This window comes from Neofelis nebulosa, chromosome 8 (assembly GCF_028018385.1).
Source record: "Neofelis nebulosa isolate mNeoNeb1 chromosome 8, mNeoNeb1.pri, whole genome shotgun sequence".
NCBI lineage: Eukaryota > Metazoa > Chordata > Mammalia > Carnivora > Felidae > Neofelis > Neofelis nebulosa.
The window spans coordinates 10,458,745-10,527,002 of NC_080789.1; the positions used below are offsets into that span (position 1 = coordinate 10,458,745).

The 68,258-nt window shown below is 56.6% G+C and overlaps 4 protein-coding genes across 8 annotated transcripts in view; 2 read left to right on the forward strand and 2 right to left on the reverse strand.

Moving 5' to 3' along the window:
- SOX10 (SRY-box transcription factor 10) overlaps window positions 1-8,151 on the forward strand; it is a 9,878-nt gene extending 1,727 nt beyond the window's left edge. Inside the window, exons 3-4 of the mRNA XM_058741326.1 lie at window positions 4,162-4,430; window positions 6,726-8,151. Of these exons, the coding sequence (XP_058597309.1) occupies window positions 4,162-4,430; window positions 6,726-7,429 (973 nt within the window). The 3' untranslated portion in view covers window positions 7,430-8,151. The remainder of the gene's footprint in view (window positions 1-4,161; window positions 4,431-6,725) is intronic.
- A 4,007-nt stretch (window positions 8,152-12,158) lies between these two features.
- POLR2F (RNA polymerase II, I and III subunit F) lies at window positions 12,159-22,214 on the reverse strand. Its single transcript, XM_058741329.1, has 5 exons — window positions 22,069-22,214; window positions 19,945-20,014; window positions 16,887-17,017; window positions 12,829-12,900; window positions 12,159-12,337 (listed from the first exon to the last, which is right to left on the reverse strand). Exons 1-5 carry the CDS (start codon window positions 22,086-22,088, stop codon window positions 12,247-12,249), a joined length of 384 nt encoding a protein of 127 aa, XP_058597312.1. The 5' UTR covers window positions 22,089-22,214; the 3' UTR covers window positions 12,159-12,246.
- A 46-nt stretch (window positions 22,215-22,260) lies between these two features.
- On the forward strand, window positions 22,261-30,448 carry C8H22orf23 (chromosome 8 C22orf23 homolog). 2 transcript variants are annotated; one of them, XM_058741328.1, is made up of 7 exons: window positions 22,261-22,412; window positions 22,763-22,874; window positions 24,183-24,245; window positions 28,211-28,393; window positions 29,036-29,167; window positions 29,384-29,484; window positions 29,626-30,448. In XM_058741328.1, the coding sequence occupies exons 2-7, from the start codon at window positions 22,772-22,774 to the stop codon at window positions 29,695-29,697; spliced, it is 654 nt and encodes a 217-aa protein (XP_058597311.1). In that variant the 5' UTR covers window positions 22,261-22,412; window positions 22,763-22,771; the 3' UTR covers window positions 29,698-30,448. The 2 variants fall into 2 exon arrangements, with proteins under 2 accessions (XP_058597311.1, XP_058597310.1); XM_058741327.1 differs by having other exon boundaries at window positions 22,262-22,436.
- Window positions 30,449-31,783: 1,335 nt separating this feature from the next.
- Window positions 31,784-57,471, reverse strand: MICALL1 (MICAL like 1). Of its 4 annotated transcripts, XM_058741324.1 has the most exons (17): window positions 57,211-57,471; window positions 52,818-52,866; window positions 52,195-52,336; window positions 47,833-47,921; window positions 46,394-46,536; window positions 44,422-44,867; window positions 43,740-43,797; window positions 42,444-42,838; window positions 40,597-41,015; window positions 38,408-38,542; window positions 37,659-37,785; window positions 37,429-37,519; window positions 37,186-37,259; window positions 34,408-34,522; window positions 34,161-34,207; window positions 33,152-33,210; window positions 31,784-32,012 (listed from the first exon to the last, which is right to left on the reverse strand). In XM_058741324.1, the coding sequence occupies exons 1-17, from the start codon at window positions 57,354-57,356 to the stop codon at window positions 32,007-32,009; spliced, it is 2,541 nt and encodes an 846-aa protein (XP_058597307.1). In that variant the 5' UTR covers window positions 57,357-57,471; the 3' UTR covers window positions 31,784-32,006. The 4 variants fall into 4 exon arrangements, with proteins under 4 accessions (XP_058597307.1, XP_058597306.1, XP_058597305.1 ...); XM_058741323.1 differs by having other exon boundaries at window positions 31,784-33,210; window positions 40,603-41,015; XM_058741322.1 differs by having other exon boundaries at window positions 31,784-33,210.
- Between the last annotated feature and the right edge of the window lie 10,787 nt (window positions 57,472-68,258).

The following is a 68,258-nucleotide window of genomic DNA, read 5'->3' on the forward strand; positions in this document are numbered from 1 at the left end:
TGGAGAGGCAGGGAAACTGAGGCAGCCAGCTGGAGCATGAGGGGGCAGCTCAAGAAAACAAGGAATTCGGACAGGAGTCTTTGAAAGAGTGAGGGACGAAGAACCACCAAGGATCTGTCACTGCAGGATCCCGTCCTGTCCCAGCTACCTTCACGGTGCCTTCCTAATCCTCTCCTCCTTCAGGCTGGGGAGGGGAGGCGGGGGGGGGGGGGGGGGGGCTCTTCATTCCCTAGGAAAGGGGACACACAGAAAGAAGTCTCCCCTCCCACCTTGTCCCAGAGCTGCCAGGCCTGCCTCTCCCTCCCTCCCTCCCCCCTCCCTCTCCCAGTCCGGCCGCCATCTTCTTCTCCAGGGCCCCACCCAGCATTGAGTAACCTCCTACCCCTTCAGCCCCAGAGCTGGCGCTGAGAGCCCTACCCAGGAGGAAACCCTGGCCCCTTCCTACCCAGGGTCCCTCAGAGTCCCAGGTTCCCTGGGGCCGAACCTCTGGGGAAGAACATGCCCCCCAAGGAGGAAGTCGGGGGCCCCCCTCAGCTCAGGTCTGGGGCTCAGCCCGGCCCCTTGGGATATGTTGAGCAGGGCAGCAACCCCTGACCTCAGGCATCCCGGGCAGCTCAGAAAAAGAACAGGGGCTCCGGGAGGTACGAGCCCGCAGAGGCCACCTGATTCCCCACGACGCTGCCCGAGAGACAGGCCCACAAAGGCAAAGGGATCGCAAAGGCCGCGTCAGGGCCAAACCCAGGTCCCCTGATTCTTCATCTGGAGGTCTTCCCCCACACTGTCCTTGGTGACAGTGGCGGGTTACCCCTTCACTCTAAGGTGTGGTCAGGAGTGAGGCGGACAGGCAGAGATGGGGAGGGCAGGAGCGAGGCGCACCTGAGTTTCAGAAAGTCTGGGCTTCTCAGGGGAGCCTGCCTCCCTCCTGCTGCTGCCGTCCCCATGCTGGCCCCAGCATCATGGAAGGGCCTAGAAGGCCAAAGGTTGAAGAGGGCCCCCAAGAGACCGAGAGGGATTCACATCCAGTCCCATGGCCCTGTCCTTGGCCACGTGTTTGCTGACGGCCTGGTAGTCCTTCACCTCCCCGTCTCTGCCCTCGGCGCTCTGTTCATCCTGGGCAGGCAGGCCCTGGGCTTAGTGGCCAGCCTGCTGTGTGGACCCAGAGGCTCCAGCTCTGCCCAAGGTCCATCCGCACCCAGGTAGGGCTCAGCCCGGGGCCAGTTTGGTACAGAGAAGAGCAAATGAGAGCCAGAGAGCCAGGAGGGAGACAGGCAGGCCGACGGAGCAGGCCCTGGGGATTGTGAACAGACCACAGCACCAGCCCAGTGATAACATCAAAGCAAGGATGGACCCCCACGTCTCCCTCACCCCTTCCGAAGGATTTAAGACTGGACCTTCCATCGTCCCTGTCCCCGTTCCCCCAGACCAGAACCCTGGGCTCAGGCTCCCTCAGGAAGACTGGTTTCTGGCCATCATCGATTGGCCTCCAGGGCCACGCTAGGGTCGGGCAATCAGGAAAGCAGACACTGTTTGCCCAGGACCCAGCCCCAGGGGGCAGGAGGGTGGCTGGACTCTGACAAGGATCCAAGGCCATGCCCACGCCCACCGGGCTACCAGGATCCTGGCTGGGGGGTCCTGAGAGGCATCTAAAGATGGGCTGGGCTGGGCTGGCCAGTCCCTCCAGGGGCTCCTCCTGAAAGCCCTCCCAGGATCATGACTCCCAGGCCATCAGGAAGGGGGGTGGTTAGACAGAACTGGGAAACGGGGGCCCTACACCCGAAAACAGCAAGACATGCAGACAGACCGTGTGGGGTGCTGGAAGTAGGTTGGGGTCAGACACACCAGCGTCCAGGTCCTGGCTCCTAAGTGGCGACGTGAGCTCCGACAGTCGAGCTAACCTTCCGTGCGCGCCTGGGAAAGTCTTGTTAGATACCCATCGCGTGGTGACGGTTGTATATGGGTTGATTTGTCTGGAGAGAATAGAGTCAGGAGACTAGAAAGGGGGTCACAGGCTGGAGCCTCTCCTGACCCCCAAGCCCACAGGCCCCTTCCCTAACAGGAGAGCAGCAGTGAGTGCCCCACTTTGGGAGCCCCCCACCCATTGGCCGGGGTTTCCAGTTTTCCCGGGGTGGGGGAGAACCAGTCTACCCTCCATATCCTCTATTCCAAACTTTGAACATGTAGAAGACAGAGGCCGGGTGCCAAATGAGGATGGGGTTTGCAGTTAGAGCTGTGGGCACCGCTAGGGCCTGGGAGGGGGGGCAATGCCCAGTGGGGCTGGTGTTGGGGTCAAGATTAGATTTGAGAGGGTTTACAAGGTGGGGCCGGATGATGGGCCTGGGGTTAGGAGGGAGTGAACAGAATTGAGGTCAGTGTGAGGTTGGGGTTGGAGCCATCCGACAACCGCGTGGGGGTGGGGAGGACTGAAAGTGCGGATTCTGTCAAGGTGAGGGTACTGCTGGGACCCAGTGTGGCAGGCGACCGTGAGCGCGGTACTGGAAGCTTCCCTCTCTTCTGGCCTGTGCCCCCTGCCATTTTCTTGCTGAGTCACGCCCAGTTGCCAGCTACACAGAGGGCACAAGGAAGAGTTGGGTGGGACAGGAAGCTCAGGGTCCCCAGCCTTTCCGGAGCCTCCGCACTGGGGTCTTGGGCCTGCTCTGCGCCCTCTAGTACCGCTGTCTCCCCGCCCCCAACACGCACACCCCCTTCGGGCCCGCCCCACCCACTCCGCCGGTCCAGCCTCCCAGGGGCCCCGGCCTGGGGCTGCAGCCCACTCTCTGACCCCTGGGGCGCTGGCCTGGGGTCTCCATCCCATCACTCAGTCGGAGGGACCCTTGGCGAAAGCTGGGCTACGCTAGGCCGGTGCCGGCAGCCTGGGGGGAGGGGGGCAGCCAGGGAAGCTAAGCCGCACAGGAATGCCGCCACCGGCTAGGAGGTGCCTGGTATGACCACCCCCTCCCATCCTGGGCAGGAGGGCTCGGCTTCTGCTGACTGGGGGAAGAGAGCACCCACTGGGGAGGGGGTGGGCAGCTGGAGAGGCCCTCTGGGCAGAGGGACAGAGCCGCACCCACTAAGTCCCTCCCGTGTAGGACTCAGGAGTCCGTCCTTTCCCCTCCACTCCCTCTGCAAGGTACCCTGTCCTGCCCTCCTCACCCTGGGGCATCGGAGCCTTAAACATCACCCCCTCCACCGTCCTCCAGCCCGGGGCCCCGAGGCTGGAGCTGGGAGGGCAGGGGCACTGCCTTCAAGGCTTTCCTCCAAGCTTGGTCTCAGACTGGGGAGAGGGTCTGTTTGCCTCTGTCCCAGGGTCTGGGGAGAGAGTCTAGCTTCCTCTACCCTCTGTCACCCCCTGGACAAGGAGATAGGATCTCCCCCAGGATGCAGTGACCCCACAGAGGGAAGGGGGCTCACGTCCTGCCCCTCCAGCCGCACCACGCTGGAATTCACAAAATGAGCACTCCAGAGTTGAGAGGGCCTACCCCCAGCATTGGCACGGCACCTGTTCCTCAAGGTGCCCACCCTCCCCGCCCCCAGGCCCAGTGCAGAGTGCTTCACGCATGCTACCTTGGCCAATCCCACACCCAGGGAGGTAGGCTTTATCACCCTCATTTGATAGGAAGAAACTGAGCCTCAGAGAAGTGACAGGAAGCAACGAAGGCTCAGAGAAGTGATTTGTCCACGGTCACACGCTAGCAGGTAGCAGAGACTGGGCTTCCCCCCCCCCCCCCCCCCCCCCCCCCGCACTCTGCTGCTTCTCGGCTCGGCTCGCATACCTCCAGCTCCAGGGAGCCCACCCCCTAAGGAGGCAGCCAGTGTTCTACCCGCAGACAGCTTTGATGACGAGAAACTTTTTCCTTTCCTTGACCTGAGCGAAGCTCTGTGTCCCTCAGATGCTCTATGCCTACTGCTAACTCCATCATCGGGGGGCTGCCAGAAGCAGCAGCCTGATCCGGCTCTCACACCTCTCTCGCACCAAAGCTCCCGAGTTTAGGGACAGAGATCACAGCCTTCTGAGCCTGTGGTTCCTTGGGCCTCACATCTTCCAGACTGTAAATCAAAGAACCGGGCCCTGCCCGCCGGGCTCCCCATCCAGGGACCTCATTTCTTCCAGGGTAGATACTCACTCTGGCCCCTCTGCTGTCTCCCCCAACTGTACTGCCCCAGGCTGCTGAACGAGAGTGACAAGCGCCCCTTCATTGAAGAAGCCGAGCGGCTCCGGATGCAGCACAAAAAGGACCACCCGGACTACAAGTACCAGCCCCGGAGGCGGAAGAATGGGAAGGCGGCCCAGGGGGAGTCAGAGTGTCCCGGCGGGGAGGCCGAGCAGGGTGGGGCCGCCGCCATCCAGGCCCATTACAAGAGCGCCCACCTGGACCACCGGCACCCGGGAGAGGGCTCCCCCATGTCAGACGGGAACCCTGAACACCCCTCAGGTGAGCGCTGGGCTGCTGATGAGCTTTGGGTGGGGACAGCCTGGGCGCTGGGGAGGGGCGAAGGCTGGCCGTCGTGAGACTCTGATGACCCACAACCGCCCTGGGCGCTGGGGAGGCTCGCGGCGCTGTGCCGTTCGTTGCCCCAGCTGGGGTGCAGGGGCCCAGAGGGACCTCAGTGGGAGCTGGGGCACCAGAGGAAGTGGCTGGGCAAGATGGCTCTGGCTGATGGAAGAGGGCACTGCTGCTGCTGAGCCAAGGGGCCAGTTAAGGAGGCCGGGGAGGCGCGGGGGTGAGTTACAGCAGGGAAAGCAGAGACAGGATGCTTCTGAGAAATGGGAGATCAGATGGAGGCGAGACCCTTGCCTCTTTCCCACCTCTCAGTCCGATGGGGGAGCCACGGCATGGGATGTTGAGATCGTGCCACGGAGGAACAGACATAGGGCCATCTTGTTTCATTCTCCATTAGCGCAAGTAAGGCTGACATTAACTGAGCACCTGCTCGGGGTGTACCAGGCACCCCGCTAATTGCCATACTGAGTATTAACTCAGTCACTCCAAACTGTGATTAGGGCAGCCGCGCCACCCGGGCTCAGGAGCCTGCGTGAGCACAGCTCTACCTTCAGAAGACACACCTGGCGTCCCCCTTTGTGCCCGGCCTGGGAGCAGACGCCAGGGGCATCAACAAGAGAAGCCACCATGGTCCCTGGCGGTGGGAGTCCCCACAGTCCAGGGGGAGGGGCAGGGATGAAAACTAATGAGTGAAGAAGACACAAGTGTGCGTGAAGCCAGAGCCTCCCAGAAGGAGGCCGCGTCTGAGCCGCTTGCCGTCATCTCTGTTTTACTGATAAGGCAGTAGGTCAGAGATGGTAGGCATTTCCCCAGAATCGCACAGTGACAGAGCCAGGATGCAAACCCAGGCGGTGTCTCAAAATCCAGAGCGCTTGGCCGGGGCACGACTTGGCATTGCCTCTGGTCTGAAGTGGTGGGAGAGGGGGGGAGAGACACAGAAATGCCCTCAAGGAGCCCCTGGCCTCGTAGACTGTGGACGTGTTCTCTCTCTGAGGGGATCCCCGGTCCTGCCATCTCTCCCCCACATACGTATACTTTACTTCAGAGACTCAGGGACACACACACACACACACACACACACACCAGAAGACCCCGGACCAGGTACAGAACCACCACCCCAGGCTATAACTGTGGGCATGGGCTTTTTTTTCTCCAAGGCCCAGCTCAGCTACCCCTCCTCCGTGAGACCTTCCCCAAGTCCCCAGGGCAGGTGGGGGGTGGGGGTGGCACCTTCCTCTAGTCTCCTGAGCCCTCTGCATACCCTGTAACTTCTGATGCTGCCCTCCACTACTGTGCGCGTCTCTGGATCTCCCCCAAGACTCTGAGCTTAGGAAGAGAGGATCCACTTGATTTACGTTTGTATGCCCTGTGCCTGGCACGCTGCCCGCCCCCCCCCCCCCCGCCCCGTCCCCCGCTCTAAGCATCGGGTGAATGACAATGTGAGTGAGAAAATAGACATTGGAACAGGGGTGGAGCAAGTCAGCTAGATATCTAAGTGTCCTCCTGATCCAGCAAGGAAAAGCTGCTGGAGGACTGGGGGCTGCACAGCTGAGCATGGAGTGGGGGGACAGAGCGTGGCTGGTGGGGCAGAGTCGGAGGGAAGGCTTCCTGGAGTGAGGGGCACTTGAGCTGGCTTTGGCCAGGAGGGATGGGGCCGGAGGGGACACGTGGCTGTTTGGGGGCCAGGGGTGGGGGTGGACAGTGAGGGAGGGGGCCCAGGCAAGCTAGCAAAAGTGAAGCAGTCAAGAGCGATGAGGGCAGGAGGGGTCGGCACTAAGGAGAGCAGCTGGCAGAAGCCAGGCATGCGCAGAAGAGAACAGACAAGTGCAGACCAAGGGCCAGACCCGTCGGGGTCGACAGCGAAGGGGCAGTGGAGCAGGGCGGGGAGCCGACATCAGCCGATATGAGGAAGAACTCCCCAACAGAGAGGGCTTTTCAAAATGCAGCAAGCCTCTCCAGGACATGGGTGACGGAGGGAGCCCCCGCTCTGGGCGGGAGGCAGGACACGCCCCTAAGAATGGGGAATTTCAGAGACAACTGGAGACCAGCCCTAGACCATTAAATAAGTGAAATGCCAGCTCGGGCTGCCCAAACACGCAGAACCCACGAGGTCACGCAGTGATCGGTCCTCGGCCTCCTGGAGGTAGCTTTTCTGAAGGTGAGCCATCAGGATCCAAAAGCCTCTGACCCGGCTTCCCGCTTGCTTTCTGTCTCCCTTCCCCCCAGGCCAGAGCCATGGTCCACCCACCCCTCCGACCACCCCAAAGACAGAGCTGCAGTCGGGCAAGGCAGACCCCAAGCGGGATGGGCGCTCCATGGGGGAGGGCGGGAAGCCTCACATCGACTTCGGCAACGTGGACATCGGTGAGATCAGTCACGAGGTAATGTCCAACATGGAGACCTTTGATGTGGCCGAGTTGGACCAGTACCTGCCACCCAACGGGCACCCGGGCCACGTGGGCGGCTACTCGGCAGCCGGCTACGGGCTGGGCAGCGCCCTGGCTGTGGCCAGTGGACACTCCGCCTGGATCTCCAAGCCACCGGGTGTGGCTCTGCCCACGGTCTCGCCACCCGGTGTGGATGCCAAAGCCCAGGTGAAGACGGAGACCGCGGGGCCCCAGGGCCCCCCGCACTACACCGACCAGCCATCCACCTCGCAGATCGCCTACACCTCCCTCAGCCTGCCCCACTACGGCTCTGCCTTCCCCTCCATCTCCCGCCCCCAGTTTGACTACTCTGACCATCAGCCCTCAGGACCCTATTACGGCCATTCAGGCCAGGCCTCTGGCCTCTATTCGGCCTTCTCTTACATGGGGCCCTCGCAGCGGCCCCTCTACACGGCCATCTCTGACCCCAGCCCCTCAGGGCCCCAGTCCCACAGCCCCACGCACTGGGAGCAGCCAGTATACACGACGCTGTCCCGGCCTTAAAGGGGGCCCTGTCATCACCACCCTGCCCGGCCCCTCTGGGTAGCATGCCCCTTCCCCCAGCCTTTGTGCCCTGTTCCTCGCCCATCTCAGACCTGGTGGTGGGCCGTGGAGGAGGGTGCAGAGGCTGACAGCGGAGAGAAGGCTTTCTGTCTGGCTCACTGCCTTTGATGACCCCACCCCGTCCTATCCAGGCAAAGCCCCGGGCTCCTAGGCTGGGCAGAGGAGAAGGAGGTTGATTGTCGCCCCTAGACTGAACGATGAGGGGCCGCACCTTCCCACCCCCCACCCGCCCCCCCGGAATGACCCTCATCCCAGGACCTGAGAAAGACCCACTCTCACCCTCCTCTGGGGGTGGGGGAGGCAGCCGGGGCTGGGCAGGAACCGGAGGCCTTGCCGTACCTTGTGCCCATGTTCGCGCTCTCGTGGAGAATGAGGGGTCTGACATAGCCCTTGCCACTGTGCCTAAGATCAAAGCCACCCAGAGACCTGCATGATGCCTGCAGTGGGCTATGTCCGCCGCCGCTTTGAAAGCCTGGGAGGGGAGGGGTCTCAGAGGGAGGTCTCCTTATCCCCTCAGCGTCCCCTCCCCTTCCGGACACAGGCAGGAGTTGGTACAGAGGCCTCGCGATGCAATTCTGTGCCCACCAAACCCCCTTCTTCGTCTAACGGAGAAAGAGGCCCCGGTCCTCCTCCTCCTCCTCCTCCTCCCCCTCCCCCCCCCCCTCCTCCTCCTCCTCCTCCTCCTCCTCCTCCTCCTCCTCCTCCGCCGCCGCCACAGCCTCCCAGACCTGGAGGCACAGCCCAGGTGAGGAGGCAGGGCCCCAGGCAAGGGTTCAGAGACAATTCACAGAGCCTTCCTCCCAGGCTCCCCGCCGCCTCGCCCCTCACCAGGCTCTGCGGTCCCTGCTCTGTCAGCCCCAACTCCTCAGGCTTCCCAGAGTGTTGTAGCTGCTCAGGCCCCGACCCTCAGCTCCGGGAGGAGACGCGGGGCCCAGCGCCCAGGTGGCTGGGAGCAGGCCGAGGACACTAAACTCCCGACATGTACATTCTGCCCTGGCCTTTTGCCCTATGCTTCCCAGTGGTATCTGAATAAAGTATGTAGCTCTGTCTGCCCCCATCTTCCTGTTCTGCAGCCCCCACAGTCCACATGTAACTCATGACTGCCCCCTTTTATTTATCTCAGTAGCTCCCTCTCCCCTCGCCCCCGTCCTAGGTACTCCAGCCCCTATTAACTCTGCATTAAGCCTTCCACATAATAAAGTTAAAGGTTCCGGTTACCTGCTTGGTGGGCCTGACCTGGCCTGTCTCTTGGTTTCTTATCCCTCAACTGGGCTCCCTCAAATGCTCTCTGGAAGTGGCCTAGGGGTGGAATTCAAAGGACAGATCATCCAAAGGACTCCTCTCTCCCCTGAGAAGGAAGGCGGAGGCCAGGCAGGGTATGGGGACGGCCGGCATCCCCGTGGGCTCAGCGTTGAGTTCGGGGTTGAGGCCTCCGCCGGGAGCTCTCCCCCAGCCCAGCTGTGCCCACGCTGCAGGTGGCTCATTTGCCGTTCAGCTGGAACTCAGCAAGAGCACCTTCCAAGGAGCCCCTCTTACTTGCCTGGCAGAGGGGGTGGGAATTTGAAAGAGGGGTGGGGGTCAAACCTGACGTCTGGCTGCCTGCAGCCAGCAGGCCTGTCCTTTAGGATGTGTCGATGGGCCTTCGCTCACCGCGCCCCTCTCTGTGCCCTCTCCCCTAACACACACACACACACACACACACACACACACACACCTTGGTCCACTCCAGGATCAAGCCAAGTCTTCGTGGCAGACACGCAACCTAATCCTCCAGGGCTCATTTCCCGAGAGCTCTCCCCTCGGTGCCATTCCAGACAGTTCTCAGGGACCAGGGAAACCTCTTTACCGCCACGCTCCACCGATGGATGGCTCTGGCGGTTGGAAGTCTTCCTTAGACCCCGCGCGTAGCAACAGCAACAGCTACCATGCACTGAGCGCTCCCTGGCCAAGTGCTCGGCCAAGTGGTTTCTGCCATTCAGGCCTAGGAGAGAGTGGACCCGCTCATTCTCCCTATTTTCCTCATGGGCAGCTGCTAAACCTCGAGAGGTGGGTGGTGAGAAGGGCTGGTGCCAGAATCTGAAGCCAGGGGACTCCGGAGCTTGTGCTCTGAACCACCGTCACTTTCACCTGCCCGTGGCTTGCGGGCCACACTTCTGCTTGTAATCTGGTGACATTTCTCTTGCTGCTCCAGACCAGCATCCCCAGCCCCCTCATCTGTTTCTTCGATCTGTGGGCTCCAGCCCAAACTATACAGAAGCTATTCTCTGGGGTCTTTGTTTGTTATGTTATGGATAAATGCAGGACTTTATGCTGATTTTTAATAGATTTCATCTTGTGGGATCTGACCATTTCCCCACCTCTATTAAGTCTTGGAATTCTGGGTCCAACTTATTAGCGCTCCTTCCGAGCTTTATGGATCTGCAGACTTGAATATCCTAAGTCACTAATTTAAAAAAAAAAAAAAAAGTTGAAATGAACAGGGACAGGCCCGTATACACTACTGAAGATTCTCCATCATCGGTTCTATTATCTGCACTCTTAGGGGAAGACTGCCTGATCAATTTTGAATCTATTTAGAAGTACAAACTTCTCCATTGTGGCTGTATGCAGAGACTGGCCTGATGCCTTGTTAAAATCAAGATTCGCTCTATCCCGCCAACCTACCAGACCAGTAACCTTTGAGAAAGGGAAATGTGGCTCATTTGGTGATATTCTTAGAAACCCTGACGGCTCCTGGATCTCCTCTTTATTAGCTATGTGTTTTCAAACATGCAACAACGTGTTCTAGAATTTTGTCAGGGATCAATCAATACTAACCTTAGGTGCTCACAATTTTTACACCCACCCTTTCCCCTCTATTGAAAAGCAGGTTGTTGGTCCATTTCCAGTCTGTTCACTGCTCCTGCTGTCAGTGGGGTTGTGGACACAGAGCCAACAGGGCAGAGGGGAGGGGCCTCATCGAGATGAAACCGCCACCACCAGGACCCTGCCTCTCATGAGACAGAGATGGACTGGGAAGTCATTGGGGATACGGGAGGAGGGAAAGTGGCCCCAGAGAGGACAAATGACCCTGGAGAAGTTGGAAGACCTGGCTTGTGCTCACCCCTTAGACCTAAGGTTCTGGATGAGCTTGGGCCTCAGCAAGGCAGTGGCCCCATGCGCATAGAGATGGGGCCACATGTTTCTGGCGAGGACTGAAGAGGCTATGCCCCAGCCTGGCCAGCTGAGCAGCAAGGGACGGACTCCATGAAAGAGGGGAAGGGAGACAGGAGGAAAACCACCCCTTTTTCCATCTCCCTTACACCCTATCCCCTAAGGGTTAACCCCCTACTCCCTCTCCCATCCCCTTCTCTCTTCCCCCGCCCAAACCCCATCTCCCTTTAATCACATCTGATACTGAGCGGCCCAGCAGGAACAAAGAGACCATTTAGAGGATCGGGGCCAAGAAAGTGACCCCGCGCTCTGGGGCGGCCGCCTGGACGCCAGCACAAAGGCGGCATTTCAGAGCTGGAATTTCAGCACCCAACTTGATTAAAGGACTCCACAGGCTTGGAGGAGGGAGGAAGGGGGTGCGAAGTCCACTGCTCCCCGGATTAACCCTTCTTCAGAGTGGCAAGCACCCCTCCCGCCCCCGGGGACGCTCATTACTCCCACTCTGTCCACAGAGCACCCACCCAGGAGGCCCTGCCTCTTGCAGAAGTCAGGCAAGCCTGCCCCTCTTCTTCCTGGAAGGGGAGCTGGCAGCAGAATGGAGGGCAAGGCTGGAATATTCAGGGAGCCAACCGTCCCCTCTATCTCTGTTGGTATCAAGATACACCCTCTTCCTGTCCCCACAAGGGAGAGGGGAAGCAACGTGATTGGTCTTACTGCAAGCTGGGTAAGGAGGGTGAAGAGAACAGGAGACCCAAGAGAGCCTAGGGCAGAGGAAGGGGAGCTCCAGTCCCGATTTAATGTCATACCTGGAACCCACAAGCCCTGCTTCCCTGCCCACCATCATCCCAGTCAAGGTCTGGGAGGAGCACGGGCCCTACACAGAAGGGAAAGGACATCTTCCAGAGGTGGGGAAGGAGAGAGGATGACGGAGGCGGACCAGAAGGCCACGGAAGGCAGTGTACGGGCGGTGACCTGGGGAGTGGGGACAGGGCTGGAACAGAGGTGGGCAGGTGTTCAGTCCTCGCTCCAGCTGCTGCCTTGCCCAGCAGGGCTCTGCCTGGGGAGGGCGGGAGATCACTGCATCCCCAAGCTTCCTGCTGGGGCACTAGCTCCTGAAAGGGGATCCGAGCCCACGATAAGAGGCTCGAGGCAGGTCCTCAGGAAACAATGGGTGGCTTGATGAGACCTGCTCTGTGATACTCCTGAGAAGGGAGAAGCCCCTGAAGCCAGTCCCCACTGGAAAGGAAATTGGGGGTTTCCATGGCAACCAGTTCCCTGGGCACAAAGACTCGTCTGTCTGCTGGGAAGGCAGCTGAGGTGTCTCCCTGCAGCAGCCTTTGCGCTGGTGAACAGGGAGATGGAGGGAGGGATGCGGGGGATCCACAAGGAGTAAGGCCCCTGGTGCTTCTTGAGCTGACAGTCACGGGGCCACAGGAATGGGTGCACCCGCCAGGCAGCAGGGTGCTATCAGGAAAGGAGCGAGGGGGCATCACAGAGAGCTGGAGGCAGAGGGGGATGAAAGGTTGAACGGTTTATTATTTACATGTATAAAGAATGTGAAAATAGAAACTAGGATGAGGCACAGTCAGGAAGATGATTCCAGCTCAGTCGGTGATGATGAGCTCGTCTACCCCCCAGTCTTCATAGCTCCCGTCTGGCAGGTAGCGGCGAATGATGATGGGGATCTTTCGGGCCCTGTGGCAGGGAGAAGTCACAAGTATATGAGGGCTGGTGACCCGAGCTCTATAGCAGAAGGGACACACTGTGTGCAGAATGCAAGGGGAGGGAAGTCGTAGCAGCATCCTCTTAGGACTAGATGTGGAAAAGAAATTACAATAAAAAGAGAGTTCCTGCGTCCCGGGGACGGTGGCTCTGGAAAGGCTCTGCCATCCGAGGGCTGAAGAGGGGAGGAGGGGAAGTGTGGAGGGATACTGGTAAGGCCAAGTGCAGCAGGAAGAGGGAGATTCTGACAGACAGGAGAGGACCCTGCCTCACCAAAGCCCTCCCCCTTTGCCTGCCCCCTCCCACCCCCCTGCCTGGCGGGCTGACTCCAGAACAAACTAAGGACCTAGAGGAACAAGAATCTCACCCCCCAGGCAGGGGTGTGGGGCAGAGGTGTGCAGCAGAGAACCTGGGGCATACCTCGCAGGGCTCAGGAGCAGTGAACCACGATCTGGGCGACTTACTTGAGCTCTTTCATGGCGATGAGCAAGGGATCTGTCTCCCCCTCCAGCTCCACCATCACAGGGGCACACATCCTGTAGGTACAGGGACAGGTGTTGGGGGAGAAGGGCCCAGCAGGAAATCAGGGGGCTCACTTCACAGATAGGATCAGATCAGCATCCCAGTCCTCACCTAGAAAGGTCACCTTCCAGGGAGACAGGCGGGCATGGGAGGGTGGGAACGTGTTCAGGGGCACTGCCATAGTGAGTAGAAGCAAGTGGGAACCAGGAGACTGGATTTAAATTCTGCCTCCAAAGACACACTGAATTTCTCTCCAAATCCTCATCTGAAAATGGGAGACAGTCCTGCCTGCTACGACACTAAAACGTTACTAACAAGTAAAGGGTCACTAAGAACCACATGCTGTTCTCAGCTCTTTATGGGGATGACCCCATTCTGAGGTAAGTACTGCTATTATTTCCATTTTACTGATGAGGAAACTGAGGCACAGAGAGATCAGTAATCTGCCCAAGATCACACAGCCATTTGAATCCCGCATGTTCCTACCCACTGTGCTGTAATGCCTCCCACTAATAAGTTAAAGATCCGTAAGTTAAAGATCCATACACTTAAGAAAGGCAGAGCCGATCACAGACTCCTGGGCCCGGCAACCACGGCAGAGTATTCCAGCACAAAGGAATGGCCAGGCAAAGGCTCGCTCTAACCCAACTCCTCAGGCCTGCCTCAGGGCCCAGCCAGCTCATTTTCCTTCTCTACCTTGGCAACACCCCTCGCCGTCCTACTCTTCCAGCCTCCATACGGGGCCTGCAATCAGGCACGCACCTGCCTACAACCCTCCATGGCGCCCCACGGCCATCAGCCAGAACCCGGTCTAGCTCCTGCTCGTCCTTCTAGGTGCACCTTCTCATGCTACTTGCCTGTACTTATCCCACGTTCCCGCCTTACCACCCCCGCATGGCTCCCTGTACACACCCTGCTGTTTCCCTTCTGCACCCTCTTGTACGCTCTTCCTCTCCCTACAAGCCTGGGAGGGGCTCACATGTCTCCACTCTGGAAATCGTCCGCCCTGAAAATGCTCAGCGCCCTGACTCATTTGACACAAGCTTCTCGATCTCACTGTACTGTAGCTGCTTATTTGAAGTTTTCTGCATTCGACCAGAGCACCTTGTGACCCAGGGCCACGTGCCCTAACAACAGCTGCTCTTCAGAAGAGGCTCTAAAAAGGAACAGGAGGAGCCAATTCTAGGCCTACCTCCTCTAGGAAGCCACCATTCGTGATTTCAGCACAAGTTTATACTAATGGGTCCCCAACCTAACAATCACCAGAATTACTAGGAGAGCATGCTAAAAAGACAGGCTCGCAGCTCCTGCTCCAGACCCCTGACTGGAAATTCTAGCGAAGGAGCCTGAGAACCTCCATTTGCAAAGCTTACCAGGCGACTCTGATCATCAGCCGGTCTGAGAGCCACCAGTTTACACGATGTAATTGACTAATCTTATTACTATTTTGATTTCTGTTACTTCCAAAAGCCCTGAAAATTTCGCAGGGGCAGGGACCAAATGTTTAACTTTCCCTATATCCCCTCTCAAGTATGTAAGTCCTTCCCTACATTTAAAGCTTTAAAAAACGTAGCAAACTGTTTTTCCTAATCTGCCCACACCTTATTTCTTTCAAGATAGGAATAGTCCAAGTTCATTCATCCAGCCTTGTGCACACAATGTGCGAATCATGAGTGTGCCCTTAGGTATTATGTCTGCACCAGTGACCCCACAAACTTGGCAACGATCCTTAGGGAAGTGGCTGTGTCAAACATCAGCCACCAGGTGGTGCTAAAAAACCAGAGTGAGACTTCATCCAAAAAATCCAAGAACTATTTGTCCAGCACCAACAAGCTGCGGCATCGCACGCCTGGTACTAGGGGACGAGATCCAGCCCTTGGCTGTCCGAGGGCTTCCGGCAAGCTGGGAACCACCAGACGGCATCCTAACCCTTAACTGGAAGGGGCACAACAGACCCAACTAAGCTGAACCAAGCTTCTCTCCCAAAGCAAAGCAGGACACGGGTCTTGGTAGTGTGCTGAATGTCCGCCTCCAAACTTTCAAGTGCCCCACCCTGTCCACCAAACGCATGCCGATCCCCTGAACCTGTCATTCAAGGCACCGGTGACATCTTTTCCAGCCCCTGTGCCCCTAGCTACTTGCCATTCCCCCACCACAATCCACGCTTGCCTGTCTTTCCTCGCACTGTCTCTGGCACCTGGGTCACCCTCAAAACCACCTGTCTTTCCCCATCCCCTCTTGAATTCTAATCCTTTCATGAGGCTCTCCCAGTCACCCCTACAACTACTCCCTTCTCTTTCTCGTGCCTTCTGGAAAGCACTGCTCCCGTCTGCCTTGGGTTCTGGTTATTTGTGAGCCATCTCCCCCAAGGCAGCAAACACCTGGAGAACTGGGGGGGGGGGGGAGGGGGAAGGACTGTGACCATCTGGAATCATCTTTGCATCCCCAGCGGGTGCAAGCACACTACCTCAGTCAGCACTGAAAGACTTTAAGCTTGCATATGACCATTCTCTTTGTTTGAAAGATAACTGAGAAGTTCTTCTTTCTGCTGGATCATTTCTAGCTTAGACAAGCACTGCCCACTGGCATGTTCTGCAATGACGGAAATGTCCTCTGTGATGGAGTCCTAGCCACACGTGGCTACTGAGCACCTGAAATGCGGCTAACGAGACTGAAAACCTGAACTTTTAATTTCACTTCATCTTACTTAACATAAGTGGCCACATGCGCCAGGCGGCTGCCACAACTGATGGTGCAGACCCACAGGATCCTGACCCAGCGACTATCCCAACTGTCATGCTGAGCGCAGCCCTAATTCCGCCCAGACCAGCCAAGAGTACAAGCAGGCTAGGGAGAGGTCAGAGAAGGCGAGGAACGGGGTTACCCGCCCATAAAACCCTGTTCGAAGTGCACATGGTGGTCATCTTTACCCCACAGGAGTAAGGGGGATAAAGCCCAGTGCTATTTGGAAACAAATGAGGGAACACACAGATTAGAATCTCCTTTAGCATCAGCACTCCACAGAGTTGGCCCCAGCGTTTCTGGCCAACTTTCCACGATTCCCTACCTGATGCACCCATCCGACCAGACACCCATCTCCCATACCAGCTTGTAAGACGTTGAGGTGGGGGTTCATTTCCTCAGCCTTGTCTCTCCCTGGGGAGGACATTCTGTTAGAGTATGCAGAGCGCGTGTGCCCTCCCTCTGTTCCCGGACTCACTGCTCCGTAGGAAAGAAGAGTAACTCCCAAGAGGGAGTGTGGGAGGAAAAGCGTCCGTGGCCCAGCGTCGACAGTCCCTGCTTTCTCAAAGCCACCTGCCCACAGAGAGGGTGCTTTCAGGTCTGTTCGCGCACAGCCTGGGCGGGCAGGCTGGCCGGCCCCTGCAGACACAGGCTCCAGATGCCCACAGTGCCTATGGCCGACAGGGTGAACGTGCAGCCATCGGACATTTTCACGTTCAGATGACAGAATCACCTGTCCACTGGCTAGTTCCTGAACCTTCTCATTCTTCTCCTGGGTTCAAACTTAGGAGAAAGGCAAGGCTGCTCTGTGCTTTCGCTCCTCTAGCCTGGCCTCTCCATGGAGGGCCTCCCCACTCCTCTGGGCTGGCCACCGTCCACCTCGGGTCAAGAACCACCTTAAGCCAGACAGGTGCTGCCACAGCAGCCCTGATCCACCAGCCCACGATGGTCTCTAGCTCCCTGAATTCACACTTTTTTTTCCTTTGTTTTGCTTCACTAACCTAACAGGCACCCAAGTTCTGTACTTTCCTTATGTTTCTATTGGACTGTTATTTGGCTCCTCAGATGTTCACGTCCTATTTCTCCTACTGGATCACCAACTCCCTGAGGGCAGGAGTCTAGAACAGTGCCCGGCACACAGAGACAGCACCACCCTTGCTTAGCATGTGAGAGCAGGTGCCGGCTGGGCCACATCAATAGCCCGGAAGCTTACTGTGGCCTGACCGACAGAAAAGATCACGAAAGGGCATATACTCACGCGATCTGGAGGGCTCGGGTGCCCAGCACACGGGCCCGCTCATACTTGGTCATATACGGCGTGGTGATTCGCTTCTGGTTGGCCTGTGGTCGCTCTCCAGAGGGGAGGATCTCGACGTTCTCCTGGCCCTCCTGGACGCCAAGACAGAAAAGAGGGAAAGTCTCAGGTGTATTTTCTGGGTTGAGGGGCAGGACGATAATGACAATGATTACAATCCCCCCTACCATTACTGCTTATCACGTGCCAGCACGCACACCTGCAGTTAGTGACACCCCCTTTAATTCTCACGATAACCTTACGTGGTGGGCATTGTAGTGCCCGGCTCAGAGCGTTAGCTAACTGGGTCAAAGTCTCAGACCTAGTAAAAAAGAAGAACCACGACTGGGATTCCAGAGCCAACTGCCTCATCCGGAAGAGGGAAGCAGATGGCCTGGAGATGGGGTGGCCCCAGAACATTAGCCATATGCCAAGAAGTCCTTCAGCACAGACAAGTCTCTTTAAGTAGGGGGCAAGGAATAACCACCCCATCTCTCAGACAGGGTAACTGAATCAACAGGTCAAGTGGCTAAAAAGTCAAAGTGAGGGCAAGGATACACAGGCGCTCACGTGTATTCAACAATTACTTATGAAGGATCTGTCATGTGCCAAACATCATAATGGATGATAAGACAGCAAGTGAAGCATTTCTGCTGTCAAAGAATTCACAGTCAGGAGAGGAGACAAGAGTAAACAAAACAGCAGGTGCTACAAAGGTCGGCAAGTGGACAACGAAGTTCACGAGAAGGTGGGGGGACATCAAACTCATGCTGGGGGGTTAGGAAGGCTGTCCAGAGACGAAACAAGCAACTCCAGAAGGAGTAGGAGCTGCCAAGCCAACGAGAAAGAGGAGGGCATTCCAGGTAGGCTGAGTTGCAGGCACAAAAGCACAGCGGTGGGAGACAATGTATGAGTTGTGAAGTATGATTAGAGCAAAAGGCGTGCAAAGGGTTGTAGGCAGGAGAATAAATTCTATAATAAATAAAGAATTAGGGGCGCCTGGCTAGTTCAGTGGATACAGCATGTGAGTCTTGATCTCGAGGTTATGAGCTCGAGCCTCGTGTTGGGTGTAGAGATTACTAAAATAAACATAAACAAAAGAATTAAATCAACAAATATTTATTGAGCGCTTACTACGTGTCAGTGTTCTAAGTGCCCGAAATAGAAGAGTGAGACAGATAAAAATTCTTTCCCCTACAGACCTTATATTGCAAGAGATAACAAAATTAACAAGTCAACTACGTGGTATAAAAACTAAAGAGGGGCGCCCGGGTGACTCAGTCAGTTAAGCGTCTGACTCTCGATTTCAGCTCAGGTCATGATCTCCCGGTTCAGGGGATCGAGCTTTGTGTGAGCTCTGCGCTGACAGCATGGAGCCTGCTTGGGATTCTCTCCCCCGCCCGCCCCCCCCCCGACCAAGTAGATAAATACACTTAAAAAAAAAATGTAAAGGTATCCTTACAGATGCTCTGTTGAGCATACTCTGTAGAGGGTAAGGGCAGAAGCAGACCACAGAGGAAGACGAGCAGTAAGCAATCAGGTAGGCAGGTAAGAGAAACTGTGGCAGCAGAATGGCCAATCCAGCAGGGTGGTGGGAGACTGACGGCAGGAAGAGCAGTAACATTTCCGCAGCAAAGTGAGTGAAGCGGAATAAAGACCTCAGCCAGCCTGAAGCACTGAGAACGGAGAAGCAGAAACAGGGCCGGACCATGTGTAGGAGGCAAAATCAACCGAACAGGGATGGGAGGGGACCAGGACAGAGGAGGACGTTTCTGACTCGGCGAATAGGTACCCGAGAGTGCCGTGCAGAAGAAAGAGAAAATCCAAAAATGGGGGCTTCAGCTTCCAAGCCTAAAATAACTGAGGGATCACTCCCTTTCCAGGAGCCATAAAGCACTTCCTCCATCAGTCATGGCACAGAAAGCCCAATGTCATTCATGAAATTCGTAACCCATCCACCTGGTGACACAAGTCAGAAACCTGGGGGCCACCCTTGTCACCTCCCACTTTCTTAGTTCCATCTCCAAGCCACCAAAAATACCTCTTTTGTCCGTTTTCTTATCACTTACATTACCAGCACCCAAGTCCGAGCCACGGGTCTCTCGCCTAGATGGAGAGACCCTCAAGGTCTCTGTCTTTAACTCCCGCTCCTCCCCAACTCACTCGTCACTCTGACGCCAGAATGCCCTTTCTAAAGTGTACACGGGATAGGGCCACTCCCCGGCTCAACACTTGTCGGTGGGAGCGCCTGGCTGGCTCAGTCCGTAGAGAGTACAACTCTTGATCTCAAGGTTGTGGGTTTGAGCCCCACAGCCCCACACTGGGTGTAGGGATTACTTTAAAAAAATAAATTTAGGGGCGCCTGGGTGGCTCGGTCGGTTGGGCGTCCGACTTCGGCTCAGGTCGTGATCTCGCGGTCTGTGAGTTCGAGCCCCGCATCAGGCTCTGTGCTGACGGCTCAGAGCCTGCAGCCTGTTTCGGATTCTGTGTCTCCCTCTCTCTCTGCCCCTCCCCTGTTCATGCTCTGTCTCTCTCTGTCTCAAAAATAAATAAACGTTAAAAAAAATAATAATAATTAAAAAAAATAATAATAATAAATTTAAAAATATTTTTAAAAACCACAATACGTGGTGGCTTCTAAGTGCCTTTAGGCTATAAAATCCTGCCTGATGTGGGCCCTTACCTCTCCAGCTTTATCCCAGATCACTCTCCCCAGGGCTCCTTAAGGAAACCCTGCCCATACGGCACCTAACACATAACAAACAATCAACACACGCTTGCTGAATGAATGAAGGTGATATTTCACGCATCAGTAAACCAACTGCCCCCAAAGCCACAGGCTATGGCCCACCCTGTAGGACTTTTCCTCCACCCAGGACTGGAACACTGCTCACTCTAACTGGGGGTGCTTGGGGCAGGGGATGTGACCCGCAAGAGGCAGATTCATTCAGGCGATTATCACCGGCCGGGTTATTTGGCAGCTTGGACTGCAGAAAAGGGGAGTCCACAGCTAAATACTGACCTCCTCGGCATTCTCCAAGTCACCTAGCCCTTCATCCTCCTCCACATCATCAAAGTCGTCACCATCAAAACTGTACAAGAAGAAGAGGGCAGTTAGTTGGAGCATCACTTACTAGAATCAAAGGCAGCAGAGGGGCGCCTGGGTGGCTCAGTCGGTTAAGCATCCGACTTCGACTCAGGTCATGATCTCACGGCTTGTGAGGTTAAGCCCTGCATCAGGCTCTGTGATGACAGCTCAGAGCCTGGAGCCTGCTTCAGATCTTGTCTGTCTGTCTCTCTCTCTCCCCCTCCCCCGCTCAGACTCTGTCTCTCAAAAATAAATAAATGTTAAAAAAAAAATTTTTTTTTCCAACGTTTTTTATTTATTTTTGGGACAGAGAGAGACATAGCATGAACGGGGGAGGGGCAGAGAGAGAGGGAGACACAGAATCGGAAACAGGCTCCAGGCTCTGAGCCATCAGCCCAGAGCCTGACGCGGGGCTCGAACTCACGGACCGCGAGATCGTGACCTGGCTGAAGTCGGACGCTTAACCGACTGCGCCACCCAGGCGCCCCAAAAAAAAAAAAAATTTTTTAAAGACAGCAGATACCCGTATCTCACTCAGTATGTAGAATTGACTCAATAAATAACTACTTAATGAGTGAATCAAACTTCTTTTCCATTTTACTTCCATCCTTACCCCCATCAGCCCCCAAATTTTGCTAGGACTCACTCATCATCACTGTTTCTCTACTGGATCATTCCCATCAACATATAAACATGTAGTTATGTTCCCATCTCAAAAAATAAACAAAACTTATTTCTCTTGTACCCCCCACCGAGCTCTATGTCCATGCTCCTCTTTGGGAGCCAAATTCATGAAAGCTGTCCACCTTCTGTCTCCAGTTGTGTCATAATCTCACGCCAGCAAGGCTTTTACCTCCACAGTTCTAGCAAAACCAGCCTTCTCAAGTTCATTAATGGCTGCCACGTTGCTAAATCCAATGGACAAGTCTTGTTCTCCTTTAGCTGAATCTATCAGTTGGCACACCAGACCACCACCACCACCACCCCCCCCCCCACACACACACACACTCCCCAGCTCAATACTCTGCCCTCACTTAACTACAAGGCCACCTCTCTCTTGGGGATCCCCCACCTCACTGGCTGTCCCATCTCAGTCTCCTATGCTGGTTTCCCCCTCTCTTCCCTACAGGCACTCAATGCTGGAATGTGCTAACAGTCCCCAGCCATCTCTTCTTCTCTACCGACACTCCCCTGAGGTTTTCACCTGATTCTTAGTTTTGACTAAAATACAGTATACTTTATTTCATATACACACTGCTGATGACTCCACTATTTTTTTTTAACATTTATTTATTTTTAAGACAGAGAGAGACAGAGCATGAACGGGGGAGGGTCAGAGAGAGAGGGAGACACAGAATCCGAAACAGGCTCCAGGCTCTGAGCCATCAGCCCAGAGCCTGACGCGGGGCTCGAACTCACATACCGCGAGATCGTGACCTGAGCCGCAGTCGAACGCTTAACCGACTGAGCCACCCAGGCGCCCCGGACTCCACTATTTTTATCTTCATAAGACGCATCTCCTCCGACCCCACGTGTCAGGAAATCTTTGGGCTCCACCTTCAACATCGATCCAGAATTCAAAACCACCTGCCGTCACCACCTCTCCTAGTGCCACCCCAGTCCAAGCCACTACCTTCTCACCGAGATTCCTGCAACCCTTCCAGACCTCTACCACCCCTCGAGTCTCGCCAGACTCTCCCCTGGACTCCTTCTCTACTACGTACGTCTACCACGTACTCTCACACGACCCTGCATTATCTGTTTATGGGCCTGTCCCCTCTTCTAGAAAGGGCGCCCCCGGGGACGAGAGACTATGCCTAGTTCACCTCAATACTCTCATTACAAGACACGGAGCCCGGCTCGCTGGAAGTCGGCCGAAAGACCTTTTTCACTGCTCCTCGAGCCGGGCCTCTGGATGGATCTTTCCTCCCGGCCCCCCGCCCTTCTCCCCCGCAGCTCCGCGGGCCCCTCAAGACACTGCCCCTCGAGCCTGGCTCCTCGGCCTCCTTCGACCCAGGCTCCCGCTTCACCCGCCCCTTCCCAAGCTCCCGCACTCACTTGTCCTCGTTATCTGACATGACGCCGGCGCCGCAGCGACCCCACTCCGCGCCAGGGACCCGCGCGGAGACCCGAAAACAGCGCGCCTCCGCCTCGAGCGGCGCCACGCGTGCTCTGCGCCTGCGCCGTGACCCAGAGGCAAGTACTTCCGGTAGGCAGGCCGAAGCCGTAACTGTGCGCACGCGCCGGGAGGCGTGGGCCCGTTCCCATGGTAGCCGGAGCCGCTGGGGGCGGGCTCTAGTCGCTGAGATCAAGAGGGTTTTGCGCGGGGTCCAGGCGCCGCACAACCGCCGCGGGGCCGTGGTTACGGTCTCCCGAGCCCAGCTGCTCCCTGTGGGGAGGAGGCACCAGCGGGGTCTTACTTTAGGGTGAGGTTTCCATTTTGGTTTATCCCCCAACGGGCTCTGTCCGGACCACGGCTTATCCTAACCGCCCCTTTCCGCCAGAGAGGGCTTCCCTGCCACAGGCGTCGGGTCAGGATGAGGTCTCCGTTCATGTGTGAGGATCTGCCTGTGTATCTGTTCGGGGTAGGGGGGGAAAGGGCACTATCGCGATACTGACGGCAACGAGTCACGTTTTTGCTGAGACTCGACCCCCGCTCCCGGACTTTGGGTGGCGTCGAGGAGGTTGGGGGCGCGGGAGCAGAAATTGGGCCTGGGAGACAGGGGTTATCATTGCGTTTTTCCCTCCTCAGGGCCCTTCCATGGCTTCCCAGGAAAGGGTGGAGGCAGTGACCAAAGGAACAGGGTTCTGGCGCTGCTCCAAGCCAGCCACTTACACGCCCGGGACCTGCAAGCTGCTCAGAGGTCAGTGTGTTTAAAGGACCGGAGAAGAGTGGTGGTAGCAGGTGCCCTCTGTCACTCAGTTATCCCTTACATGATCTGTGCTTAGCAATTGCTATTTTTATTTTACAGATAAGAAGCCTGGGGTTCAGAAAGGTTTGGGGATCCTACAACTTGCAAGTGGCCAAAAGTCAAAGAAATAAGAATTTTGAAGTGATTAACTCCTGCGCATCCCTTAGATCACGCTTTCAACTTCCCCAGGGAAGCCTGATCTCCTCCCCACCCACCACCACAGTGGAACCAACAGTTCCGTGCTTTCACACTACCAAATACCCTTTCCTTCAATGGACAACACAACCTGGAGTCAGATATTTAGTTGTCTCCCACTGGATTAATATTCATCTACCCCTCTAGATCACGAACTCCATTAGGGCAGGGATTGTGCCTGTTTGGGCTCACGATTGTAGCTCCAGCACCTGGCACATGCTTAATAAAATACGGTCCATTGGTTCACTCACTCAACAGCAAAAAAAATTTTAAACCTGCTTAATGTGCTTTAGACGTTGTTCTAAGTGCCAGAGACACAGCAGTTGAAAAGGAAAGAAAAGAAAAATGGAGCGCTTGGGTGGCTCAGTCGGTTAAGCGTCCGACTTCGGCTCAGGTCATGATCTCACGGTCCGTGAGTTCGAGCCCCGCGTCGGGCTCTGTGCTGACAGCTCGGAGCCTGGAGCCTGTTTCAGAATCTGTGTCTCCCTCTCTCTCTCTGACCCTCCCCCATTCATGCTCTGTCTCTCTCTGTCTCAAAAATAAATAAACGTTAAAAAAATTTAAATTGGGGCGCCTGGGTGGCGCAGTCGGTTAAGCGTCCGACTTCAGCCAGGTCACCATCTTGCGGTCTGTGAGTTCGAGCCCCGCGTCAGGCTCTGGGCTGATGGCTCGGAGCCTGGAGCCTGTTTCCAATTCTGTGTGTCTCCCTCTCTCTCTGCCCCTTCCCCGTTCATGCTCTGTCTCCCTCTGTCCCAAAAATAAATAAAAAACGTTGAAAAAAAAATTTTTTTTTTAAATTTAAATTAATAATAAAAGAAATGAAAAGAAAAAAACAGCAAAAAATCTTGCTCTCTCATGAGCTCATATTCTAGTAGGAGTGACAGTGTATAGAATTTCAATGATAGTAAGTGTTACAGAAAAAACAATGAAGCAGGAAAGGGAGGGAAGGAGTACTGAGGTGCGGAATGGGGTTAGGAGGGGATACAATTTTACACTAGAATAAGGTGAGATGAAGGGCTGTGTCTGCCGTCCGGGAGACCTCATAGCGGTGCTTTATCTTTGCAGTGATGATGAAGGAATCCAAACTGACAAACTTCCAACAGCGACACATCATGGACACCATGAAAAGTAAGAGGCAATCCACAGAGGCTTCCTGGGCGGAGGGACTCTGGACCACACTTTTAATGCTCCTCCATATTCAGGGGTTGGGAATCTTGTTTAAAAGGACCAGGGGCACCTGGGTGGCTCAGTGGGTTGAGCGCCTGACTTCGGCTCAGGTCATGATCTCACGGTTCATGAGTTTAAGCCCCACATCAGACTTACTGCTGTCAGCGCAGAGCCCCCTTCAGAGCCTCTGTCCCTCTCTCTCTGCCCCTTCCCTGCTTGGGCTCTCAGAAAGAAAAAAAAAAATCTCTTAAAGACCACAAAAAGGGTTACCTGGGTGACTAGGTTGGTTAAGCGACTGACTCTTGGTTTCAGCTCAGGTCCATCAGGTACCATGCTGATGGCCTGGAGTCTGCTTGGGATTCTCTCTCTCCCTCTCTCTCTCTCTGCCCCTCCCTGGCTCGCTTGCTCACTCTCGCTCTCTCTCTCTCTCTCTCTCTCTCAAAATAAATAAATAAGCTTTTTAAAATTCTATTAAAAAAAAAAAAAAGACCAAAACAATTGAATAGTATTTTTCACCCTCGCTCCTGGGGAACTGATCGTTCAGGGCCTTTGTTTCTTTCTGGGACACGGGTCCTAGCACAACAACAAGCCTCTTGCCATCTGTCCCCAGCCATCCTTCCAAGAGATCACAGCCCAGCTGGGACGTCCTGCCCGACCAAAATAGTCTCCACGTGGTCATGTCTGCAGTCTGTTACACACATACCCTATGAGCTCTCCAGAGGAAAGGACTGTGTGTCTTACTCCTACTTTTACTCATTCACAGCTTAGCTAGTGGACGCAAGACAAGTGGCAGGATTCCAACATAGGAGGAGTATGCAAAGGCCTCCCACCGCTCACCTCTGACTACCCATTGTATTAGTTATTTTTAAGGAAAGCAACAAAGTGTAAGTACATGGGCACGGTAGCAAGGTGCGCCCTGAGATCTTGAAAACTACCCTGCTTTCTGAGGTTTCACTGAATCAGCATTTAATGGATTGGAACAGAGACCTGTGAGGTTGCCTCTGAGAGAGAGAACGTCAGAACCTTCTCTACTGAACCTACCAGAAGTGATTGCCTTACGTACGGAAGAGGGTGCCCGTGGGAGGGCGCCTGAGCAGCCACGGAAGCGAAGGGAAGAGAGTGTCAGAGAGGCGAATATTAGCAGTGCCGGTCCAGCAGTGGCCAGGGGACTTATTGGGGACAAGGACAGCCCAGGCTGTCAGAGCCCGGTGCCTTCACACAACTGCATCATGTAACTCTGTCTCCGCACTCAGCGATGCACTAATAATCTGGTGGCCCCTCTAGCAGGACTGCAAAGAGAATGTGCTAGAAATTCCAATAAATTCCAGGAAACGAAGGACTATGTCCGCCTTGTTCACCGCAGGACCCCCAGCACCTAGGTGCTCGATATTTACTGAAGGACTGATTTCATTAGGCAAGTAACTGGTTCGCCTGACAGTTTTACTCTCCTAAGTTTTCTTTTCAAAAACTTGTCTCCAGACATTCATTTGTGTTGGGTCTGCTTTCTTCTGGAATCCCGTCTCTTTTTCTCTCCTCTTAACCAAATCCTACTTGTGTTGAGGCTTCATTCAAATTCTGTTGCTAGCCACAAATTCCTCTCCTTCACCTGACCTCCCAGAATTACTCAGGCCATGATCATCTGCTGAGGGTAGGCCGGGGGATGGGACGGCACACCACACCGGGCAGGCAGGCGGAAGGAGGGAGCAGAGGGAGCAGAGGGAGCAGGAGGGACATTCTGGGAAGCACCGCGTCTCTCCAGAGAAGAGCAGGAAGGCCATGGTGTGGCTCTGGGTAGAGGGTGTGAGAAGGGGCTGGTTTGTGGGGAGAAATGGCAACTCCATCTTCCAGGCCTATGGGACAGACACGTCAGAATCATCCCTGACTCCTCGTCTTTCTCCCCGACCCCCCATCCAACCTATCAGTGTGGGTCTGCTTGACCTTCAAACCATATCCTGACTCTGACCACCTCTGCCCCGGGCCCCCCCCACACGGTACTTTCAGCAGCAACCAAAGGGTCATGTAACTCCTCTGCTCCAAACCCTCCGATGGTTTCCCACCTCAAAGTAAAAGCCAGTTGATTTTGGCTCAGGTCACGATCTCACGGTTCGTGAGCTCGAGCCCAGAGGCGGGCTCTGCGCGGACGGCACGGAGCCTGCTTGGGATTCTCTCCTGTCTCCCTTCCTCTCTGCCTCTCCCCTGCTCTCATGTGCTCACTCTCTCTCAAAAAGAAGTAAACATTAAAAATAAACAAACATTAAAAAAGAAAAAGTATGGGGCGCCTGGGTGGCTCCGTCGGTTGGGCGGCCGACTTCGGCTCGGGTCATGATCTCGCGGTCCGTGAGTTCCAGCCCCGCGTCGGGCTCTGGGCTGACAGCTCAGAGCCTGGAGCCTGTTTCGGATTCTGTGTCTCCCTCTCTCTGTGACCCTCCCCCGTTCATGCTCTGTCTCTCTCTGTCTCAAAAATAAATAAACGTTAAAAAAAAAAAAAAGTAAAAAAAAGAAAAAGTAAAAGCTGGTCTTTCCGGAAGCCTACAGGTCCCTGAACTTCTCTTGCCCTCCCTGACCTCTGACCTCTGCTCCCACTATATTCCTGCCTTGCTCGCTCCATTCCTGCCCCCCTAGCCTCTGGCTGTTGCTCAGACATTCCAGGCGCGTGACCACCTCACGGCCTTTGCTCGAGCTTTTCTTTCTGCCCGAAACGCTCTTCCCCAAAATATCTGCACAACAGAGCAACTCGCCATTTTGGGGGCCGACCTCATCATGAGGCCTTCCCTGCCTCCCCTCTTTAAAATTGTAAATTCTGCTCTGACATCCTCTGTTCCATCCCTGCACCGTCACTAACCAACCATGTATTTTACTTACTCATCGTCCACACTCCTCCGACCCCAAATGTAAGTGCCGTGAGGGGACTTTGTCCTACTTAGCACTTTACCCCCAGTGTCCTAGGCCTGGCACAGAGCAGATACTCCGTACGTATTTGCTGGGTGGGTGATAGAAGGCTGGAAAAGGTGGAAGAGGTAGATGGGGGGGCCAGATCAAAACAATGCAGGGGAGGGGCTGCTCCGAGCTGGGCTTTGGGGCAATTGAGAGCAGGGGCCAGTCAACCAGGTAGGAGGTGATACACTTGGCTGGCCTGGAGGGGGATCTCCAGATCCGTGGGTTCGGACCTTAGTTCTTTTGGCCCTTCCCCCTCCCGCCTGTCTGGACAGGACAAACTCAGGGGTTCCCGGGGTTCAAGGTGCCGGGACCCCGGAACAAGCGTGCCCAACCAGGAGCTCAGACCATGAGTGGGGTGCCTCGCCTGCCTTAACTAGGCCGAGACAGCAGGGAAGGACAGTCAGGGGGACTGGTGTGTATCACCATCGAAACCATCCCTCCCTGCCTAGAGACCAAGCAGGTTTTAGGAATCCGCCTATAGAAATAAAAGCAGCAGTCTAGAAGCTTGATGCACAAGAATGTTTATTGCAGCATTGTTTGAAGTAGTAGGAAAAAAAAAGAAAAGGAAACAGCCTGAGTTTCTGAAATTAAAAGACTAGCTGAATAAATAATGTATCCATTCTACAAACTAGTATATAGCTATAAAAAATAAGTTCTATATAAATGAAGTGATCTGGAAAAGTGTCCATGATCAATTGTTAAGTGAAGAGCCAATTACTGAATATAATACAGTATGATCCAGTGTTTGAAAAACGAAGCTCATATATGCACACATATCTTTGAACATGTTTGTATTAACATCAAAAAGTTTGGAACGAGACCACCAGATTATAAGTTATGGGGTAGGGGTGGGGGCCTGGAGGGGAGAAGGGAAGACTTCTATACTGTTTAACTGCTTGTAACAGGCAGGTATGACTTTTATAAATTAAAAACAAAACAAAACAAAAAGCCAGGTGGGTCCCCCTCCACCTCGAACCTTCCTTTCCCAGGAGGAGACACACTGCCCCTCCAGTGCAGCCCAACATCCAGCCAGAGGGTCTTGCCTCCCAAACAGCCAGCCTCGGCCATCTACCTGCCTCCCATCCTGGTGGCCCGGCCCCACCTCCGGCCTGCCAGTGTGTGCCAAGCCGGCGGGGCCTATAGCCGGGAACCATTCAAGCCTCAAGCCACCCGTAAGTGAGAGGGCCTCGAGAGCCCCTCTTCCACCTCCCTCCCCGAGGGGGCCGGGGGCCAAGCGGCCCGTAGGGCAGGGCAAGTGTCTAACCAAATTCTCTCACTGTTTGTACTAATGTACTTGAGCCTGGGCACCTGTTAGCTTGGGGGTGTTCAGGGTGTAGAGGAAACCAGTGAACTGGTCCTTTTTCATTTTTTTAGAATTCTGTAATGATTAACTAGAGTCCACCAGTCCCTGATGAGTGTTTGGCTGTCAGATCTCAGGGCCCCTGCTCTCTTAAGGTCACACAGTCCCACACAGTAGGCATGCCAACCTACTTCCTGGAGCCTTTTGCCTCGCTCCCTACCTGGCATCCGGTGTAGCTCTTGGCCCAGACCTGCCGACAGCTCCACGTGGTCTCTACACGCAGGCCGCCTCCACGGTGACCACAGTTTTCTTAGCCTCGCTCTGCACCAGAGCGTGTGGGTTCTGCCCTTAGTTCTTTTGGCCCTTCCCCCTCCCGCCTGTCTGGACAGGACAAACTCAGGGGTTCCCGGGGTTCAAGGCGCCGGGACCCCGGAACAAGCGTGCCCAACCAGGAGCTCAGACCACGGGCGGGGTGCCTCGCCTGCCTTAACTAGGCCATTTCTGGGCCCTGTAGGAGATCTGGAGAAGGAGAAGCGAAGACTCCAAAACATTTTTGCCACTGGGAAGGACTCCGAGGAACGGAAAAGGAAGCCCCCTCCGGTGCGACAGGAGGACCCAGCCCCTGAGCTGGACCGGTTTGAAGAATGTAAGCCACCGATGGGCCACCTAGGCCGGGAAGGTGGGCAGAGGGGTCCACAATCAGGGGGGATGGAGAGTAACCCTGAGGGCCAACGAGTGGGGAACATGGACCGCAGAAACGCTTCCTCTCCCCAAGGGAGCAACCCGTTGTCCCCGCCACCCCTCCCAGGAGCCTGGCGGCCCCCGTTGCCCTGTACACTGACGGCCCTTCTCCTCTGTCCAGTGGTAAAGGAAATCCAGGACAGGAAAGAATTCCTGGCTGACATGGAGGCGCTGGGACAGGGCAGACAGTACCGAGGGATCATCCTTGCAGAGATCTCCCAGGTAGAAGCCACAGGGAAGGGGGGAGAGGGTCTGCTGTGTGTGCGCAGCATGAGACGTGAGTGGACAGGGCACCTGTGGCCCAGGTTTGGGGCTCCTCAGGTCCCGGCCCTGAATCCCAGCTTTGCCCGATGCCCTTTGCAGAAACTGCGCGAAATGGAAGACATTGACCACAAGAGGAGTGAGGAACTTAGGAAGGCTCTTGCCACCCCTTGATCTGCCTCCAGAGACAGGAGCAGAGTAGCCCAACGTGGACCACTGGAGCCCCACCCCATCGCCAAGCAGGCTCCCACGCTCCCCCCCCCCCCCCCCCCCCCCCGCCATCAGCCCACCTACCCTGGCCTTCAGCCACGTCAAAAGGCCACACGGCACTGCCCTGGCCCGGGGAACCCCGGGCACACACAGCACCCTAGAAAATGGCCCAATCTCCGAGAATGAGCTGATTCTCCTCAAGGCTCTGCCCAGGGAGCCTGGGTCGGCTGAGCCACTGAGACCGACAGTCACAGTCACAGACATGCACGAGTGAAGGCGAGGCCCAATCGCACCCTCTTGGCCACGTGTCAGAGGGCATCCCACGGGCCCCTTCCTCCCCACCCAGCACCCACTGTGTGCCCTTCGCATTTGCTTTTCAGAACCCAGGAATGAATGGGAGTCCTTTCGACCTACCTGTCTTGGGACCTACTTATTTGACTTCTTACAGCCTCGGGCAGATGTTTAACGACTACCATTAACGGGCCAGTAAGACACCTCTACCCTAGGTCATCACACGCACTGTTTTGTTTTCAGAGGGAAGGCTGATGTGTTCCAGGAGTTGGGACTTTTCAAGCCCGGATGGTTTTTAGCCATTTGCACGTCTCAAGTGGAAATGAGAACCAACCCCTCTTGAACACCCCATGGCCGGGCACCATGGCAGGTGCTGAATTTCACTTGGTCCGTTTGCTCAATAAAGCCCTGGGACGGTTTGCTACCCACTGTGTGAAATCTGAGGCTCCCCAGGACACCGTAACCAAGGTCATTCGACTCAAGTAGCCCACTAAGGGTTAGAAGTTAGTTCTCGCTCTTTCCGCTAAACCCGCGGCCCACAGAGACACAAGGGTGGAGACAGCTAGACCAAAAGAGCCCGGCTTTGGAGCTCCGATCCCAGCCTGTGCCCTGCGAGCCTGGGCAGCACCCCAGACTCCACTCCGACTACTCATCGGCGAAGCCAGACCTCCGACCACAAGAACAGCCCCCCAGGCTTGGCACACAGTACATGGACGTCCCCATTTCTTCTCACAGCCACGAGCCCTACACTCTCCGGCATTCTGACACTTTCCTCTCCCTACACGTCAAAATATTTTGGAAATTTAGGCCACTCTTCCTACCCACGGGTCCCGTCCCCGTGCTTTAACAAAATCCCCCTTCTCACCCCCCAAAAATTTTTTTGGCGATTTCAACCAACACTCCCACCTGGAGGGATGCCTTTCATCCTACAGGCCACATACATGACCCGAGCTTTGGGTCGCAGAACAAACATGGCCCCGTAGCCCCAAACAGGTAAGTGGAAGAGGCCAGATGAAGGGCTGGCTCAGGAACATTTCCATGGGAGGCCTGTGTCCACACACCCTCCAGAACCTGAGGGCAGAGGGTATAATATGACAAGGACGGTTGTCCTCCACCTCAAAGGCCCCCTCACGTAGCCCAGAGGCAGCAAACTGGAGAACGCCAGGACAAATTTGGCCACCCGTGACAATACAGCCTACCCTGGATTTAAATTCAGATTCGTTGCCAACGTTTACAACACACGCACACGCAATCTGGATTTCTAGCTTCTTTTGAGAAATGGAAGAGTCTGGCAACACTGGGCCCACGTTCCCACAAACTACAGTTGACTTAAGTAACGAAGAACTTCCCCCTTTAGCTGGGGGCATAGACACCCCAGTTCGCCCCAGTCCCCACCACCTGAGTCTCCAGACACCCAAACAGCCTGCCAGAGCCACTCCTCAGGTTATACCCCGCCTGGTCATGCGTGTGACCTGCCTGGCCCCTGAAAGCCTTTGTGGAGTTGGTGACCAGCTCCAGGTCAATAGGCACGTCTGGAAGGAGACCGCCAGGGGCTGTGCAGGTGCCGGAGCCACCTCTCCCAGCTGCAGAAGAGTCCTGCCCACTGGCAGGCACTGAGGACCAAGGCTCCCTGGCAGGGACGGCCCCACAGGTCCTGCCCAGGTGACCAGAGATGTCCAGCCACGGCATGCGGCGGACGCAGGGAAGTAGGCAGACCTGGCTAAGGGCAAAGCACCCAAGGCTCCAGGGCACCGGCAGCTGAGGTTGTCTCTGTTTATTGTTGGCGAGGAAAATCCTCGTGAGTTAATACAGTGCGTACTTTCCCCAGAGGTGTGCTGAGGGGGGTGCCCTGGAGCACCCCAGAGATAGCTTATAGCAACAGTGCTTTGACCGAGAGCTGCTGGACACATTCCCTGGGGAAAAGGCCATTGTCCCCATCGGCTCCTCCTCTCCCCTGGCCATCTCAGTGGGGTCAGTGGCCATCAGTCCTTCAGGGGAACAAGTTAGGAGAGAACGGACAACAGTCGAGTGTGAGTAGACAGACTGGTGACGGCCACACGCAGGAACAGGCCCACCATCCCCAGCCCTGGGGGAGGTGGGGGGAGGTCTAAGTAAGGGGTCAGACTACAATGTGTTAAGGAACCAGGATTAGCACCTCTGTGAAACATCCTCCCTCGGCTGATGATCAGGGACCGGAACTGCCACGGGGCCTGCCTCGCAGAGACCCTCATCCACCCGGCGTGGCCGCCCAGCCCCGTGGCTCCGGGGGGTGAGGTTTCCTATGGAACCAGGGGAAATGAGAGAGGCCCCTCCTAGAACTCTGAGGGACAGAGGGAGGGATTTGTCCATCAGGCCCGTTTGTGTCTGAGGACACAGTAATGAGCTCAAACCTAATTAGACTTCATAAATAGAGCTCCTGAGTGAGGAGAAACAGATTCAGGGCCACCTGCACTGGAAAGGAAAACGGGGACGCAGAGCCAGGGCTGGGGCAGGAAGAAGCCAGGGCCACCAAGCCCTGAGTGCTGGCCTGCCAACAGCAGCAGAGGCCTGAAGGCAGGAGACCCCGGCCGGAGGTCCGCCATGGGCGGACCACGCGGGCGGAAGGACCTCCAGGTCAGGACTGTGACAGCTAAGAATCCCATCTGGACACAGTACAGAAGGGAACAGGAGAGACCAAGGGGCTGCCCGTCACAGCAGGGGCTGGGTGGTGGGCAAGGCGGGTGTGCTGGGCCGTGGCCCCTCCCTGGATCCTGGACCTAGGACCCTGCTGGCTCCGTGGGTCAGTCCCAGCATCTGGAAGCACCAGAACCAGACTGGGCAGAGCTGAGCCACAGCTGCCTATGGCTCAGAGAAGGGGGAAGAAAACTCTTTGGCCCAGACCAGCAACAGGACCCTGAGGAGGGAGAGGCTGTCACCGAGAGGCCCCCTCCCCTTGCATCATCTTTCCTCAGGACTGATCCTGATGGGAAGCAGGGAGCCCCCCACCCCCCCGCCGCCCTCGAGTGGAGCACAGCCCAGGGGCTGAGCTAGGAGGGGTGAAAGTCCCAGCTGGCTGCCCTCGCTGTTAGCTCTTGTCCCCCGGGGACTTGCTCTTGGTATCACGCTTGTTCCCTAGCAGCTTCAGCACCTTCATGGTCTTGAACTTCCCCTTTTTCTTGCCCTCGGGTTCAGCCTCCCTCTGGAACTCTGCAGAAGAGAAAGGGGGAGTACGTCGGGAGAGGCCAGGGGCCGTGACGGAGGCCCAGCTCCGCCCCTCCACCTCATGTGGAACCTTGGGCAGGTCACTTCACCTTTCTGGGCCTACAGGATGGGGTTTCTGGCAAGGATCCGGAAATAAACGAATGTGAAAACAGTCTGGAACTCTGAAGCGTGGCCAAGATTTATCATGAAAAGGCCCGACCCCTAGGCTGGTGCTCAGCTCTGTGGGTTACAACGCAAACACGGACAGAGCTGGAAGGAACCTCAGAAATCATCTGCCTATAGACAACGAGAATGTGGGCCTTTGAAATGAACTAACACCAACAGAGCTCTTTGTAGTTGCCAGGCCCGGGGCTAAGTGCTTTATTTACATGCATTATCTGAATAGCTCTCCCGTGAAGGGGTGCCCCTATCACCCCCAATCTGCAGACAAGGAGGGGGAGGCCTACAGGGCTGAAACGGCTGGGGCTCCAAGTCACCCAGCTAGTAAGTTCCAGATCTGGGACTGGAACCCAAGCAGCCTGACTAGAGTCCAGACCCAACCACAAAGCCCCAGAATGAGTCACTGGTGGAACCAAGATTAAACCCAGGTCTCCTGACTCCGCGGCCAGTGCCCTTTCCACCATTCCGGGCACCGTCTCATCTCTGGTAGGCACTGGTGTGTGAGGCCGCCAACTCCTCCAAGATCAGCTCCAGATGTCAAGGAGGAATGCCTGGCTTCAGGCAGCCACCCTAGGAAAGTGCCCCTTGCCCACCACAGCCCTCCCTGTAGCCCCCCACTCCCAGCCCAGGCCATAGCCCTTCTCGCCACACACGGCCCTCCCGGCAAGAGAGACGCTGGGAGTCTGCACACGCCGTCCCTGTAGCATCCGCTCCGACCCTCTGTCCAACCTGCCCGCCAACCGTTCTGGGGAACCAGAGCCCCAGGAGGGCCTCACCTTTCCTCCTGATCATGGCTTCCAACATCTTGTCTTCCTCTTCCTCCCTGAAACGAGAAAGGGAAGCCGAGGGTCGCACAGGAGGAAGGCCCGGATATTCTCAGTCCCTTCCAGCCTCTGAGTCCCTCCGACAGGGTTGAGCAAGGGTGCGCTGGGATCACTGGCAGTGAGGACAGGGCTGGCCCGGCCTGCTCCGGACCCCTCCGGCAAGGAACCCCAGGGGGTAGCCCTTCCCCAGCCACGTCACCTCTGCCGGTCCTCATCCAGGCAGTTGACGATGGCGTTGCGCTGCTCGATGAGGGTCACGAGCTCCTGCATCAGCACCTTCTCTCGGCCCCGGTCCTCCTCTGTCCAGTCCTTTTCTGCCCAGGGAGAAAGGTCGGGGGCATGAGTCGGGGGAAACCCGCCTGCCTTCCCAGGAAGCCAGGAACCAATGCGTAAGTGCTGAGGTGGCTGCGGGCTGCCCCCATGCTGGATCCTATGAGGACAGAAAGGAGGGGCCCAGCCGGGTGGGGATGACAAGTTCTGGGGGAAACGAAGGTGGTTCTGGCAGAGACAAAGCATACCAGGATGCCTACCAAAAAACCTTTCGAGGGGGCTCCAGGAGGGCAAGTACAACACACGTTCTGAGAACAGAGACCAGCTCTTGCCGAAGCATTCCTGCTTCTGTTCCACAAATGTTCACTAGGTGGTTTCTTAGAAGAGCCAGGATGCAGGCTGGGCCTGCTAAGAGTCTCCAAAGGTGGGCTGGCCAGAGTGGGGCCGGGGGGTGGGGGTGGGGGGGCAGACAACAGGGGACTCCTAGGTCCTTGCACAGTAGAAGCAGTGTGTGGCAGTGTGTGGACCCAAGTGGCACATCGGGACCTTAACACAATGCCATGAAGGAGGGCAGATTAGAGGGGACAGGAACTTAGGGGCGGGGAGCCCAGCCAGGAGGTGTCCCTGAGGTCTCACGTACCTACTGCCCCACCAGCCTCCTCCCAAGAACCCGAGCCATCCCACAGGACCACCCAGGGGCCCACCTGTGCCTTTTTACCTCTCATCCAGCCCATAGCTTCCCAGGGGAAGGGTGCCCACACTTAGCCTTCCCTCCACGACACCTGGCACCACAGGCCTCCCTGTCTCGAAAGAAACATCCTGAGGCCCCCTAGTCCTGTCCCAATGTCCTAACACCTCATCTGGCCAAAGCTCAGGAGCAGGTGGCCCAGCACAGTTCTGGGGACAGCACGGGCTTCTGAGTCACGGCCCAAATCAAATCTTACTCTGACGCTTCCCAAACCTTGGGCCCAGGGGGGTTATGTCCCTAACCTACATGTGGGGAAACTGAGGCTCAGGGAAGTTAAGTCCTTGACCAGTATCACACAGCAAGGGGAGAGCCAGGATTGGAGCCCAGGGAACCTGACACCCCCAAGCCACAGCCCTTTTGGTGTTTTGTGGGTCCCTACCTCATCTGGGGCCTTATAAACCAAAGGCAACATCTCTGCAAAGGCAACATCTGGGACAGGATGACAAGCCCAGGACGTGCTGCCATCACACAGAAGGCTGGAGAAGCAACACAATATGCCCAGGCCCAGGTTGGCCTGGGGGTGCAGGTGCTGCGCCCACCCCAGCCACAGAATGTCACTGTGGCTCCCTCTGCATGGTGGGAGGGGGCGGGGATGGGGGCCGTGCCCCAGCCTCCAGGAGATTTGGGAATGACTCACAGATAGCAGGGGAGTGGCTTCCAGAGACACTCCTGCCTTGGGTCTCACCCAGCCCCCCAAGTTCCTCAGTCAGTGGAGAGGCAGGGCCACTGTCCCAGCAGACAGGAAGGGCTGTGTGTCCAGGAACAGGCCAGGGTCAGAGACCTGGATTAGAAGCCCAGCCCCCCCACCAGTGGGCAAGACTCTCAACCTCCAGCTTTCCATTGCCTCATCTGTGAAATGGGAACAGTGAGGTCCACTGCCTGGACCAAGAAGTGGTCAAGAGCCCTGATACCTCTGATCTCTCTGCCTAGCTGTGGCTCAACTACACATCATGGCCAAAGACCCCAACTCGGCCACATATAATAACCATCAACCATCAGCCCCTCAGAGGGCACGGAGTGTTTCCCTACCCACTGTCTCCTGGTCCCAGGAATATCCTACGAGGTGGGTACCTTTATCCTGTCTTACACTTGAAGCTACTAAGACTCAGAGAGACTAAGAAACCTGCCTAACCAGCGCCCTCCCCCCACACCCCCCATCCTCTGCTTTCAGCATGTTTTTTTAAATTTTTTTAAATGTTTATATTTGAGAGAGAGAGAGAGAAAGCGCACAGGCAGAGAAGGGACAGAGAGTTGGAGATGGAATCCGAAGCAGGCTCCAAGCTCTGAGCTGTCAGCCCAGAGCCCGATACGGGGCTCGAACCCATGAGCCGTGAGATCATGACCTGAGCCCAAGTGGGACTGCTCCCAGCCTGTTAGTGGCAGAACACAGGACCATGTGACTCCACACACACCCGATCCCTCCCGCTGCCCTTCCACCCTTCTAGGCCCTTCCTGCCTCTCCCAGAGCCACTCCCAGGGTCCCGCTGAGCCACACTGTGCAGGGGACCCACCTTCCCTCCCACCGCTGGTGCAATCTTGCCATGCTCTAGCCTGATGGCCAGGCATCTGCTGTCACCCACTCACCTGGGGCAGCCCCAGGCCCTGGAGCCTGAAGGCCCTCCCCAGTGGGTGCCGCTCTACCCACAAGTTCCAGGAGAGGGAGCAGCCCAAACAGGCCAGCCTGCTCCCAGGCCTGGTGCTGCCTGAGAGCCTTGTCACCCCTGATGCCACATGAGTCCACAACCCCACACCGGCCATGCCGTTCCCTGTCCTGCCATCGCTCGAGCCCGTGTACCACCTGTTACGTGACCCAGACGACACCCCCCGGCGCTCTCCTCCTCTGGCCCTGCTCCCGGTGTCCGCCTATCCCCAGTCTGGAGGGTCAGCACCCAGCCCACTCCTAAATGTCGCCAGGCCCCCCCGGGCGGGTGCCAGAGGAGCACGTGTCCCCATACCCACCGGGCTTGTTGAGAAGGCACCGCAGCTCGTACTCCACATCCGCCTGGCGCTGCTCTAGGTTCTGCTGCTTGAAACTAGAAGGCAGGAACAATGACTGTTAACCCTGCCCCTTGCATGGCTGCCCTGCCCTGTGCTGTCAGCGACGAGGGAACATAGGGAAGATTCTCCGTTGTAAACTCTGCGGATTCTGGGGACCGGAGCAGGGGGCCAAGTGGGGGGGGGGGGGGGGCGGGGGGGACTCACACATAGATGAGCTCAGACTCCCGCCGCACAAGCAGATGTTTCTCATGGATGAGCTTGAACCAGTCCACCAGCATGTCGTCCTCACGGCCCTCTGGAAGCCAGATGCCCACTGAGGCCAGGGCTGGCGGCGCTTCCAGCCCCCGAAGAAGCCATCGGGGCTTGCCCCCAGGGAGAGAGCCTCCCGTCACCCCTAAGTCCCACCCGCCAGGCCCTCCCAGCAGCCCCCGCACCATGTACTCCGCCACGAAGCTTCTCCTCCAGCAGGACCCCACGGTGTTCCAGGGCATCCAGCTGGCGCTCAATAGTGTCCATCTCTCCGTGGATGTCCTCCTCGGGGATGTACTGGTCAGCCTGGACCTGCCCGACAATGCCCCGGTGACCTGAAGGACAGCCCATTCCTCCCACCTGCCCGCTTCCAGGAGCTTTAGCCACTTCTGGCCAGCGTTGGCCACCACAGACTCGGGCCCTAGGCTGTGTGCCACCCCCCAGCGTGGCCAGGTACAGGATCCCGGTGCAGGGAAGGGTGGCTGTGGGGACAGCCACAGCCCCTTGATGCCCCTGGCCCTAGCCAGCGCCAACAGGCACACCCAGAGGGAGGCACAACTTCCTGCCTCTCGTGGCAACCCTCCCCCCACTTCTCTGCCCCTCCAGAAATGATACCACAATGTGAGAGAGTGACCCTAGTGGACAGATAAACTCGAGAACGCTCTAATCTGTTTAACGACAAGTATATCATGTGAGTGCTTTGATCCTTGAACTATTATTAGTAACAAGTTAAATGCATCACTCATTGCGCCCGGTTGAGAACAGCTGGTCTGCTCAAAATCCCCCTGGCTGCAAGCTAAACCTCCCGACCAGGCCACCCTCGGGCATCCGAGGGCAGCTGCCCAGACAGGCAGCCTCTGAGAGAGCCCCAGGGGATGCCTGAGGCGGCCAAGGGAGGGGGTCCCCAGGGCTCAGGCAGCCGAGTGGCTGGTACCTTGCGCTTGATGAGTGGGAAGCCGTGTCCTGGGGCAGGTGGCCTGGCTGGCTTGGATCCCTTGGTGGCCTTCTTTGTGGTTGGGGATGCTGTGGGTGATGCCTTCCGGTTAAAGGGATTCTCCTTGCAGGAAGACTAAAGGCGGGAGAATGGCAGAGGATAAGTCTGGGGAAGAGGCAGTAAGACAAGCCCTGCCCCCCTCTGCCGCCCCCTGCTGTAGCCTGATCACTATGGGACTATGGGACCATGGCCTGGAGCCTGGGAGGAGGCAGCCCGGGCAGAGAGAGATTCCCAGCATTCAGTCTCAGATGCACTGAGGCATTCAACAAACATTTCCACTTCCAAGCACCTGCCACACGTAGTTGCTGCCCTGGATGCCTTTCTACACTCTTGTTCTCACAACCTCTCTGCGAAATGGGTATTGGAAGGCCGATTTTATAGCGGAGGACGCTCAAGTTCAGAGAGGTTAATTAATTGGCTCAAGGTCATGCACTTCCCAAGGGCCCAAGCTAGGGCCAGGACAGCTGTCGAGCACCGGGGCAGTGGTCAGGACATGAAGTGTAGGGCCAGACAGCTCACTCAGGCCTCACAACCACCCTTTTCTAACAGGCACTCGGGCTCAGAGAGGTAAACGAAGCTCCTTGCCCAGCACCGCCCGGCCAGGAAGTGTGAAAGCAGAGATCCCACCTTCCACCTGGCCAGTAGATGGAGGAAAAGAGTGGCTTCCTCCCTGTCCAGGAAAGACCCCTACCCTCTCTCTGCTGCACCCCCCTCCACGTATCCACAGCCCTGCATCTGTCTGACCCTCTGCGGAGACCCCTGCCCCCTCCGAGGCCAGCACAGCCAGGCCGCCCCAGCACTGGGACAGGGCCTCGCCTGCCAATACGAGCGACGCCAGCGTCTTCCAACTGCTCTCCCCAGCTCATCGGAAACAGAGGGGTCATCGTGGGCCCCACGGAAAGGTCTCACTTGAGGCCTGCAGTGCTCCCAGGAGTGTTTACCCAACTTTCTCCACGCAGCTCAGGGAGGCTGGAGGGAGCCCTGCTCCTCTCACTTGTGCCAGCCCAGGGATTCGTTTGGACTGGCAGTTGCCAGTCTAAAGCAGGGAAAGTACCAGGGCCTGAGTCCAGGCATGGCAAGGAGACAGGGTTTGGTTCCCACAGGGCAGCGCCCGCAGGGGCCCAGCAGGACCAAACAGCCCGAGGCCCCCAAGCTCCTCAGGGTTCTCAGCCTTTCAGCACCAACTGTCAAGCCAACCTTACACACACCCCAGGATGGGAAGAAGACGTTTAAAAGGAGCTGCCTGAAGGGGGAGGTGTCCAAAGTTGACCTCTTCCCCTACCTGCCCCTCCTAAGGAACCCTGGGCCTCCCCAGAGCAGTCCGAGGCCCACAGAAGGGGCAGGGCCTTCTCAAGGTCACACAGCAGGCGGGTGGCAGAGCTGGCTAGGACACCGTTGCCCAGGCCGGGGCAGGTTAAATTGTCTGGACCGAAAGCTCAGCCCTCTCCCCCGACTTATCCTCTGTCAGGTCCATCAGACCATGACTACGGCCACCACCCCCCACCCCCATGAGCTGTCCTGCCACCCTGCCCCCGGGGGCTGCACGAGCCTTGGGCCCCAGCGGGCTACAGAGAGTGCGCAGATGTGGACCATCAGAACCTGGTGGCCCAAAAGGACTGTGGCTACAAGAGAGGTGCCCTCAGGAACTAGACGCCTAGAGGAAGTGTCCTGATCCCTAATGACCCCCTGGTCCTTGGCACGGGACTGAGAAACAGTTACACAAACAGGCACGAAGGTCACCTGGAAAACGAGCCCCCTGCCCACTCTACCCCCAAGAGGAGACAGAGCCTGGGGTGAGCCAGGGAGGGGGCCTCTGGCAGAAGCAGGGCCTCAGAGAATGGAGAGGTGGACGGAAGGATGCGAAGACAGACGGTGGCTGGGTGAAGGGGTCCCGATGGGACAACTACACGGGACAGGCAAGTAGCCAGGGGCCTGGACGCATCACTACATGAAGGGCCAGGCATGGGGACAGGGGAACGGATGCACGGGTGGACGGGTGGATGAATCCGTGCCTCCGCAAATACAGTCGTGAATGGGCCGAGGGACACATCCGGGTCAGTAAATAAGTCAGACCACTGGACAGATCCATCGGACAGGACAGCAGCTCTTAGCAGGCGGGGAGAACTCACCTTTACCTGGAGCTGCGGGGATGAGGTTCCAGGAGAAGGCACGGGGCTCTTGTCTCCAACCAGTAAGAGAGGCGTGGGGGCAGCGCCACCGCAGGGCTTGGCTGGCTGGGGGCCCGGGCTGCCCCTAGTGTTGGGAGCGAGGCCAGGGCTGGCTTGGGGTATCCGGTCTGTGCTGGGCTGCACCAGTTCCCCAGAGGAGGAGAGGGAGGAGGAGTTGGCGAAGAGGCTGGCAGAGGTCGCGGGGGTGCCAGGGGCGTGGACTGCAGGCTCTGAGGAGCTCTTGGGCACGACCGGTGGCTCCAGAAGCTCCCCAGGCGGGGTCTGGCTGGGGCCCTCGGAGGACAGGCTCTCCACGCTGAGGGCTGGCGACGGGGTAGCCGAGGGAGGCTCCGAGTGTGAGAGGCGGGAGGTGTGGAGAGCTGGGCAAACAAACGAGCACGTGAGCACCACACGAGGAGGTACAGCCTCACCTCACGCCCCCCACTCTCCACAGGGCTGGGGGTGGCCCTGGAAACCCAAGTCCTCCCGCGTCCAGTCGAGGCCGGGGCCCAGAGAACAGCAACGTGCTAGGACCCAGGTCAGGAGGGGCCAAATCATCCGCGTTCATCCCCCACACTCTGGGATGCGCTGTGCCACCTCATGGCACACCTGTCGTCCCGGGTTTCCACATTGTTCCCCGCTTCCTCGTGCACATGGCGGCTGCCTCTACTTCCCCGCCCACGTCCGATCTGACCCAAGGCAAAGCCCAATGGAAGGGGCAGATCTGCCAGAGGAGGGGAGGGCAGACGGAATCAAGGCTGGCCTCTCCTCTGCCTCGACCAGCAGGAGAGGGAAGGAGCCCGCAGCCCTCGCAGCGGCCGGCCCTGGCCAGGCACCGCCCCGTGTCGTGCTAGTCCTCACGTGGATGATGGACACCGTGCTTCGAAGTACCACCATCTGTGCTTTCCAGACGAGGCCACAGACCCAGAGAGAAGGCACTTGCCCGGGAAGGGCTGGGATTGACACAGCTATGTGGGACTCAGCACTCATCCCGCCCGAAGCATCCGGAAGCTGCCAGCCACCCTTAATTCCAGGGTCCCAGGGCTCCAGCAGGGGCCGGAGCAGGGAACCGAGCACGTGCTCTCAGTCCCACCGTCTAAGGGGCTCCCGCTGAGGTCCTGAGGGCCACCCCCCAGCCGCGGTGGAAGGTGACCAGGCCCAAGGCCTGAGAAAGCCCGCAAGACGGTGAGCGACAAAAACCACGACGTGCCTGGACGCGAGAGGGCGCAATGGGCGGAGGGGGCACAGCGCCCTGGGGCCGGCCCGCCACCTCCATCTCCCAGACGGGGAGACTGAAGACGGACACAGGGAAGGAACTGCTCAAGGTCATTACGCATGTGCCACACACAGCCAGGTCAGAGTCCCAGGTGCCCGGCAACTGGAGGGTGGTGACCAGACAGGCAGACTCAAGCCAACCCCTGCCGCACGCTCTCCGTGAGCCGGGCTGCGCTGAACCCCTGGCTGGGGCGCACATATAACCCTCACGACACCTCACCTGCGGGCGCACTACGAAGGGTTAGGAGTACAGAGTCTGGAGCCTCCTGCCTGACACATCCTGTCTCTGCTGCTTACGTGCTATGAGGCCTTGGGTAAATCACTTACCCTCTCTGTGCCCCAGCTCCCTCACCTGCAGAATGGGAGTGTGACCACCCACCTCACCGGTTTGCTCTCGAATTAAATGAGAGGACACACGTGGCCCCTGGCCCGGCGGGGATCCCACCGCACCACACACCCTTCCCCAGCCCTGGGCTGACCCAGGCAGCCGAGCCCCGAGTTTTGTCCGGGGGGCTCCCAGAGATGGCACTCACCGTGTGGGGAGGCGCTGGGCGCTCGGGGGGCAGGGCGCTTCTTTGTCTTGGGGCTGCTGGTGGGGGTGATGCCATACCAGGGGTGCAGGGACTTGGGTGTGGACTCCGAGTGGGCCAGGGCGGGGCCTGTGGCCAGGCCGGGTGCAGCTGAGGACACCTCCTGCTCCTCCTCCTCCTCCTCCTCCTCCTCCTCGAAGGGGTTGTAGGGCTTGGGCTCCAGGCCAGCTGTCACCTGAGTCTGCTGGGTCACCTCCGCCACGCCTCCGTTCTCCACCCGCCTGCTGTCCCGGCTTGGAGGTCCGGGGCTGCTGCTCGGGGGGAGGGGGGCTGGCTTCTTCTTTGGCTCTGCCTGCACCAGTGTGATCCATGGGGGATCCTTCCTGGGGGCTGGTGTCCTGGACGGAGGTGGGGAAGAGGCAGAAACCATTAGGGGGCGGGGGGACAGCAGCCTCCTCTCTCTTGACAGTTCCTTCCAAGGAGGTAGATGAGAGACCGCACCCTTCTCTCCCAGCCCAGGGGGGGCCAGTCTGGGTCCAAGGCCGAAATGCACTGTTACAGTCACACGTCGGCTGGGCCCCTTAAGGCCCAGAGAGCGTAAACCTTCACATCACACAGCCTCCATGAGCCCAGCCCAGGAAAGGACCCACAGCGGCTCTCTGCATGAGGCTGAGAAAGTCACCCAGCCTCTCTCCACAGTCGCCCACCTATGAAAGGGGGACAACAGTCTTCACTTCACAAGGTTATTGTAAGGATCCAATGGGCAGAGTGCCTTGTATACAGCAAGCGCTCACTGGGTGCACTCCCATTTCAGCTGGGGCCCACCCTCTCCCTCACAGACCACACAGGGGAAGCACAGCTCCAAAGAACAGTTGGAAATAGATGCCCGCACACAGGACGCAGGGTCCCGGGGTGGAGGGCCTGAGCCAGGGACAGAGCTGAGCTTTTCTGGGTCTTTCTGTACTCAGCTGCCAATTCTCACAACAGCTCTCTGAGTGAGGCCTCGCTCTCCCACGTTCACAGGGCAGCAGAGGCTTGGAGAGGTAAAGGGGCCCCAGGGGCACTGTCTCCATCAGACTACTGCCCCAAAGTGGGGACCCCGGGGGGAGCCTCAGGGAAGGAGAGGCGGGCACAGCCCTCCTACCCCACCCAGAGTGAGCCTTGCGCGTCCTCGGGAGCGTGTGCTGGTGAGTCATGTGCCCACGGGAGGCCTCGCCCCCCCCCCCCCAGGCCCCAGGAACACCCCCATTCCCACCACCAGGGCCTCCGATGCAGGAAAGCCTCTCAGAGCCAGCGTACCTCTCAGACAGCTTGGGGGTCCCTCTCGGCTTGGGGACGGGGGGTTCGTGCAGCCTTCCTAGATGGGAAAGGAGAGTGAGACAGGCCTCCACGGGCGGCTGTGGGCAAGGCGGCAGAGTCGGGCACTGGGGAACCTGGGGCGCCCTCCCTTTCTACCTGGCAGATCTGGGACTCCAGGTAGCCATGGAGACCTCACCTGCAACCTTGCACCTCCAAGGCCCGGCACTCAGGGACATTAGATAAGCACCAAAGGTGACAGGTAAAGAATGGTCATAGGGGCCAGGCCAGGGTACCCGGAAACCCCATCTGCATTTCAGCTGAGAAGGGGGAACCCGAGTGGCCCGCGGACACGTCCCCAGTGCGGACAGGAAACACTGCCTCAACTCAGGCCCAGCATCACCTTCTCCTCAAAGCTCTCCCTGACCCCCAAGTGGCCTCCATGCAACCCACAACAGCCCCCCCTCCCCCATCGTGACAGGCTCCCACATTCTCCGGAAACCCCTCCGTCTGTGCCCATCTCCCCCTTGACACTGGCAGTGCCTCGAAGGCACAGATCGGCCTCAGCAGGACATCCGGCCCCAGGGCCCAGCTCAGGTCTCCACGAGTGCTCCCAGTGCACACGCACAGTCAAACCCCAGACACACCCCTGCAAGCACCCGGCCCCCCCTGAACCCTCGCTCACCATTTACTAAGCCGCTGCCACCACCCGGCTCCCCCAGGGCCTCATGCTGCAGACTGGACCGGGGCCGGGGCGTGGGGGGCGTCGGGGCCGTGTTCTCAGATGCCTTCCTCGGGGCAGGCGTGGGGCGGCCGGCCGGAGAGCTGCCCAGCTCCTGCGGTTTGCTTGGAACCCGGGGCTTGGTGGGGATCTGGGGCCGGGCCTCGGGGCCGGCCTTGGGCACATCCACCTCAGCCCCGACAGGTGCACCAGGGCCGGGGCCGCCTCCGTCCACATCCTCGGCTCCTTCTGCAAGTTGCTGCTGCTTCGGCTGCAGAGGCGGCCCGGCCTTGGTCCCCGACCGCCCACCCGGGCCCAGCCTGGCACAGTGCTCCGCACACACGAAGGTGCCTTCCTCGGGCCCACTTCGGTAAGCTCCAGGGAGCAGCGTGCTGGAGCACCGCCGACACCTGCCGGGGAGAAGGTGGGGTGGGCACGTCGACTTAGCCGGGCACCCAGCCCGGGACCCCGGCCACTCCTCCCCCAGTAGCCAAGGCCGTTCCCTCCCTCCCCTCCTCCCACCTGCCAGCCTGGATTCTGTCTCAATACGCTGGGCTTCCAGGCAACGTGGGTTTTGTTGCCGGTGTTGTTTTATGAAATACGACGCATCAGAGTGTATCGCACAAGCGAGACTATATTGTTTTAGGGAACTCTAATGCCAGTTGCGCAACTGTTTACACAGGTTTTTATTCAGGCACGTGTCAGAACTCTCAGTGTCAAACGTGTTTTCCACTGGAAGACACTGTGAAAAGTCTTTAAAACACCGCGCTCGTGGCCAAAGGTGATTGTGCTGGTGTAACGATGGGCCTGCTTGAGACTTTTCCCTCGTGACACCTCAGTTCTGCCATCAGGCCCCTGGGGTTCCAGGCCCGGCCATCATGAGACCACACACACGCACGCGCACACACACACACACACACACACACACACACAGACTCACATAGACACAAACTCACCCAGAGTCAAATGCATGTTGTGTAACTCAGTCACTGGCCTCTCGACTATTTTCTAATTGCTTTTTCGCAACATATAAAATGTTTTCCCGGGGCGACTGGTGGCTCAGTCAGTTAAGTTATCTGACTTTGGCTCCGGTCATGATCTCGCAGTTCATGGGTTCGAGCCCCGCACTGGGCTCTGTGCTGACAGCTCGGAGCCTGGAACCTGCTTCGGATTCTGTGTCTCCCTCTCTCTCTACCCCTCTCACACTCGTACTCTGTCTCTGTCTCTCAAAAATAAATAAAACACTAAATAAATACAAATTGGGGCACCTGGGTGGCTCAGTCGGTTAAGGCTCAGATCATGATCTCACGGTTTGTGAGCTCAAGCCCCACACTGGGCTCTGTGCTGACACCTCAGAGCCTGGAGCCTGCTTCGGATTCTGTGTCTCCCTCTCTCTCTCTCTCTCTCTCTGCCCCTCCCCTGTCTACACTCTGTCTCTCTCTCTCTCTCTCTTTCTCTCAAAAAATAAATAAGCATTAAAAAAATTAAGAATAAATAAACTGTTCTTCTACGTTTTCTAAGTTATCTGTCTTTTCCTTGTCTCTTATTCCATTTTCTTTAAACTTGACTTCCCCTGGGAGCCACACATTGAAAACAAGTCGTGATTTTTTAAAAATCCTTTCTGTTTTTCTCAAGGGCGTTTAAGGCAGCTCCTGAATTGTCAGGAGGTCGTTAGCCTCAGAGAGCTTTGGCGCTGGAGGCAGAACCCCTGAGCTCAGCTCCTTCTCTAACTCCGTGCCGGAGCGAGGCTTTTCCCCTCCCTAAGCCTTAGTGTGCTCATCGGTAAAATGGGGATAAGGAAGATGTTCTGGCACGAAGAGCCCCACAATGTGCCTGGCCCCATGAGGTGCTGAATCCATGGAATCTCCCTCCCTGGAAATGGGGTGCTGGGGGGGGAGTGAAGCCCACTGCCCCCCAGGCTCCCCCCGCCACTCACCGGAAGCAGTGCCTGTGGTATAGTTTGCCTTCAGCCAAGTAACGCTGCACCAAATGCACGTGCTGCTGGCAGGCTGCGCATGTGCTGCTGGGGGTCCGGTGGGCGCCCTGCTCTGACAGACTGCCGGAGGAGAGCTCCTCACCCTGCAGGGACAGGGTGGGCACATGGGGGGGGGGGGGGGGGGTAGAGGTGTGGTCACCAGTCACCCCGTTTAAGAAAAGCCCCCTTCCGGGGCGCCGGGGGGGCTCAGCCGGTTGAGCGTCCACCTTCGGCCCAGGTCATGATCTCACGGTTCGTGGGTTCAAACCCCGCGTCGGGCTCTGGGCTGACAGCTCAGAGCCTGGAGCCTGCTTCGGATTCTGTCTCTCTCTCTCTCTCTCTCTCTCTCTCTCTCTGCACCTCCCCTGCTTGCACTATGTCTCTTTCTCTCTCTCTCTCTCAAAAAAAATTTTTTTAAAGAATAGTCCCCTCCCCTCCAAAAGCCACTGCCCCCCCCCCCCACGTCCGCATCAGCTTTGCAGTAGTAATGTACTTCATCAGAGCCCCGGAGGAGCAGAGGGAGACAGTCACCACTTTGCAGATGAGGAAACTGAAGCCCCGAGAGGGGGAGAGACTGGCTCAAGGTCACCGGGTCAGAATGGAAACAAAACTCCTGACTTCCGGTTTCTGGGGCCCTCCCGGCCAGAAAGACGGCTCCTGGCTGTATTACCCCTTCCTCTCTCTCATCCCTGCAGGTTGGCCCCTGACGGGTGACTGTCCTTGTAGGCCCACCTCGTCTGCCTTCTCTGCCTCCCCTCCTGGGGCTGCAGATGTAAATCCGGGTTTCTCCGCTTCCAAGCACTGTGACCTTGAGGTTGCTTCTCATACCCTCTGTGCCTTGGGTTCCCTCCTGCAGACGGAATCCTAGAACCCCTGACTGTCTCAGCCCCAGCTCACCGGGCTGCACCAGCTCCCCGTCCCTCAGGAGCCCCTCCAGCAAGGGGAAGCTGGGAAGGGGGAAAAGCCCTTTGCACACCGGGAAGTGCTATCCACATTTGAAGTGTGGCTCCTCTAAACATCTGGGAGCAGGGGACCGGCCTTGGACAGGTGACGAAACCTCTCGGAGCCTCAGTTTTCTCAACACATAATACCGACGTCCCAGAGGTGTGGAGAGGATACGATGCAATCATGCTGGGAAGCTAAAACCCTGTCTCAACAGGAATCTGGGGAGTATTTGCTCTATGATAACGTGTAAATCCTGCCAGCGCCACGAGGGCAAAGTCAGTGTTGCAGACTGTCCTATGCCCCCTTCCCAGGCCTGGCAGCTCCTGATTCTACCCCAAGCCCTGGAGAAAGCACCCACCCTGGCCTATGAGGCTCTACGGCCAAAGCCAATGGGACAAGCCCCAAGAATGAACCCCACAGTGGCCCCAGCCCGCCCACCCCAGGCATCTGCCTACCTGAGCCCTGTCTCCTGGTTGTGCTGGAGTAGGTGCTCCGGACGGCGGGGAGGAGGGTGCCTGGGCCTTTCTAGGTGATGAGACACTAGCTGCCAAGAGACAGGAGGGAGACCCTGAGGCAGGTAGAGACCCTGAAGTCCTAGGAGGCCCCCACCTGGCCTACAACTTGAGCTCCACAGCTATCGCCTTTGGGCAGACCACCCAACACAGCTGGACCAGAGCAGGCCCCGACTTCACACTGGCCAGCGGACACCTCCTCTTCCGAGCCAAGGGCAAGGGCAAGCTAGTTAACCTCCCTGAGCCTCCACTAAGTGGGACAGTGACTCCTACCGCTCAGGGGCAGCGTAAACGCTAAGGCAACAGTAGGATCACAGATTCAGCAGCGCCCAGTATGTGGCAGGACCAGTGGCTTCCTTCCCACCGGGGGAAGGGGGTTGGAGGGAAGGAAAAGAGAGGAGCCACGTGGCATTGGTCTGAAGATTCAGGAAAATGGGCTGGTGTGGCCCAGAACCCTGCTTGCACTCCCTCAAGCAAAAAAAAAAAAGACGCCACCATACCCCACCAGCCCCCTCTGAGACTCCACCCCTTTATGATTTCAGCAAATATCCACTGAGCGCCTACTCTGTACTTCCTTGATTCAAATAAAAACCTGGGGCACCTGGGTGGCTCAGTGGGTTAAGCGTCTGACTCTTGATTTCAGCGCAGGTCACGATCTCAGGTTTGTGAGATCGAGCCCCATGTCGGGCTCTGTGCTGACAGCACAGACCCTAGTTGAGATTCTCTCTCTCTTTCCCTCTCTCTCTCTGCCCCTCTCCCTGCTCACGCTGTGCGCAAGCTCTCTCTCTCTCTCTCTCTCAAAATAAATAAATAAATAAACATGTAAAAATAAAATAAAATAAAATAAAATAAAATAAAATAAAATAAAATAAAATAAAAATCTAAAATTCAGAAAACCATACACCCCAACAAGTCAATTTTACGGTTTGATAATTTTCAGAATAAAACCCAAGTTCCTTACTGTAGTCTAAAATATCATTTGACAAACTTTATTTTTTTTTAAGAATTATTTTAAGTTTGTTTATTTATTTGGAGAGAGACAGAGAGGGAATCCCAAGCGGCCTCCACACCATCAACACAGAGCCTGACACGGGGCTCAAACTCACAAACTCTGAGGTCATGACCTGAGCTGAAATCAAGAGCCGCCCCGGCGCCACGGCCGTGGTGGTGTTTTTTAAGTACTCGCCACGTCCATCGTGGGGCTTGAACTGACAACCCTGAGATCCAGAGGCACATGTTCTACCTAATGAGCCAGCCAGGCGCCCCTGCATGTATCACATGTCATTAAGGGGAAGAATCGTTTCCTGAAACTTGGTTCAGTGACACACACATGCGTGAACTTGGACTGTGATGGGAACGTGTGTGATGAGTCACTGTCAGAGAGTCTGGAAGCGGGGCAGCCTAATCGAGGAGCACCCTCCATCATCCCCCTCTGTCCTCATCCCCTCTGTCCCGCCCACTCCCCGCTGAAGCACACAGGCCCCTGTGCTGCCCCTTGCCTGGAACATTCCTCCCCAGATCTTCAAATGCCCTCCTTCTTCTCTCTGCCCAACGCTCAGCTCAGATGCCAGCTCCTCAGGGAGACCCTCCGTGACCACTCGTCTAGGAGCCTCTTCATCCTCCCACTGGTTTTTACCCCAGTTCCGTGATTTGTCTCCTTCATCAGACTTCTTTGCAGTTAAACTACCTACTGTTAACCTGTGCTCTCTCTCCCTCCCTCCCGTTCTCGGCTCTCTCCCCAGCACCTGGCACACCCCCTAGGGGGCTCGGTAAATATTTGTTAAATGAGGGGCGCCTGGGTGGCTCAGTCGGTGAAGCATCCGAAGCATCCGACTTCGGCTCAGGTCACAGGTCACGATCTCGCGGTCCGTGAGTTCGAGCCCCGCGTCGGGCTCTGTGCTGACCGCTCAGAGCCCGGAGCCTGTTTCAGATTCTGTGTCTCCCTCTCTCTGACCCTCCCCCGTTCATGCTCTGTCTCTCTCTGTCTCAAAAATAAATAAACGTTAAAAAAAAATTTTGTTAAATGAATGATCAAGTGCCAGGTGTTGGGGCTACGTAGCCGTGAACCGGACAGAGATGGTCTGCAGGGGAAGAGGGAGGAGTGATCAAAATATTATGACCAGAGTCTGATGTGTTCACCACAGGGCAGGGAGCCATAAGAGCACCGGGGGGGTGGGGGGTGGGGGGTAAATCAGGGCAGGCTGCTTAGAGGAGGCAAAATGTGAAGATGGGAAGGTGGGTAGGAAAGAACATCGTGGGTGGGAAAAATGGAACAGAAGATGGCGTTTGGGGCTGGGGGATCACCACGAAGAAAGGCTTAGCAGAGAAGGGATGTGATGGACTCAAAACACAAAACAATACACTATGACTATGGCTGGGGCAGCGAGCGGCTCAAACTGAGCTACGGGAGAGACCCTCAGGGGCCCCACTAAGAAGGATGACCCTCACCCGTGCCACCCTGGGACTGCCCATTTCGCACAGCCACCGGGCTTCCTTCACTCACACTCTGGTTCCAGACCACGCCGTGGTTGCTGGAGGGCAGGGGTCAGCTGCCGTGCCCAGGGTCACTGGCACCACGGAGCCTGGTGCAGGGGGGAACATTCGGCACGGTGCTGTGGTGTCTTAGCCAGGGCCAGGTTCCAAAGCTACCCAGTCCAGCGAAAGTCAAGTCTAGTCAAAATCGCCCTTGAAATCCTTCCACTTGCCCAGGAAGTACAGTACAGGACCATCTGGGGAAGTCTGACAGCCAGCTTTGCCCCCAGGGTGGGGACACATTGCTGTTGCTTCCGTGGGCTGAACATCAGGTGGGATAAAAATGGTTTGCATTTAGGGGCCAAGTTGTATGAAAAGCACCAACTGTGCCTTTAGCAATAAGAACGGGGGTGATCCCACCCAGACGCAGCGAGGGGAGCTGGGCCCACCAGGGTCGCCCAGTGAGGACCCAAGAATACAGAGGGCACGAGCAACAGTATCGTGGAAGGCCCTTCCCCGCCCCTCCCACCTCACAGGGCCTCGGAAGGGTGGCCCTCCAGAAAAGAGCTCAGTTGAAAGAGATGAGGGTTTGGAAACAAGGGACCTTCCAGAAGGTAACACTGGATTGTAATTCTGGGTAAACAGGCTAAAACTCTAACCAACGAAATAAAGAAGTCACAGTATCAACCTTGAGTCCTAAATAAGGACCAGACAGGTTCACAGGTCCTCGCTCCTCACATCAATCCTAAGAGACGGGTGCTATTCTTATCCCCATCGCAAAGGAGAAACTGAGGCAGGCAGAGGGCCATGGTGGCCCACTGTCATCCAGAGAGTCAATGGCAAAGCTGAAGTTCTAAGTCCGTGCTCTTAATGCCCACCCTACTGCCTCTCACCAAGGACTCAATGCTCAGGAAATACTTTCATTTTGATTTCTACCAAAACAAACATAATGGTATCTGTTCAATTACACTATCGATCTCTATGGCTGGGTGGGTAACAGGTTATTTTCATCTTTATGCTCTTCTCTATGTTCTCCCTTTTCTATAGAAAGTATGTTTTACTCTTAGCAAGAAAAAAAAAATCTGTCTTTATAGAACACTTTTTTTTTTTTAAAGAGGTTGTCTGGGATGGTCCACATGGAGAGCGGAGGCAAGTCCCCCGGGGACCCAGCACAGGTGTCAGGACAGCTGGATTCTTGTCCAGCCATTCAGCTTTCCTGTTACGTGACTTTGAGCTCCTCGCTTCCCCTCTGGGCCCCTGGGCGCATTTCTTCTCAGCAGAAGGAGAGGCCCAGCTGTCCTCAAGGGCGGTTTCTGCAGGAGGATGCCCCGGGGCAGGGGGCTCAGCAGCCAGTAACCTCAGGGCAGAGAAGTACCCTGTAGCTCCCCCAAGTTCCCCAGCCCCACCCCCAGTTCCCCAGCCTCTCAGCGTTCAGACCTTGAAGGTCTCGCTGGCTGGGGAGGAAAAACCCCAGGGAAGTATCGGCAAACAGGAAGTGAGGGCGAGTGCCGGAGAGGTGAACTCACAGGCAGCGAATGAACTCGCCCTGCTTTGTCTCTCTACCTTCATTTTGTTCGGCGATTGGTTTGGGTGTTTTTTGCCCAGGAGACTTGTGAGCTGCACGAGGGCAGTGATCGTGAACGGCTGCACCCCCGGGGGCCCAGCGCGGTGCTGTTGTACTCGGTCCATATGTCAGTGCCTGAATGAATCATCTGGTGAATAAATGATGTGCTGCCTCCCCGGCTGCCCCTTTGAACGCTCAGAAAAACAGTCCTGCACATCCCCGGCCCCACCCCCAGGACCAGCCTCCCTGTAGGGCTGGTCCCCTCTCACCTTGGCCCGGGCTGGAGAAGTGGTTGTAATACTGGGACACGTAGGTCATGATGCTGAGGCAGTCAGGGACACTCATGGAGACCATGTCATTGGGGTCCAGGAGAGCAGGGATCCCCAGCTCTTTCTCGGCCACTTCAAAGGCCTGGGGTGAGGGCAGGTGTGGAGTGGGGGGTAGAGGGGAGGGTGCAAGGGTAGGAGTGGGGGCGGGGGTGGGGGAAGGCGGAGTGGTAAGGCAGTGGGGGGAGCGGGGGCAGGTGCACGAGTGGGTATGAAAGCAGCCACAACAGGAAGAGGAGGAGGAGGCAGGGTTAGTGGGTGGCCCTCAGCCTAGGCCCAGCTCCCCTCAGTGGGATGAAGGGTCCGAGACTATAGGCTCCCCTCTGGCCCCACATGATGGTCTGGAGGAGGACCGGCTGGTAATCCAGACACAGGGGGGCCAGAAGGAAGAAGGGGGCGGGGAGAGGAGCAGGCAGGGCCCCAGTGCAAAGCAGCTTCTCAGGGAGCTGGTCCAGGACCCCCTTGCCTCAGCTCCTGCCCTGCAACACCCCTGCCCACTCCCACCCCGCTCCACACGCCCACAGCCTCCACAAGCCCACAGAGCTTCCACCCGCTTGGGGACTCACCAAACGGTTGTTCTCGAAGACATTGTCCTTGGAAAGCGCATCAAAATCTCTGCAAAAGGTAAAGGGGAGGAGGAGCGTTGAGGAGGTGACTGGGGCAGGGGTATGGAGTCTGGAAGGAACAGTGGCCCCGACCTCATCCCACCCAGTGGGGGCCTCAGCAGGGTTGGGGGAGGGGTCTGTGGACAGTCAAGGAGGAAACCAAGGCAACGAGCACATGCTCACAAAGCCAGGTCTGCCAGGAGGGGGCAGAGGATGAGCTCATGGCCCCCTCCGGCATCCAAGCAGAGGCTGGAAATCACTCTGAAGGGGCGGGGCTCAAGTCCAAGCTTTCAAGTTTAAGATCCCTCCTCTCACTGTACCAGAAAGCCGAGTCCTGAGTCAGTGGCAAAGACAAAACTAAGGGGCGCCTGGGTGGCTCAGTCTGTTAAGCGTCTGACTCTTGATCTCCACTCAGGTCATGATCTCATGGCTCGTGAGATCGAGCCCCGAGTTGGGCTGTGGACTGACAGTGCTGTGCCTGCTTGAGATTCTCTCTCTCTCTCTCTCTCTCTCTCTCTCTCTCTCTCTCTCTCTCTCTCTCCCCCCCCCCCTCCCTTTCTCAAAACAAATAAGCTTTAAAAAAAAAAAAGACAACACTAAGACCAGGACTAATGTTTGTAATGACAGGAACAGCCACAGATGGCTGACCTGTGCCTAGTTCCTGTCTGGAATTTATTTTTGTAGCAACTCTATTTGGCAGGTATTTATCCCATTTTACGGTTGAGGACCCTGAGACCCAGAGAGGGGAAGCCACTCGGCCTCGAGAAGCCACATTTCTGGACTTTTCCTCTGCATATCACAAACCCAGAGAGGCCACACCAACTCGCACAGCCTTCCTGCGCGTCAGCCTCCCGGGTGCCCCCGCCAAAAGCCTTGCCCTTCTATGGATGAAAAGTGCCGCCTTGACTCTCCCAGACAGTGGGCCCAGAGGCCAGAGCAGGCAGCACCTCCTCCAAGGTCAGGGTCCCAGGCTCTGCTCTTCCGGGCCTGGCTGTGTGGCCTTGGGCAGGTCACCAGTCGTCTCGGCCTCCCTTTTCCCATCTGTATGTTGGGGGAGCTCTAAGACCACCTCCCAGGTTGGTGGGGAGGGTTAGGGTTGAGTCTGGGCGGGGTGAAGGGCGGGCCTCGGTGATACAAGGGAGCGGGAAGGCATGCCTTTCTCCTCCTGCCCCAGACAATGAACCGTGGGCAGAGGCAGGAAAGGGGAGCCTGAGAACCCCAGAGGGAGGTGCCCCAAGGCTGGGTGGACTAGGACAGGGGAGCTGACTACGTATGAGCCTCAGCCCTTTTGCCACATCTGGCCGGGTCGCTTCCCTCTCCCCCGACCCCAAAGCCGGGTGCCTAGGTCCTCTTGCTTTGCCACTGCCTGAGAGTCTGGCCATAAGCAAGCTATTTCACATCCCTAAACCTCAGCCTCTTGCTCTGTGACTAGGTGAGCAGTCGCCAGCCCAGCCCCAGCAAAGGCTTGTTCAGAGACCCAATGAGACAAAGGCAACTAGTCTTGGCAGTTTATTTCAGCCTCCCTGGCAGTGTTCCTAGAAGGCTGGGGTCACATTTTGTTCACCCTGTGCCCTCCATGCCCTGTGTCATTCCCGGTACTTCATAAGTGCTCGATAAATGTTCACTGAATGAATAAATTCCGGAAACAGTATGAAAATTATAAGGGCCCCTGAGATACTAATTTTTCCTCCAGCTTCTTCCCCCACCCCCATCTCTGTCCCTCATCAACATCTGGACTTTAGTAACACAGATATTCTCTAAGAGTTTTCAAAAACCCTGGGAAGTTCTATTTGGCTCTGGGGGAGACGAAGGACCGAAAAATGAAACCCACATGGTCTCTGTCCTCAAGGGACGGGGGCAGGGGTGGGGAACAATGAACCAGCCCCTTCAGGAGGGCAAACCCCACCCCCTAGTGGAGGCAGGGCCCACAGCTCCAAGAGCTTGAACCTTTCAGATGATTCTTGCCCTCGGCCCTTACCCTGCCCCTACTCTCATGGAGATCCTCCTTACGCCTCATGTGGCAGCTGGGCCTCAGTTTCTCTGCTGCGCAATGGGCTGGTAGCCCGGGCACTGGCCTGCTCTACAAATGAATGTTTAGACAGGATTCCGGATCTCTTCGCAGAAGGGGAGCTGCCCTCCCCTGCTTAAAACCCACAAAGCTAGGGGCGCCTGGGTGGCGCAGTCGGTTAAGCGTCCGACTTCAGCCAGGTCACGATCTCGCGGTCCGTGAGTTCGAGCCCCGCGTCAGGCTCTGGGCCGATGGCTCGGAGCCTGGAGCCTGTTTCCGATTCTGTGTCTCCCTCTCTCTCTGCCCCTCCCCCGTTCATGCTCTGTCTCTCTCTGTCCAAAAATAAATAAAAAAAAAAAAAAAAAAAAAAAAAAAACCCACAAAGCCCCCCGTGGCTCCATCCACCCTCCTGAGCCAGCAAGCCTGGCGCTCCGGGCCAGCTGTATCTCGGGTCCCCCCTGCCACGCGTTCCAGGTCCCAGCAGTGCTCCCTCCCCTGGTCTCTGCTCAGGTGGCCCCCTCTGGCTGGCACCTGCCATCACCTGGCTCCTGCCATCTCCGTCACCAGGCAGGGCCCAGCACAGAGTGGTGACTCTGTAACACTTGTTGAGTAAAGGAAGGAATAACACACCCTCATCACACAACTTACAATAACTACTGTTAATTGCACGCTCGTTGCCTCACACCAATCCTGTGACGTCGGTCCTATTATCAACCCCACTTTACAGACGAGGGAACTGATGCCCGGAGGGGGGGGGGGGGGTCTAGTGATTTACCCAAGGTCACACACTTAGAACACGTGGGAGCTGAACAAAACCCAACAGCCTGCACTTTGATACTGGTAAGCTCAGGCCCAACAAGCTTAGCCTGACTCTCAGATCCCTTCACACACTGGCCCTGTCCCCTGCCTCCCGCCTCGAGGCCCGCCCCCAGCCCAAACAGAAGATCCCGTGAGCCCTCTTTTCCAACACACGGGTCCAATGTGGGTGCCCCTCTCCTCCCTCCTTCCAAGCCCCACTCCTGAGCTCACCCACCCTGTGTCTGTGTTACTGCAGCTGTCACATGTCCCACGGCAGGCAGAAGCCCGTGTGCGTCTCCACCTCAACTGCTTCGCTTCCGCGTCCACGTCCCCCCAAACCCTCCGCTCCAGGGTCCAACACAGGGCCCCACGGCACACAGACGTTGTACCCCCCCGGTACAGAGTGAACCAAGCGCATCTGCACCATGGAATCCTTGTGGCATTCCTCTCCTCCCTTCTCTCCCTCATCAGAGCCCTCCCAGATGCTCCAGGGGGAGCACAGGTCGGCCGTGGAACAGACACGGAAAGACTGCAGAGCCTGCCTCGCTCGGGGAGCCCTGTCGGGGGCGCCGTCCACCAGAGAGGCAAGGACCTCTTGGTCTCAAGCTGCAGATGAGACAGGAAGCCCCAGAAGGGGCGGGCCCCAGCTTAATTTTCACTTGGTGTCTTATGAATGAGTGAATGAATGAATGGAAGAGGTTCCAGGGCCCAAGGCAGGACCAGCTGAGGTCAAAGCCCCAAGTTGCCAACTGCTCCGGGGGAGAGGGGGGGTCGGAATAAATTTTTCCATGAGAACCCCACTGGGCAGCTGGGGGTAAGAAGGGGCCGTTTCCCACCCTGGAGCAGCCCCGTGGTGGCTGTCAGACAGACCTTATGAGCCTTCACTCAGCCACCCTGCCCCACTGAGGACAGCAGGGCTGTGGGGCACACACTTGGGAGGCAGATGTGTGTCCTAACTGCGGTGGGAGGTAGGGGGTGTATATCCATCCGTCCAACCACTCTTAACGGGGGTCTCCTCTGTGCCCGGCTGGAGACAAGACGGCATGGGGGAACCACAGAAGTGAGCAAGGGGAACCCCTCACAGAGGGAACGGGCCTCAATGCCTCCCTCTCCGGGACGGAGGTGCTCAGTGCGCCTGTTGGAGAGCACTGTGGTGCGGGGAAAGGCCCAGGGTCCCCAAGGAGAGCTCGGTTCCCCTTCAGAGAGAGTCAAGGCCTACGGGGGCTCAGCGTCCCTTTGGCGGAAATCAGTGCCCTATGGGCGGGGTCGGTGCCCCTAGGCCACGGACCAGTATGGGGGACAGGTTCGGTGTCCCAGTGGGCGGGGCGGGGCCTCGTGGGGAAGGGGGGGGGGGCGCCCCCTGGGTGGCGGGTGCTCAGTGCCTCCAAAGTCTTTCGGGGCCGTCGGCAGGGTCGGCGTCTCGGTCTCCGGGGGGCGGCGCCTGCCACCGCCCGGGCTCCGCGTCACTGAGGGGGGCGGGGGTCCCCAGCTCGGGCCCGCGCCGCCCTACTCCCCGGCCCGCCCGCCTCCCCCCACCCCGGCACTCACAGCAGGTCGGGCCGGTGCCGGTGCAGGATGGCGCAGAAGGCCAGGCCGTCCCGGAAGGAGCTGCTCAGGTCGCGGATGTCCACGCCGCGGTAGCCCTCGCACTGGCGGCGGCACCAGGCCAGCAGCGCGCCCCGCGGCCCCGCCATGAGCTCCGGGCGCCGCCGGGATCAGGCTTCACCCCCGGGCCCCGCTCGGGCCGGTTTCCGGCGGCGGCTCCAGCTCCCGCTCCGGCGCCGCTCCGAGCTGCGGGCGGCGGGCGCAGGGCGGGGAGGAGGCGGGGCCGCGGCCTGGGTGTCCGCGCTCCGGCTCCGGCTCCGGCGCGGGGTGCCGGCTCGGCTCGCTGCTCCCTGCCCGGCCCTGCCCGGACCTGCCCGAGCAGCCGCCGCCCGCGTGGCCCGGCCCGGCCGGCCGCCGCCTACTCACCGCCGCCCGCCCCCCCTCGCTGTGGGCCGGGCGCGGGCGCGGGCGTCCCGCTGGCCTCGGTCCCCGCCCGCGGCCGCCGGGAGCGGGGGGCCTGGCGCCCCACCCAGCGGCGGCTCCGCCCCCAGACGCGCCCCCGCCCGCCCGAGGGCCCGACTGCCCACAGCCCCCCTCGGCTGCGCGGTCCCGGTCACCGCTTCCCCTCGGGAAGCCCTCAAGACAACTCCGGGACAGCCCCGTCACCTCCTGGAGACTCGCCCGGCCCACAATGACTTCTTCCATCCCACTACCTCCGCCACGATGCCCCCCTGGAATTCTCCTTTCTGCTCTCTTCCCACGCTTTGGCCTAAGGACCTGCAGATCCCCTACACTGATTCGCCTCAACCCGCTCAGCTCTCCTGGCCCGAAACTTTGCGCCGGCATTACCCCCACGTCAGGTCCGTCGGGTCGTTCCCCTGCTGGCTGCAAAGCGCCCCCCAGATGGCCACCAGCTTCCCCGACCCTGTCTCACCACTCCCAAACACCCCTGACCTCCACAGCCCTGTCTGCCACCGTCCCCTCCCCCCATTGCCTGCCCGGGAGCCTCCATGCCCCCCCCACCCCTCCTCCCACCACCACCCCCACCCCCACCCATCAGCCTAGGTGTCCACTCAGCGATGTTTTGAGCCTAGCCACGGGTCCTCCAGGGTTCTCTCCCCCTGTGTAGGCTCAGGGATCTCCTCCTCGCCAGCCCGGATTACAGTGGTGGCGGGTGGGGCCCCCGTGGGCCGGACCTGTGGGAAGCAGGCCCTTGTCAAGCCGGGCTCTGGGCCTCAGCCCCAAGCCATATTCTGCTCCCCTCTCCAAGACCCGGGTCAGGGACTCCTCCCCAGAGGCCCATCCAGACCTCAGATGAATCAGCCTCCCACTCAGCTGCCATGGTGGTGATGTCACCCTGACCAATGTAATAGTTAGCTGGGATGGGTCTGTCGCTCCACCTCCCAAGGGAAGGGGCAGGGTCTTAGTCACCTCTGCCACCCCTCAGTCCTTGGAGGTTGGAAAGAAGGGGACTTTGGGGGTCCTATCCACCCGGGCTTGGAATCCTGGCTTTCCCCCCACTCACTCGGCCCAGTGATGGGCCTCCCTGAACTTCAGTTTCCACATCTTAAAAACAGGGACAGGGGCACCTGGGTGGCTCAGTCCATTAAGCAGCGACTCTTGATTTCGCCTCAGGTCCTGAGCTCACAGTTGGTGAGTTTGAGCCCCGAGTCAGGCCATTCGCTGATAGCATGGAGCCTGCTTGGGATTCTCCCTCTCCCTCAAATAAAAAAACATTAAAAATTTTTTTAGGGGCTCCTGGGTGGCTCAGTCGGTTAAGCGGCCGACTTCGGCTCAGGTCACGATCTCGCGGTCCGTGAGTTCGAGCCCCGCGTCGGGCTCTGGGCTGATGGCTCAGAGCCTGGAGCCTGCTTCCGATTCTGTGTCTCCCTCTCTCTCTGCCCCTCCCCCATTCATGCTCTGTCTCTGTCTCAGAAATAAACGTTAAAAAAAAAATTTTTTTTAAATAAGGATAATTCCTGAGTAATGTACAGAATTGTCGAATCATTATATCGTGCGCCTGAAACTAATGTAACACCGCGTGTTAATTATTCTCCAATGGAAAAAAACATAGGGATAATTCTTGCTTTACAAAGTGGCTGAGAGGATTAAGACATAATGTGCCAGACCTTTCAGTCATCACTCATAAATTCTAATTATTGTTATCTCTGGTACGCGGTAAACATGAGGTAAAATGGATTAGAAACAGTTTGTATCCAGTTTCTTACCTGGGCCTTTTGGTAAATCGTGGAGAAGAGAAGCCCACTTGGGGATTCCCACCTCCTCAAGGACTTTCGGAGCCCCAGCCCAGAATGCCATTATGACCCCAACCGGGGCCAGCCTCACATCTTAGATCTGTTCAAGGCCGGAAGGCACATTCTTGGCCCAGAATGGGGACTCTCAGGCCACGTAGGAAGTGGCTGCCATGGGCCAGCCTGCCTAGCCAGACCTCTTTGCCCCTCGCCAGCCCTGCGCTCCGTACATCCTGCCCTTTCCCCTGTGGGAAAGCAACTCCAGGAAAGGAAGGTTCCTTCACTAAATCAGAGACTTGGCCTCAGGACCCACCCTGGCCCTCAAAGGCCGCCAGGACTCTGTCTTTAATACCCAAGAGGGCTTTTTTTTTTTTTTTTAATTTTTTTTAACGTTTATTTATTTTTGAGACAGAGAGAGATAGAGCATGAATGGGGGAGGGTCAGAGAGAGAGGGAGACACAGAATCCGAAACAGGCTCCAGGCTCTGAGCTGTCAGCACAGAGCCCGACGCGGGGCTCAAACCCACGAACTGCGAGATCGTGACCTGAGCTGAAGTCGGACGCTTAGCCGACTGAGCCACCCAGGCGCCCCCCAAGAGGGCTTATATCCCTGTACTCACCAGCCTCAGGGGCTCCCTTCAAGTCCCTGAAGACAGCCCCAGATCAGACCTTGATCCGGTTGCCATAATAATAACTTATACGGCACAGCCCTCTGGGCCCCCATTAGTCCATCTGTGGGTAGCCCATTTATAAGCTCGTTATCTGAGTCAGCTCACCACGATAGGAAATAAGGACCTGCATGACCACAGCAGTGTGACGCAGCCCAGACGACTCACCGCCACGAGCCCCAGTTTCCTACCCTGTAACATAGGGATAATAAACTTTGCCTTCCCTGAGTCCCAGGGTGGTGGGTAATCAGGTGAGATAATGGATAAAAACCTGCTGTGCATGGGGTGCCTGGCTGGCTCAGTCAGTGGAGTATACGACATTTGATCTTCAGGGTTGTGAGTTCAAGCCCCATGTTGGGGGTAGAGATTGCTTTAAAAAAACGAAGAAAGAGGAGCGGGGCGCCTGGGTGGCTCGGTGGGCTGAGCCTCTGACTTCAGCTCAGGTCATGATCTCACAGTTTGTGGGTTCAAGCCCCGCGTCGGGCTCTGTGCTGACTGCTCAGAGCCTGGAGACTGCTCTGGATTCTGTGTCCCCTTCTCTCTGACCCTCCCCTGCTCATGCTCTGTCTCTCAAAAAATACAAACATTACAAAAAACTTTTTTATTTAAAAATAAAAGCTAACGTTCCTATTTGTCTCCCTCAATCCCGGCCCCAGTTGTCAGTTTGAAACGGACCCTTTCAGACCTTATACATGCATTTGTTTGGTTTTTTTTTTAATTTTTTTTCAACGTTTTTTATTTATTTTTGGGACAGAGAGAGACAGAGCATGAACGGGGGAGGGGCAGAGAGAGAGGGAGACACAGAATCGGAAACAGGCTCCAGGCTCCGAGCCATCAGCCCAGAGCCTGACGCGGGGCTCGAACTCACGGACCGCGAGATCGTGACCTGGCTGAAGTCAGACGCTTAACCGACTGCGCCACCCAGGCGCCCCTAGACCTTATACATGCATTTGTATGCAAACATGGACTCAAGGAACACCTGGGTGGTTCAGTCAGTTAAGCGTCTGATGTCAGCTCAGGTCATGATCTCGCAGTCCGTGGGTTCGAGCCCCGCAACAGACTCTGTGCTCCAGCTCAGAGCCTGGAGCCTGCTTCAGATTTTGTGTGTGTCTCTCTCTCTGCTCCTCCCCTGCTCACGCTCTGTCTCTCTCTCAAAATAATAAACATTTTTTAAAAACTAAAAAAAAAAAAAAAAAAAAAAAAAAAAAAAAAGAACTGAAAGCGTTCTACTTCTAAAACCCCATTAAAAAAAACAAAAACAAAAACCCACCCATGGTTTCAACAAATATTTACTGAGCACCTGCTTCCCAGCTTGAGCGCTCAAGGGGAGATAGGAGTAACAAGACAGGATTCCTGCCTTGATGGAGCTAACTTTCTAGCAGGGAAGGCAGGCAGGGGACAAGAAAACAAATCAACAAAGCTAATTCCAGATGGTGAGTGGTGCTGGGAAAAAAAATACGGCAAGACACCGTGATAGAGCCATGGAGACAGATGGGGCAGCCAGGGAAGGCATCTTTGAGCTGGGGATGCCAGCTGAATGACACCCGTCCCCCCAGAAAGCAAGGTGCATACAAGCCAGTGAGAGAGGTCATTGCAGGTAGAGTTGGAAACTTTTTTAGTTTATTCCAGAGTAACAGCTGCAGGGGTCCCAGGAGCAGGGCAGGGGCTGGCTAGTCTGGTGCGTGAGACAGACTCCTGGATAATCTTTGTCTAGCAAGATAAAGGGCAGGGGAAGGGAAGCCAGGAGTCCAGAGGAGCTCCCAGACCACTTTGGGAATGGCCACGCCATTCCCACTGGCCATTCTTCCTGCCAACACGTTTCGCAGAAGGGCTGCGGAGGAGGCAGAGGCAAAGACAGGATGCCAAAAACAGAACCAGGTTAGGTAGAAGAAGCCAACATAGGGGCGCCTGGATGGCTCAGGCGGTTGAGTGTCCAAATTCGGCTCAGGTCATGATTTCAGGTCATGGATTTGAGTCCCGCATCAGACTCTGTGCTGACAGCTGAGCCTGGAGCCTGTTTTGGATTCTGTGTCTCCCTCTCCCCTGCTCACTCTCTCTCGTTCTCTCTCTCTCTCTCTCTCTCTCTCAAAAGTAAACAAACATTAAAAGAAGCTAAGATAGAATGAACACTGGTGGGAATGAAAGAGCGAGTGAATGAGCAGGACCTCGTTTAGATCACACAGATCACAAGGTACCTTTTGGAAAGATAAAAAGGGAGAGGGCTTGGAGGCACCTGGCTGGTTTAGACTCTTGATCTCCAGGTCAAGAGTGGAGCCCCATGTTGGGTGCAGAGATTAAGAAAAGGGGAAGGCGGAGGGGCGCCTGGGTGGCTCAGTAGGTTAAGCATCAGGCTCTGGTCATAATCTCATAGTTTGTGAGCTGGAGCCCCGCATCGGGCTCTGTGCTGACAGCTCAGAGCGCGCTTCTGATCCTGTCACCCTCTCTCTCTCCAAAATAAACATTAAAAAAAAAAAAAAAAAAAACAACGGGGGTGGGGGGGGTGGGGGGTGGGGAGGATTGCCCTGGAGGGGACGTGGAGAAGCTATGGGGAGAAAGAATTTCATCATTGCCCCCGGGCATCTCTGCCTATTGAGTTCACCTGATTCTGAGTCGGTTTGGAGGCTGGTGGATTGCTTCTCAAAGCCAGTGGTCCAAGGTGTGTGTATGTATGTGCGTTCCTGGGTGTGGGAGGGGATGCCTGCTGGCCCCATTTCACCCACCACCTCTCTCCCCTGCAGCCTTGCCAGAAGACCCTGGACAAAGATGTCATCTAAGGTTCAATGTCAACACCTATAACACGTGGAGAGGATTCTGTCCTCCAAAATACTATCCCCGGGGCCCTGGGATGCACGTACAAATATGTTCTTTGCTGACAGCAAAGCACTGGAAACAACCTAAACGCTCATTAGGAAGGGACTGGGTAATTACGTTTCAGCACAGCTTGAACAACAGAAAAGCACATAACTGTTGACAAGAATGTCATGGAAATACATCTTCAAATGAAGTGAACAAAGCAAACTGCTCGAGGTATATAATAGGATCCCATTTTTGCAAAACAAAATGTATATATATATATATATATATATATATATATATATATATATATGATAGATCTAGCACATACATTTCTGCATCTAAACATTTACATGAGCATACATATGGAATTTCTTTTTTCATAGGGAATTTTTAAACATCGGGAAGAAAGGATGCCTGCCCAAATGCTGTGGGTGGTTAATTTGGGGCGTAAGACTGGGGACGTGGCAAGACTCACTTTTTAGAAGTCATTATGGTTTGAATTTGTAACAGCAGGTATAGTTTTTTAAAATAACAGCTTTGGGAGAGAATTCACATATCGTGAAGTCCACTCTGTTAAAGGGTACAGTTCAGTGGTTTTTAATATATTCACAGAGTTGTGCAACCGTCACCGCTATTTAGTTTGGAACGTTTTCGTCCATCCCCAAAACTCTGTACCCATTGGCACTCACTGCCAACTTCCTCTCCTGCTCCTCCCAGCCCCAGGCAGTCACCATTTTACTTTCTGACCTTCATATAAGTGGAATCACACAGTATTTGTTAAGTGCTAAACTCTTATTCTGCTCATAGCATTAACCAGTCATCGAAAACCAATCACTTTAACTTTCTCCTACCAACACAACATCGTTTACAACGTAATCGGCATTGCTAGAAGAAAATCGGGCTCTCGTTCTAAAACAAAACTGGCCTCGGGGCACCCGCGTGGCTCAGTTGGTTGGCTCAGGTTCAGATCTCATGGTTCACGAGTTCCAGCCCTCAGACGGCCTCTGTGCGGACAGCTCAGAGCCTGGAGCCTGCTTCAGATTCTGTGTCTCCCTCTCTCTCTGCCCCTCTCCCGCTCGTGCTCTCTCAAAAATAAATTTAAAAAACATTAAAAGAAACTTACAATTTTTTTTTAATAAAACAAAATTGGCCCCAAGGGAAGAAATTCGTCCACAAGGCACCAGGGGAACAAGGCGGATCACTGGAAAGATGAGAAATCTGGGTAGATCCGGGGAAGCAAGTACAACTCTATAACGAAAAAATTGAAATAAGCCAAGGGAGCGGGATGTTGGAGCTGGGCCATCCCTCCCGTCTGCACTGCCTGGAGCCTCAGTACCCGTGGTTTTCTCATCGTACGCTTTCCTCCTTCTAAGCTTCTCCGCGTGCCGGATTCTACGGTTCTCCAAGTTCCATGGAGGCCTGACGGCTGTGCTTTTCTGCCCAGGCTGTGCCCCCAGGAATCAGGGCCCTGCCCAGGCCCTTGGCTCGGAGCTGCTCCCTGGGGGAGCCTGGCAGAGGTGTGGACAATAGGAGCATTGTGGGACCTCAGAGCTGGGGCCAGGGTGAGCTCGGGGCCCTGGAATCCCAGCTATCCCAAGCCTTTCTTCAAAGGCCATGCTGCTCCCCACATATACACATTCAGGGAAAGCCCTCTGGGACTAGGCACGAGGGCTTGTATCTTTACCCTAAAACCAAACAACCTTCCAACTAAACTCTCCAGAACAGAGAAGACCACGTGCTGCCTGTCATTGGGAGGGTGCTCTCTGAGCCAGAAAATACTCCTACTTTGCCATCAAAGTAGGAGGCGAGGCGGGTCAAAGAAGCCATTAAATATCCAAGCTGGCAAGGACCATCAGGACTAAATATCCACCTAGCAAAGCCCCCTCCTAATACTGACAGGGGAAGCTAGAGCCCAGGGAGGGGACGTGCTTGCCCAGAGTGGTGGAGGCACTTAGAGGGGACACTGGGACTGTACCCCATCCCCCTGACCCTCGCTCTCTGTGCTACAGGCTGCTAGCGTGCCCCTCCACCCCTTCTGGATGCCCCTGAAACGCCTATGGCTGCTGTTCTAAACCTGCACAGGCTTCAAGGCCCAGCTCTGACATCACCTCCTCCCTGAAGCCACAACTCCAGGCCCTCTCACAGAATCTCACCCTTACAATTAGATGGAACCTAGAGGGGACACGCTTGCTGATTTCAGTAAGGAATTTCCACACGCCTCCCCTGGAGGCACTGGCAGACCAGTGTGGAAGACAGGTATGTAAACAATTGCAATAAACATTCACAGAAAGACAAGGGATACGATGGAGAAATAAGAAACAAGCAAAGGGCAACAGGGCTTCCAGAAGGAGCCTCTCATCTCCTGCCTGGGGACTGAAGGTATATCCCGGACGGCTGCATGGAGAAGGCGGTATTTGGATGGTTGTTCACACTGTGTGGCATTTATTTGTGCATAGATGTCTCTTCCCAGTAAAATGTGAGATCCTCAGTAATACTGACAGCTCACCTTTACTCAGCACACATCACATATGGCAGACATTGCGTGTGTGTGTGTGTGTGTGTGTGCGTGTGTTGTTTTTGTTGTTAAAGTGCATTACCTCCTTGATTCCCCGAGACAACTCTGTAGGCTTGGGACCATCACATGATCCCCATTTACTGAAAAAAAGGGTAAGGTTTTGAGAGTTTGAAGCCACACTGCCTGGCTCTAACTCCACAAAGAACTTTCACCACGAAGGTGTGTCACTGGTGTACTGGGGCAGGCAATGTGTCCAGTTCACCACGGCACAACTAAGTTTGCGCCTCAATTCACTCCTTGTTACCTACCCATGAGCTTGGTGAGCAAGAACCCTTCCCAGATCCCCAGCTCCAAGCCTCCAGAGGCCCCGTCCACAACGCCAGAGGCCAACCCTGGACAGGGAGCCCCCGAGGCCTCCAGCCCAGGCGTTTTTGCGACTTTCCATCTCGCCTCCGAGTGCAATAAACATGATTCTTCTAGCAGGGTTCCTGCTCGGATGCTGATCTAGCATTCAAGACCCTAACAGCTGGGCTCCTGCTGCTCCCCAGGAGGGACTCTGGGGCAGAAATTTGACAGGAAGGAGCAGCAGGGAGACTGGAAGGCCTGACTTGGAGCGGAGTCGGTCAGCAAAGTGGCCCTGCTAATGCTTGGGCTCTTCGGCAGCAACTGGGGGGTTATGGTGGAGACTGGGAAGGCTGCAGCCCTCCTAGCTGCACCTCGTTACCCACCTGGCCAGCTCTGCGGGTGAAAAGCAACGCAAGCAGAGTAGAAAATGGTTTCGGAGCCTTTCTGACACAGAAAGGCCACCTCTCCCCCAAGGACCAGTTGACAGGGAAGGGGACTGTCAGAGCCTGGAAAAGGGCTGCTTGTCTCCCACTTACCTATCTACATGGAACTGCAAGCAAGGCAGCTCTTCCTGCCTGAAACAGAAAGTGACACTTTTCTGTGGAAGCTCTGAAAGTTGCTTCTTCCTCTAAACAGAGGTTAGAGAGGGTACGCCTCACCTCCAGGTGACACAGTACAATGCAGCTGGGGACAGATGTGACACTATACACCCTCCAGCTTTATATGCTAAGGCCGAGAGGGCCCAGGGAGGCAGGTGGGGGAGAATTACTCTGAGGACAGAATTACTCCCCACTTCTGAGGACAGAAGCAGAGGCTCGGAGAAGTTGAGCAACGCACCGGAAATGTCCCTGCTTACCAGGGGGGCGGTGTCGGGCCTGGAACCGAGGCTCCCTGCCCCATCCTAACCAAGGCTAGAGGGGAGCCCACTGGCCCCCGGGGGACATAAGGGGTGGGGGGTGAGGGCAGAAGGGAGGTACCTTGATCTTGATCAAGCTGCTGCATAAGGGATGGGTGGGGCCAGAAGTAAGGAAAAGCTGGGAATTTCAGCTGCAGGCTTGACAGGAATGTGGAGCCACCGGAACCAGGATCATTTGCAGCTTCCCATAGCCCCTTCCCTCCGGAAAACCTCAGGAAATTGCTGGTCAGGCTATGGACCTTCAGGTTGCCACCCCCCTCCCCCACCCCAGCCTTTTCCTGATGCCCTTCCCCCACAGTGAAGGCTGGCTCCCGGCTCCCGACCAGAGCAACAGCTCCCTCCAGCCCATCCCCAGGCTGCAGGGCAGGCTGGGGGTGGGGATGAAAGGCCACTGTCAGGAGCCAGTGCAGGCACGGCCACAACTTCCATTGGCCAAAGACTGCTGGATAGTACAGACATTCATCCTTTATTCGTTCTATGCCCCTGCGCTCTAGAAAGGATCACTTATTCATACTTACATTATTTCATTCAATCCCCTCACTCCCTCAGGCACTCACCGTACATGCAACGAATTCTCATTATGCAAAGGCCACTGCTAAGCCCTGTCTTTCCTCATGTGTTCTTGGGACTCCTGGCCCATCCGAATCCTAGTATGTTACCCAGAATGCTGCAGCCCTGGGGACAATAGCTGGTCTCACTGCCTCATTTTGCAGACGAGGAGGCGATCGGTAGCCACCCAAGGTCACGGCCGTATTGGGAAGAGAAGCCCCATCTTGGGCTCGCAGCCCAGTGTATGAGGAAGCCAGAGACACCGTAGAAAGGAAGCCAGGGCCTCCAGAGGCTGGTCTATGTACTGAGAAACGGGCTGTAGCATCGGGGCCTGAAGAACGGGGTTCCAGCCCCAGCTCTTCACTGCCCGAATCCTTACACCCTGGTCATCTCCACCTGGATGCCCCACAGGACCCTCGAACTCGTGTCCAAACCCAGTTCTCCACCCATGCCTCCTGCTCCTAACCTGCTCCACCCACCCCCCATCTGAGTCCACGATCTTCCCAGCTGCAAAAGCCAGAGGACTGGGCATCTGTCTCCCCTCCACACCCACCCATCTACCAAGTCCTGTCCTCTGTAACCTCCCCACATCGCTCCTGAATTCTTCCGCTTCCCCCCATGCCTGCTGCTGCCACCACACGAGGCCCAGCTCCTCTGTGGCTGGGCTACTCTAGACAAGTGTCTCAGCCTTTCTGTGAACTGGTCTCTTCAGCGTCTCTACACACACCTGCTTTCGGGGCACGGAGAACAAGGAACGGAGGAAGCCCCTGGGTGAATCTGGAGGCCGGGGGTCCCAGCTCCACCATGAACCAGCCATGTTGATCCACACGTGACTTCCAAGGTCACAGCCAGCTAATAATGGCCTTCACTGCCTAATCACACAATGGCCAGGCGCTAAGAGCTTTGTGTAATTTAACCAACAAACAATCCTGAGGCAGGTGCGTGAGATAGTGAGGCGCTAAGTAACTTGGCCCACGATTACAGTTTGCGGAGTCGGGATTCACACCCAGA

Bases quoted from the DNA above. Each gene is read 5' to 3' on its own strand.
- POLR2F (XM_058741329.1), bottom strand. From the start codon at position 22,088: ATGTCAGATAACGAGGACAA. The intron at 20,015-22,068 runs GTGAGTGCGGGA...CTTCTTGTACAG, and splicing joins ATGTCAGATAACGAGGACAA to TTTTGATGGTGACGACTTTG. The intron at 17,018-19,944 runs GTCAGTATTTAG...CTTGGCGTCCAG, and splicing joins ACTTGGAGAATGCCGAGGAG to GAGGGCCAGGAGAACGTCGA.
- C8H22orf23 (XM_058741328.1), top strand. From the start codon at position 22,772: ATGGCTTCCCAGGAAAGGGTGGAGGCAGTGACCAAAGGAACAGGGTTC. The intron at 24,246-28,210 runs GTAAGAGGCAAT...TTCCTTTCCCAG, and splicing joins CATCATGGACACCATGAAAA to GAGGAGACACACTGCCCCTC. The intron at 28,394-29,035 runs GTAAGTGAGAGG...TGGGCCCTGTAG, and splicing joins ATTCAAGCCTCAAGCCACCC to GAGATCTGGAGAAGGAGAAG.
- MICALL1 (XM_058741322.1), bottom strand. From the start codon at position 57,356: ATGGCGGGGCCGCGGGGCGCGCTGCTGGCCTGGTGCCGCCGCCAGTGC. The intron at 46,537-47,832 runs GTAGGCAGATGC...CTGTCCCTGCAG, and splicing joins AACCAGGAGACAGGGCTCAG to GGTGAGGAGCTCTCCTCCGG. The intron at 33,211-34,160 runs GTGAGGCCCTCC...TCTCTTCTGCAG, and splicing joins AGCCATGATCAGGAGGAAAG to AGTTCCAGAGGGAGGCTGAA.